Raw genomic sequence first — 72,089 nt, 5'->3', positions numbered from 1 at the left:
GGAGACTTGTGGGAAGCTCTCTGCATACTCAGTAAGGTAATCTTTCACCCACTGATTTGAAATCTCTCCCCGTCTCTGTTGGCTCGTCGCCTCTGTTCTGTGCTTGTCAATCAAACTGGAATCATATACATCAACTTAGTACTGTCATCATTAATATCACTGTTATTGAGATAATGATAATGATGATAAAAGAAACTTCGAAAAGATGAATAATAAACACTAATAATAGCCATAGTTATGTGCAAACTGATATACAGGTAAATATTTTAAGCATGTCATCAAAATGGTATTTAAAATGCATAGCCTACTATGGTATTAAATATAATATACTTACTACTTCATGTAGCCCACATCGTTTGCCACAAGCCAGTGGAATGGTGCGTTCTCATACTGGCCAAATAGTAACACCAGTTTACCCAGGCACAGCTGGCGCGACGGCACGGGGATACCCTCAGCTCGAAGGAGCTTCTCTGTGTGGGCCAGGGCAGTGGCCTGGTAGAGCAGCTCCTGTGGAGGTTTGGGGAAGACCATCCTTTTATCCCGATAGCCACGGGCCTCTTTGGTTGCCACCGGCATGGCCTGTTGGCGATGTGCAGGGGCATCTGGGTTGACGACATGGATTACTGGGGTTGCCATCTTCACCTCCAGCTACTGAAATACACTTAGATACAGTAACAGCAGTAACAACATTATTATTATTATTATTACATTCTAATTATATATTAATTACTAATATCACAATGAACATTGGTAAAACCTCAAAAGTACAGTCTCCCTGACCTCTAATACACTGTACAAGAGTTAATTACCCACACAGCACATGCATGTATTCTCTCTCTCTCTCTCTCTCACACACACACACACACGCACATAGAGACACACACACACACACACACACACACACACACACACACACACATACACATACACACACACACACACACACACACACACACATATATTTGGACAAATTGCACTTTGATACTTTAGCAATATTGTTCACGAAGCCTTTGTTCCAATAAAGCCATTCGTATTGAATTGAATTGAAATGAAAATTGTAATAACAAGGCAAAGTTTTAGACCGGGTCAAAAAAGACCCCGTCCATACTGTCGAGTGTCAGGATTTGAAAAATATGTAAAGAATGAATGCATATATCGACAGAAAATTTGCCGTAGTGGGTATAACACATAAAAATACTGAAATTTTATTTACTGAGAGAAGTTAACCGTCAACTAGCGGGAAACGATACCCGTCGACAGAACTCGTCGACGTTAGCTAACTAATGCTAACATTAACGCTATGTCCAGCCGTTCCAAACGATGTAAAGACAACCGGGCAGAATAAAAAGCGAGTGTTAATAAGAATTAATAATTTCAGACTTACCAAAAAAAAACACTTTTCGGGTCACTGCAGCAGATTTTCGCTGTACGCTAAATTCAAATTCGCATCTAAACTGAGCTAGACTCTCGGTCAATCAGAAGGCTTAATTGTCTACAGTCAGACACGTGCCGCTGGGAGTTCTGTGATTGGTAGTCTACGGTCGAATTCTACGATCCAATTGGGAGTCTACGGTCACTCTGGACCAATCAGAACGCGTAACTGTCTACGGTGACCGTAGACTTTGCACTACCGTAGAGTCAACGCCTGCGAGCTCTCTCATGTGAGCCGTGTTTTTTGACTTTGTGCATTTCTACAACGGTATTAAACTTCAACAAAGTTCGTTTATGTTATGCGTAAATACTCATTTAAGTGTAAGAGACAGATAAAAATATGAGACACGTTAAGACTTAAGTAGGATTTACTTTATATTTAGTGAGAAATACTGTTCAGGTGTTTAATAAATGTCCACCCTGATGGGCTGAGGCTGGTAAACGGGATGTCAGGCTACACTGAGGAGAGCTTAGAGGTGTTGCTGTATACTCACCATGCAGTCACAACAACCTAAACACACTCACACAGTAAACACATGAACCACTCATGTGTCTTAGTGTGTTTAACTACAACTATAACAGGGAAGAGACAATACACTGGCAAAGAAATAAAACTACAGTTTACCAAACAAAGTAAGGAGAGCAGTTGGTTCTAAAATGTGGAACAGTGTTAAATATGGCTGACACTTAGAATCTAATAGTAAAAGATTTTCATTAATACTTATTAATACCGTCACCATATTGTCTGTTTCTTTAACCACTAATTTTCTTTTCAGACACATTTACCAGTTGTTTTATTTGATTTAATACTGTAGTTGTTGGGGGTAGGTGGGCGGAGTTCCCAGCATGTGAGACATTGTGTTTACGGACATAAGTTTAGGTAAATTGTGTTCTAAATCACCACAGATGTTATCTGATACACAGTGATTAGTGTTACTGTTCTCCACACTAACTCTACGATGTTTCTAGTATTTAACAGTTTGCTGTTATGGAATAAAGCATCTTACACCATGAGTGAAGGTGGCTGTACGGTTAGTAACGTCCTCCAGAAGAGCGAAGTGAAGATAATGAGGTAATCTTTCCTTGTGATCGCGTCATCCCCGAAATAACAGGATGGGTGAGATTGATCGTGCATTTCCTGCCCCGCTTTGTGTATCTGGATACAGACACACATACTAGACATTAGTAATCAGCAGCAAACTTGACTTCTGAGAACTTTATACACAGCTATAAGGGTGAAGAAAGCTGAAGACACAGCAGAGAAGTTTCTGTGGTTCCTGCGGCTCAACCTTTTTCGTGAATTTCTGCAACAGTCAGCTTCTACATATCTCAAGATTTTTTGCACCGTACTCTGCTGTTGTCACACTGTAAATACTTTTTAATTTACTTTTTAAAACATGAAACATGCTTTTTTTTTAAATGATTGACATTATAATTATTGTAGGGCCTATCTGATAATTGTGAAATAAACAAAAGCTGACTGCACTTTTATATGATTTCTGTTATTATCATAATACCACAGCTGTCTTTCAGGAGGTTCATACCGGTACTTTACCGAATATACAAGAGTAGAGTACGGTGATGTTTCTAACCTGCAGCATCTTGTAGCACAGTTACATTACTGCACACAGACACCTGAGAAAGGCTTTTAAAAACATGTTACTTGAACTGAATTCATAGAAGAACAAACTGTAGACTGACTGAGATCTGACTAAAAGTCCTTTGGTCAGTCATGTAGAATAAGGAAGATGAACATGAGCACATGTTGTGATGCATGAATGAAACCTGACTTATTTTTTCACAAGTGTGATGACTGAACTTTGACCTCATGAGTTGATGACTCCTCTCCTCTGTCTCCTCTCACAGGGAGAAGATGATCTGCAGGATCCTTCTGCTCATCAGCCTGACCTCCTGTGTCTGTGGTTAGTTTAAACCTTCAGTTTTACACAAAGATGAACAACAGAATAAACGCTCAGCCTCACAAACATATTTTACTACTCATTTTTTGAGCTCAGATATACAACTGTCAAATCTCTTTTATCATTTTACAGAAGCAAAAGTACTTACAGTAATTTACAGGCTTGTCATTTGAGAACTAGCACAAGATGATGAATTCATCTGTGAGAGTAAAATGAGTGACTATTTCACTTTACCAAAACTTTGTAACATTGTAATTCCACTGTTTTCCCTGAATAACCCTTTGATAAGAGCATTGTAAGTTGCAGTCTCAAAGCTTTGTTTAAGTATATCCTAATTTAAATTTCTGGGTTAGGACATTTGTTTACAATACATCATCTTACATTTCCAAATCACAAATGTTTGAGTCATTTTATATATTTGAAAATGTATGTTGTTCACATCTACACAAACCACTCTCCACTGCCGCCGCTAGATGGCAGCATGTAGACACGAACAATGTTAATGCAGAAGCTCTGAACTTCTTTAAATCATTGCCCTCAAACAGGCAACTGTTAATCTAATGATGAGGTACAAGTGCAAGCTGGCACAAGTAAATGTTGTAGTTGAAGCAGTGGGAACAGTCCGCCTCCACTCAAAAATATATTTTTCTTCTTGGTCTTACAGTTAGATGTTTGAGCTTCACTGTGCAGATCGATGTACATATATCCAGAGTGTGACACTTGAAGGCTGTTTTCACATTTGTCTGCTGAAAGTGGAAATTTTCTCTTGGCTCATGAAAACCTGATTTTTAGGGGTGGGCCTATGATTGTGATTTGTGACATGACAATTAGTTTGGGAGACAGTCCTGGTCCAATATTCAACTTACAAGTGTGATGTGGAAAGACAGGAATGGACTTTTCAGTGAAGTAGGAGACATCTTATGTCCAACAGTTAAACTTCCAAAATGAAATATACATGCATATTCATATATTCTGGATTTTTAATGAGAGAGAGGGAAGTAGATGGGTTTTTTTTAACATTTAAAGTGGTAATTGTGGTCTTCTTGTCACCATGAGGTTGCCATGCAACCAGGAAAACCTCATTTATGTAAACCTTTGGCTAGCTGTTTCCCTGTGTTTCCAGTCTTTATGCTAAGCTAGGCTAATCTGCTACTGATTGTGGCCTCACATCTTTATGAGAGTGGTATGGCTCTTCTACTGCTAATGTCTGACTTATAATAATAAACATTTTTCCTTGTGACGCTTTGGATAGAAAGTGGCACATTGGCAAATAATTACCCACAAAATATCCACCGTGTCAAAATAAAATAATAATAATAACTTTACATACTGCTGGGAAGATTAATCTATCATATGTTATTGACTAATCATTTGTGTTTGTAAGTAAAATCCTAATCTGACTAAGTCAATATGCTGTCAAATGAATGTTGTGATGTAAAAAAAAAAAAGCGAGTTTCACTGTCAAATAAAATGGAAATACTCAATGAACTACCTCAAAGCTGTACATAATATAGTATTGAACATACAAATAGTACATAGCATGGACGCCTGGCCAATCCTAGTGCTTGAATGCTATGCAGAGCGTGTCTTGCAATGTAAATATAACAGCCCTATAATAACATGGGAGGAAGTTTGCATCTGTATGAAAACAGGTGGTGGGTGGCTGCAGGACCGATCCTCAGGGGACTGTGTAGTCTGACATCCAGTCCAGTAAAGGTGGTCTCTGGAGATTGGAGGGATGGTGGTAGACATGCTTCTGCAGGTGGGGGTGGGGTTGTTCAGGAGCATGAAGGAAGGGTGGTGCTGCTGTTGGTGAGAGGGCTGGTGCTGCTGGTGGGAGAGATGCTTCTGCTGTGCCGCTCTCAATCCCAAATGAAATCCCAATTACTGAGGGGGAGTCCTCTCCAACAGTGTCCAAAACCAGTGAAGAGTATGGCCCCATATCTGGCTTTGGTCCACCTCCTGTTAGGACATGTCGTAGAAATCCTCAACTGCCTGCATTTTAAGGTCGCTCCACTTCTTCCTCACTTCTTTCACATTCTTTGTTTTGTTCATATTTTGAGAGCAGGATGATTATTTCTTCATGTGTGAAGTTTTTTTTTTTCTTGGTGTACGATCAGACATGGCCAAATCCCTGAAACAGTACACAAAGTAATGTCAACATAGTAATTTATTACACTATGTTATAGGACTAGCACTGAACTTGAAAGATTGACGTTATAGTGTTGGCGAGCAAATATACAGGGTTAGATAACTTTCTAATTAACAGCTACTAATTTATAACAGTTTTTGCCAGTGTGGGCTATCATTATGTGTGTGTTACATCACAATTTCATCTCAAACAGTGTACCGTCATGTTACCCTATGCTGTAGTTGACGATTTCACCACTCGATGTCACCGTTGTTATTTTTCACTAGCTGTAGCTGTAGACCAAGGTTGTAAGTCAGTTAACACTTAATCATAATGTTAACTCACCTTTTTGTTGCTGTTTGGTGATTAACGTTAAGTGTTGCAGTATTGATAAAGAGAATTTACTTTAATTTCTTAAAGTTGGAAAAAAATTACAACAACAGTGGATTCCTCAATTTGTTGATCTGAATTTATTATTTTAATATGTTGCAATACATATAAATACACAAGTAACATTTTATATTCAAAAAAATAATCCGCAAGATCGTAAGTCAGATCACACTGAAGCATAAATTGTAAGCAAATAACACAGATAAAACACATAACAGTAGCAGATCTCTGTGATACATCTGTTATGTTTCAATGAGCCTAAAGGTGTAAATGAGCACACAGCTGTAACCTGCAGCCAGGTGAGGATCTCTAAACAAGATGAGCTGACTTCCAGTGAAGAGCTCTCTCTGATGGTCTTTATCCTTAATACCAGTGTTTCCAGTTCAAAGGTTTACAAGCAGGACTAAAAATAGCAACAGTAAATCTCAGTGTCAATTACACTATCACTCTCTCCAGGAAATACACGGGACCACGGTTCTTCAGTTACAGATGGCTTTATTTCTCCTCCTCATTATCACCATAAATCGCTATGAGCCACCATCGAACTGTTCAAATAAACATTTGTACAGAATAAAGACACACTCTCATCACACACAGACTGCAAATTCATCTGCTTGACGCAACACAACATGTGAACAAACAAACCTCGCTGGCTGCACACAACCGAGAGGGAATGAGTCCACTTGACCAAATAAAATCTTGAGAAACAAAAATATAGTCTTTCATAAAATATCTTTCTTGAAACAGAAACATAAATCTTCAACAATGCAACAATGTTGCTCTTCTTGAACTTAACAACTTCTACGTTTTTCTTACTTCTCCTGCTTCATGTGTTTACATGCCCCTCTTGCGGGCGTATTGTAACAACAAAAAATGTCCAAACAAAAAATAAAATATGTAACAAAAAAAAAGACATAAATAATATTTAAATATATGCATATTACAATAAAACAACAAAGATCAATGTTGAGAAGTTAGTTTTTACAGTTTGTAAGTGCGCAAAGCATCAAGGTTGTTGCTATGGTTACCTGACAGCCAATGGGAAACTAGTATGTTCTGTGTCTTTGGTATAAAATTGAATCAAACTGTTTCCTCTGATCCATCTGCTGAGCTGTAAGTTTTCTGAAATCCACCACTGGACCGAGTATAAATCTTGTTTAACAGGCAGAGAGTGAATGAGTAAACAGCCAGTACAGATATAGCTGCTGCTGTCAGTCCCAGTACACAGTAGAGGCCGATCCTTTCCCGACTCGCTGTGTTTGGTCTCTCAGGTTCAGGCCAATCCCTCGCTGCTGTAAAGACACCAAACACATCTGTGTCATTCATGTGAAGAAACAACATTTCACTAAAGAAAACTAAATAACCACAACACATTAAGTTGGAACATATTTCATAGTTGTGCTGAGTTTTACTGAATCATCTTACCAGTGACATTGAGCCGGCCTTTTCCTCTGTTCCAACCAGAATTTGTTCTCACTTCACACTGGTACAGACCCGAGTCATCAGTCCTGAGTCTGAACACATGAAGTCTGATTCGTCCTTCTCTGAGGGCGTCTTTGTCACACTGAACTCGTCCTGCAAACTGTCCATCCTGAAACTCTGAGACCTCAACACCGTTACATAGATGATACAGGACCAAGGGTTTAACATCAGTTAACAGTTCACAGTAGATGTTAAGTGAGGTGGAGGAACTGTCAGTTTTGGTTGTGAACATCCATTCCAGTGTGATGTTGTGGTTCTCCTCTGCCTGGTAGGAGGTCTCTGTCACGTTCAATACAAATGTTCCTGTTGAGGAGACAGAGAGGGAAAGTGAGGACCAGACAAACTAAGAACTTTAACATTTGAGCCCTTAAACTCCACCTATATATATTTAGAAATACAGCTAAGTGTTTAAAGATACAAGAGTATAAAAAGGTAATGCATGATGCCGATAATTAATACAATCTAATCAATAACTGAAGATAGAGGATCTTCCCAACTGTCATCTACCAGCTTTAATAGTTCTAATGTTTTCACTGACATATTTTAAAATGGAAGTCATAAAATATGTTTGTGAGGCTGAAGGTTTATTCTGTTGTTGATCTTTATGTAAAACTGAAGGTTTAAACTAACCACAGACACAGGAGGTCAGGCTGATGAGCAGAAGGATCCTGCAGATCATCTTCTCTCTGTGAGAGGAGACAGAGGAGAGGAGTCATCAACACATGAGGTCAAAGTTCAGTCATCACACTTGTGAAAAGATAAGTCAGGTTTCATTCATGCATCACAACATGTGCTCATGTTCATCTTCCTTATTATACATGACTGAGCAAAGGACTTTTAGTCAGATCTCAGTCAGTCTACAGTTTGTACTTCTATGAATTCAGTTCAAGTAACATGTTTTTAAAAGCCTTTCTCAGGTGTCTGTGTGCAGTAATGTAACTGTGCTACAAAACTACAAGATGATTCAAGTGTAAACTGTTTCTCTTTCTTTCAACATCACTACATCCTGCAATTCTTCCTCACTTCTGTCTCCTCTCTCCTGATTCCTTCACTCACTCTGGAAATGTAAAAAGTCTTCCATGTAAAAATCGGAGTGAGGATGAAGCAGAACTTTAACACGTATGGTGATAATTACAGTAATTGTGGACAAACAACACACAGTGGGAATGCATAAGCAGTCAAGCTATCCAAACTATCAAACTGCATTAACATTACTGTCATGTAAAGGAACAGCACTAGATAAATGGGATGCTTAAAACAACACTAATGTCAATTTAAAAAACTTTAGCTTTACTGAAGAGTTTTTCGCTGTTACTTCGTTGTGTTTTGTCAAACACATTATAATTTGATGCTGCATATTGTCTCTGCATGTGCCAGTGTATAAAGGTGGAGGACCATATTAATGTGTAAAATGTCTCTTGTTGGTCTCCTCCTGCTGCTGTTTTGTCTAATTTTAGGTTTGTTCTAAGTGTCAGCCATATTTAACACTGTTCCACATTTTAGAACCAACTGCTATCCTTACTTTGTTTGCTAAACTGTGGTTTTATTTCTTTACCAGTTTATTGTCTCTTCCCTGTTATAGTTGTAGTTAAACACACTAAGACACATGAGTGGTTCATGTGTTTACTGTGTGAGTGTGTTTAGGTTGTTGTGACTGCATGGTGAGTATACAGCAACACCTCTAAGCTCTCCTCAGTGTAGCCTGACATCCCATTTACCAGCCTCAGCACATCAGGGTTTAGACTGGTTTGTCTTTCTTTTGAATACTGAAGTCAATTTTAATTCAACAGAATCTAATAGTAAAAGATTTTCATTAATACTTATTAATACCGTCACCATATTGTCTGTTTCTTTAACCACTAATTTTCTTTTCAGACACATTTACCAGTTGTTTTATTTGATTTAATACTCTAGTTGTTGGGGGTAGGTGGACGGAGTTCCCAGCATGTGAGACATTGTGTTTACGGACATAAGTTTAGGTAAATTGTGTTCTAAATCACCACAGATGTTATCTGCTACACAGTGATTAGTGTTACTGTTCTCCACACTAACTCTACGATGTTTCTAGTATTTAACAGTTTGCTGTTATGGAATAAAGCATCTTACACCATGAGTGAAGGTGGCTGTATGGTTACTAAAGTCCTCCAGAATAGAGTAGAGAGAGGAATGCGGTAGTCCTTCCCTGCGGTCGCCTCATCCCCGAAATAACAGGAAGTGTGGGTTTTATCGTGCACTTCCTGCACTTCCTGCCCCGTTTTGTGAGTCTGGATACAGAAAGATGTACCAGGGGTTAGTGGTCAGCAGCAAACTTGACTTCTGAAAACTTTATACACATTTATAAGGGTAAAGAAAGCTGAAGACACAGCGGAGAAGTTTCTGTGACTCCTGCGGCTCAACCTTTTTCGTGAATTTCTGCAACAGTCAACTTCTATATGTCTCAAGATTTTCTGCACTCTACTCTGCTGTTGTCACACTGTAAATACTTTTTAATTTACTTTTTAAAACATGAAACATGCTTTTTTTTTTAAAATGATTGACATTATAATTATTGTAGGGCCTATCTGATAATTGTGAAATAAACAAAAGCTGACTGCACTTTTATATGATTTCTGTTATAATCATAATACCACAGCTGTCTTTCAGGAGGTTCATACCGGTACTTTACCGAATATACAAGAGTAGAGTAGAGAATATCCCAACACGGTGATGTTTCATGGAGTAATCCCGTCAATTCCTGGATTTTAACTACATTTTGGATTATTTGCACAGAAACGTGAGGAAAAACTCTCGGGTAGGTTAAGGCACATTTAACTTAACTTTTTCCAATGGATGATATTTTCATGTCTCAACCCAACGATGAGCGTTAATATTAAGAGATTTGGTGTATAAATTACACTCTGCAGTGTATCATCGCTGCTCTTTCTCTCATGTGAGCCGTGTTTGTTGACTTTGTGCATTTCTACAACGGTAATAAACTGCAACAAAGTTCGTTTATGTTATGCGTAAATACTCATTTAAGTGTAAGAGACAGATAAAAATATGAGACACGTTAAGACTTAAGTAGGATTTACTTTATATTTAGTGAGAAATACTGTTCAGGTGTTTAATAAATGTCCACCCTGATGGGCTGAGGCTGGTAAATGGGATGTCAGGCTACACTGAGGAGAGCTTAGAGGTGTTGCTGTATACTCACCATGCAGTCACAACAACCTAAACACACTCACACAGTAAACACATGGACCACTCATGTGTCTTAGTGTGTTTAACTACAACTATAACAGGGAAGAGACAATAAACTGGCAAAGAAATAAAACTACAGTTTACCAAACAAAGTAAGGATAGCAGTTGGTTCTAAAATGTAGAACAGTGTTAAATATGGCTGACACTTAGAACAAACCTAAAATTAGACAAAACAGCAGCAAGAGGAGACCAACAAGAGACATTTTACACATTAATATGGTCCTCCACCTTTATACACTGGCACATGCAGAGACAATATGCAGCATCAAATTATAATGTGTTTGACAAAACACAACGAAGTAGCAGCAAAAACTCTTCAGTAAAGCTAAAGTTTTTTAAATTGACATTAGTGTTGTTTTAAGCGTCCCATTTATCTAGTGCTGTTCCTTTACATGACAGTAATGTTAATGCAGTTTGATAGTTTGGATAGCTTGACTGCTTATGCATTCCCACTGTGTGTTGTTTGTCCACAATTACTGTAATTATCACCATACGTGTTAAAGTTCTGCTTCATCCTCACTCCGATTTTTACATGGAAGACTTTTTACATTTCCAGAGTGAGTGAAGGAATCAGGAGAGAGGAGACAGAAGTGAGGAAGAATTGCAGGATGTAGTGGAGTTGAAAGAAAGAGAAACAGTTTAGTTTCAGTTTAGTACGTAAATGTAAGACTCAGGGAGCACTAGCAAGGAAGCTAAAACAATAATCAACAATCAACAATAATCAGAACCTGATTGATAGGAAGGGATGGGCAAGTGAACAGACAAGGGCTGCGTTCAAGATCAGTTTGGGGGAAGTGTTTCCTAGTGCTCCCTACCACATGAAGAACTGTGAAATATTAACTGCACCTTCAGATATTGTAATCAACTTAACCTGCAGCATCTTGTAGCACAGTTACATTACTGCACACAGACACCTGAGAAAGGCTTTTAAAAACATGTTACTTGAACTGAATTCATAGAAGAACAAACTGTAGACTGACTGAGATCTGACTAAAAGTCCTTTGCTCAGTCATGTAGAATAAGGAAGATGAACATGAGCACATGTTGTGATGCATGAATGAAACCTGACTTATTTTTTCACAAGTGTGATGACTGAACTTTGACCTCATGTGTTGATGACTCCTCTCCTCTGTCTCCTCTCACAGGGAGAAGATGATCTGCAGGATCCTTCTGCTCATCAGCCTGACCTCCTGTGTCTGTGGTTAGTTTAAACCTTCAGTTTGACATAAAGATGAACAACAGAATAAACCTTCAGCCTCACAAACATATTTTACTACTCATTTTTTGAGCTCAGATATACAACTGTCAAATCTCTTTTATCATTTTACAGAAGCAAAAGTACTTACAGTAATTTACAGGCTTGTCATTTGAGAACTAGCACAAGATGATGAATTCATCTGTGAGAGTAAAATGAGTGACTATTTCACTTTACCAAAACTTTGTAACATTGTAATTCCACTGTTTTCCCTGAATAACCCTTTGATAAGAGCATTGTAAGTTGCAGTCTCAAAGCTTTGTTTAAGTATATCCTAATTTAAATTTCTGGGTTAGGACATTTGTTTACAATACATCATCTTACATTTCCAAATCAGAAATGTTTGAGTCATTTTATAGATGACTCTTGATGACCGCTAGATGGCAGCATGTAGACACAAACAATGTTAATGCAGAAGCTCTGAAGTTCTTCAAATCATTGCCCTCAAACAGGCAACTGTTAATCTAATGATAAGCTACAAGTGCAAGCTGGCACAAGTAAATGTTGTAGTTGAAGCGGTGGGAACAGTCTGCCTCTACTCAGAAATATATTTTTCTTCTTGGTCTTACAGTTAGATGTTTGAGCTTCACTGTGCAGATCGATGTACATATATCCAGAGTTTGACACTTGAAGGCTGTTTTCACATTTGTCTGCTGAAAGTGGAAATTTTCTCTTGGCTCATGAAAACCTGATTTTTAGGGGTGGGCCTATGATTGTGATTTGTGACATGACAATTAGTTTGGGAGACAGTCCTGGTCCAATATTCAACTTACAAGTGTGATGTGGAAAGACAGGAATGGACTTTTCAGTGAAGTAGGAGACATCTTATGTCCAACAGTTAAACTTCCAAAATGAAATATACATGCATATTCATATATTCTGGATTTTTAATGAGGGAGAGGGAAGTAGATGGGTTTTTTTTAACATTTAAAGTGGTAATTGTGGTCTTCTTGTCACCATGAGGTTGCCATGCAACCAGGAAAACCTCATTTATGTAAACCTTTGGCTAGCTGTTTCCCTGTGTTTCCAGTCTTTATGCTAAGCTAGGCTAATCTGCTACTGATTGTGGCCTCACATCTTTATGAGAGTGGTATGGCTCTTCTACTGCTAATGTCTGACTTATAATAATAAACATTTTTCCTTGTGACGCTTTGGATTGCACATTGGCAAATAATTACCCACAAAATATCCACCGTGTCAAAATAAAATAATAATAATAACTTTACATACTGCTGGGAAGATTAATCTATCATATGTTATTGACTAATCATTTGTGTTTGTAAGTAAAATCCTAATCTGATTAAATCAATATGCTGTCAAATGAATGTTGTGATGTAAAAAAAAAAAGCGAGTTTCACTGTCAAATAAAATGGAAATACTCAATGAACTACCTCAAAGCTGTACATAATACAGTATTGAACATACAAATAGTGCATAGCATGGACGCCTGGCCAATCCTAGTGCTTGAATGCTATGCAGAGCGTGTCTTGCAATGTAAATATAACAGCCCTATAATAACATGGGAGGACGTTTGCATCTGTATGAAAACAGGTGGTGGGTGGCTGCTGGACCGATCCTCAGGGGACTGTGTAGTCTGACTGTCTGCATCCAGTCCAGTAAAGGTGGTCTCTGGAGGTTGGAGGGATGGTGGTAGACATGCTTCTGCAGGTGGGGGTGGGGGTTGTTCAGGAGCATGAAGGAAGGGTGGTGCTGCTGTTGGTGAGAGGGCTGGTGCTGCTGGTGGGAGAGATGCTTCTGCTGTGCTGCTCTCAATCCCAAATGAAATCCCAATTACTGAGGGGGAGTCCTCTCCAACAGTGTCCAAAACCAGTGAAGAGTATGGCCCCATATCTGGCTTTGGTCCACCTCCTGTTGGAACATGTCGTAGAAATCCTCAACTGCCTGCATTTTAAGGTCGCTCCACTTCTTCCTCACTTCTTTCACATTCTTTGTTTTGTTCATATTTTGAGAGCAGGATGATTATTTCTTCATGTGTGAAGTTTTTTTTTTCTTGGTGTACGATCAGACATGGCCAAATCCCTGAAACAGTACACAAAGTAATGTCAACATAGTAATTTATTACACTATGTGATAGCACTAGCACTGAACTTGAAAGATTGACGTTATAGTGTTGGCGAGCAAATATACAGGGTTAGATAACTTTCTAACTAACAGCTACTAATTTATAACAGTTTTTGCCAGTGTGGGCTATCATTATGTGTGTGTTACATCACAATTTCATCTCAAACAGTGTACCGTTATGTTACCCTATGCTGTAGTTGACGGTTTCACCACTCGATGTCACCATTGTTATTTTTCACTAGCTGTAGCTGTAGACCAGTTGTAAGTCAGTTAACACTTAATCATAATGTTAACTCACCTTTTTGTTGCTGTTTGGTGATTAACGTTAAGTGTTGCAGTATTGATAAAGAGAATTTACTTTAATTTCTTAAAGTTGGAAAAAACTTAAAACAACAGTGGATTCCTCAATTTGTTGATCTGAATTTATTATTTTAATATGTTGCAATACATATTAATACACAAGTAACATTTTATATTCAAAAAAATAATCTGCAAGATCGTAAGTCAGATCACACTGAAGCATAAATTGTAAGCAAATAACACAGATAAAACACATAACAGCAGCAGATCTCTGTGATACATCTGTTATGTTTCAATGAGCCTAAAGGTGTAAATGAGCACACAGCTGTAACCTGCAGCCAGGTGAGGATCTCTAAACAAGATGAGCTGACTTCCAGTGAAGAGCTCCCTCTGCTGGTCTTTATCCTTAATACCAGTGTTTCCAGTTCAAAGGTTTATAAGCAGGACTAAAAACAGCAACAGTAAATCTCAGTGTCAATTACACTATCACTCTTTCCAGGAAATACACAGGACCATGGTTCTTCAGTTACAGATGGCTTCATTTCTCCTCCTCATTATCACCATAAATCGCTATGAGCCACCATCGAACTGTTCAAATAAACATTTGTACAGAATAAAGACACATTCTCATCACACACAGACTGCAAATTCATCTGCGTGATGCAACACAACATGTAAACAAACAAACCTCGCTGGCTGCACACAACCGAGAGGGAATGAGTCCACTTGACCAAATAAAATCTTGAGAAACAAAAATATAGTCTTTCATAAAATATCTTTCTTGAAACAGAAACATAAATCTTCAACAATGCAACAATGTTGCTCTTCTTGAACTTAACAACTTCTACGTTTTTCTTACTTCTCCTGCTTCATGTGTTTACATGCCCCTCTTGCGGCGTATTGTAACAACAAAAAATGTCCAAACAAAAAATAAAATATGTAACAAAAAAAATGACATAAATAATATTTAAATATATGCATATTACAATAAAACAACAAAGATCAATGTTGAGAAGTTAGTTTTTACAGTTTGTAAGTGCGCAAAGCATCAAGGTTGTTGCTATGGTTACCTGACAGCCAATGGGAAACTAGTATGTTCTGTGTCTTTGGTATAAAATTGAATCAAACTGTTTCCTCTGATCCATCTGCTGAGCTGTAAGTTTTCTGAAATCCACCACTGGACCGAGTATAAATCTTGTTTAACAGGCAGAGAGTGAATGACTAAACAGCCAGTACAGATATAGCTGCTGCTGTCAGTCCCAGTACACAGTAGAGGCCGATCCTTTCCCGACTCGCTGTGTTTGGTGTCTCAGGTTCAGGCCAATCCCTCGCTGCTGTAAAGACACCAAACACATCTGTGTCATTCATGTGAAGAAACAACATTTCACTAAAGAAAACTAAATAACCACAACACATTAAGTTGGAACATATTTCATAGTTCTGCTGAGTTTTACTGAATCATCTTACCAGTGACATTGAGCCGGCCTTTTCCTATGTTCCAACCATAATCTGTTTGCACTTCACACACGTACAGACCCGAGTCATCAGTCCTGATTCTGGACACATGAAGTCTGATTCGTCCTTCTCTGAGGGCGTCTTTGTCACACTGAACTCGTCCTGCAAACTGTCCATCCTGAGACTCTGAGACCTCACCACCATTACATAGATGATACAGGACCAAGGGTTTAACATCAGTTAACAGTTCACAGTAGATGTTAAGTGAGATGGAGGAACTGTCAGTTTTGGTTGTAAACATCCATTCCAGTGTGATGTTGTGGTTCTCCTCTGCCTGGTAGGAGGTCTCTGTCACGTTCAATACAAATGTTCCTGTTGAGGAGACAGAGAGGGAAAGTGAGGACCAGACAAATTAAGAACTTTAACATTTGAGCCCTTAAACTCCACCTATATATATTTAGAAATACAGCTAAGTGTTTAAAGATACAAGAGTATAAAAAGGTAATGCATGATGCCAATAATTAATACAATCGAATCAATAACTGAAGATAGAGGATCTTCCCAACTGTCATCTACCAGCTTTAATAGTTCTAATGTTTTCACTGACATATTTTAAAATGGAAGTCATAAAATATGTTTGTGAGGCTGAAGGTTTATTCTGTTGTTCATCTTTATGTCAAACTGAAGATTTAAACTAACCACAGACACAGGAGGTCAGGCTGATGAGCAGAAGGATCCTGCAGATCATCTTCTCCCTGTGAGAGGAGACAGAGGAGAGGAGTCATCAACACATGAGGTCAAAGTTCAGTCATCACACTTGTGAAAAGATAAGTCAGGTTTCATTCATGCATCACAACATGTGCTCATGTTCATCTTCCTTATTACACATGACTGACCAAAGGACTTTTAGTCAGATCTCAGTCAGTCTACAGTTTGTTCTTCTATGAATTCAGTTCAAGTAACATGTTTTTAAAAGCCTTTCTCAGGTGTCTGTGTGCAGTAATGTAACTGTGCTACAAGATGCTGCAGGTTAAGTTGATTACAATATCTGAAGGTGCAGTTAATATTTCAGGGTTCTTCGTGTGGTAGGGAGCACTAGGAAACACTTCCCCCAAACTGATCTTGAACGCAGCCCTTGTCTGTTCACTTGCCCATCCCTTCCTATCAATCAGGTTCTGATTATTGTTGATTATTGATTATTGTTTTAGCTTCCTTGCTAGTGCTCCCTGAGTCTTACCTTTGCCTACCACAGTGGTAAGTAGGGCCTGGACAACTATTGATTATATTGTGTATGAACAGGGCTGTACAGAGACCTTTAGAGGGGCAGGTGCTCAAACACCAAACCACCAACATAATTTACAGCATAATCTGCTGAATTATAGCAACACATATTCAAACACAATGTAACATGAAATCTTACAACAAACCAAATCAAACTACATCATTGTTCCCCACCCGATGAAATCAGAGGGAGACTATGATTTGCTCTGTGGTGTGTGTGTGTGTGTGTGTGTGTGTGTGTGTGTGTGTGTGTGTGTGTGTGTGTGTGTGTGTGTGTGTGTGTGTGTGTGTGCTGTTGTCACCTAATAAACATCAGACAGCCAAAGGCAACATTCTCTGCAGGCTGGATGATATATATATATATATGTTCAGACGCAGCGCTAGAGCAGATCAATAGACGGGATATTTGTTCATCTTGTTATTGAACAAGTGGAACACAGCTTTGGACCCCCGGGACCTCCTCTTACTCACACAAATTCCACTTGTGGGCGTTATGCTTAAAGCGCCTGATTGCTGAATGTTGTTAAAGCTGCGTAGCAGCCCTGCGAACGATACAGCGTTGACATGTATGAAACCCCAAACTATAAGCCTGACACGTATCCCAATATGCAATATAAATATATCAAATATAATATCTCATTCACGATGAGAATACATTCAAAATCTGAACGAACACTATAGAAGTTTAATACCGTGGTAGAGATGCATATAGTGAATAAACACGGCTCACATGAGAGAAAGAGCAGCGATGATACACTGCAGAATGTACTTTATACACCAAATCTCTCAATATTAACGCTCATCGTTGAGTTGAGACATGAAAACATCCCCCTTTGGAAAAAGTAAAATCAAACGTGCCTTACCCGAGAGTTTTTCCTCACGTTTCTGTGCAAATAATCCAACACTTTATTAAAATCCAGGAATTGACGGGATTACTCCATGAAACATCACCGTGTTGGGACATTCTCTACTCTACTCTTGTATATTCGGTAAAGTACCGATATGAACCTCCTGAAAGACAGTTGTGGTATTATAATGCAGTCTGCGAAGACCCGCCCCTACTCTGCTTCTGATTGGCTATGACTCTGATATTCTTACCACATGACTCACATGTGTGGAGGAGAACAGGATAACATGAGACGCTTTTTAAATTTGATGAGTTTACTGCGAAATAAAAGTGTATTTGTTTCAAATAATAGTTAATATATATACCTCAGGTTGTTGTTTATCCATGGAAATGAAAACAAGTTATCTAATTATTATGATTTTAGAACAATCACCCATCAAAAAAAGTTGGTCATATAACACAATTTACTCCAAGGTAGGGTAAAATGAGCGCTCTAGTGGTAATTAGTGTTACCATTAAATACTGATATAAAAATGACACAAAATCAAACAATTTTGAGATAATCTTGAACTTTATTAGTGCCATCAATTTAACAAAGGCAAAAGTCATAGTTTTAAGTAAATGTTTGTTTCCTGTTGTTCAAAATGTTACCTAAACATTTTCAGTAAAGATTAAACTGTGATCTTTGTGTGTTACTGTAGATACAGAAAGAATGTGTGTGTAAATGTGCTTTTGTGTCTACAGACAGGTGACAAATTAAAAGAAAAACTGGTCCAGGTCTGAATGCTTGACCCCTACAGTGAGGGGCTCTGTTATGCTCTGGGGGGCATTTTGTCGGCATGGTTTGGGTCCACTTGACCCCTTAGAGGGAAGAATCACTGCTAATCAATACAAAGTTGTTGTGAGTGATCACCTTTATCCTATGATGAAACATTTCTATCCTGATGGGAGTGGTCTCTTCCAGGATGTCCCCATCCATAGGACATGAGAGGTCACTGAATGGTCTGATGAGTATGAAGATGATGTGAATCATATGCTATGACCTTCACAGTCACCAGATCTCAAACCAATTGAAATCTATGAGAGATTTTGGACTGAGGTGTTAGACAGCGCTCTCCACCACCATCATCAAAACACCACATGAGGGAATATCTTTTTGAAGAATAGTGTTCATCGCTCCAGAAGAGTCTCAGAGACTTGTAGAATCAATGCCAAGGTGTATTGAAGCTGTTCTGGTGACACATGGTGGTCCAACACCTTACTAAAACACTTTATGTTGGCTTCTCCTTTAATCTGTCACCCGTCTGTATGTACAGCATGTTTGTGTGTGACTTAAACTTAACATTAGTCAACAATTAGGTATTTATTCATCAATATTGTAACACTTGTAACAGTGATTAAACATTAACAGGAACAGTGTGTCTAGTCTCTAGAATATCAGAAAATAATTTTTGGGGGTAAATTGAACCATTGACTCAACTTGCTCCAACATCACTGGCACGTTTTACCCCACAACCTCCATTTTGACAAAACTGTTTCACACAGTGGCTCAGATCCACAGTTTGTGACCTTGTTTTGTAGCTTACACTGACTTAAATCAACATGTAATAATGTCCAAAACTTAATTAAGATACAAGACTGATAACTTTAGTAACATGATGAATTCACTTGACATGACAAAAATCTGTTGTTGTTTTTTTGCTCTGTTTTTCTGACCACTCTCTCCATGTGCTGGAGTCCAAGATGGATTGAGTGATGTGAACTATACTTTCTTTATTTGTGGTCACATTATTACTTTTGTTTATGGTTATCTAGATAAAGGGGGTGTCTCATTTTACCCACTGGCTCGATTTACCCCGCTCTCCCCTAACTATTAAGTCACGCTGCGAGCTGTGTGCATCGTATTTATTATTTAATGAAATGTATATTTACACACAATATTATATTACAAGATAGTCAGTCATTATTCTCAAATTAAGCCTTACCTGGTATTATGCAATTAAATTGTTCTCTCTGAGTTTAGACTCTAAATAGACAGTGACTTTTGTTCATTTTGTGTGTTTGTATGTTTTTTTTGTGTCTTTCTAAGCTGGTGAATGGAGGAGAGTGTAAGTGAGAGAATGAGACAGAGACAGAAGCTGCGGATGTGGTCATGTTGAAATATAAAGGTAAAGTGTGTGTTTACCTTTTTATCATCTACAGGATGATAGGGGCAATCCGGGGGGACCATATAATAAAGAGAGTGTTCCCAAGTTACCAGAGGGTTACATAGACTCAGACTCCTTCAGGAAGTGGTTCTCTCTATTCATTCCCTTAACACTCATCTAATTTTCATTTTTTTCTTACGTCCAACATTGCCTGTAAAAAGTCCAAAACCATCTAATGTGTTTCCAACACTCACCAGCTTCTACTATTTATTCTCTTCCCTGTTTTCCTTACGTTCAGGGAGTCATTGGATCCTGTTTTCTAAATATATTCATAACTGCTCAGAGAAATATTGCTGCCTTGACTAGCATAATCCATAAATGTGATCAGGACATGTATCACATTTATTGATAAAGTCACTTTATAATGCAGCAAATTATTGTTTAATAGGAGCCGTTTTCACTTTATAATTACTGCACTTTTTGACAGCACTATTGACACTTTTGACCGCAGGTGGCAGTAAAGAGGCAAAACAAAATCCTATGATTTCCCCCCAAACACACATGATTTTTTCACACTAAAATGTAGACTGGTCAACATGGAACAATATCAAACAGGTCCACCACAAATACTTTTCCCAAACTGATATAACACATTAATTATGTCTCTAGTCTCTACTTGCATGTACACAGTCCTTTCTATTGCTCTGACTGTGTGTTGTAGAGCTCTGGTCAGGGTGGACAGAGAGCAGTTGCCGGCTGAAAACAGCAAGATCCTGCAGCAACAGCCAGGACCCAAACAGCAAGGTCCCCAGTCACCTCCTGAACCTCACATGGAGGCTCTCTCCCTCCCCAGCCACAGAGGACTGTCCCCCATGGCTGCTCCTACCACCAACTCCCCTCCATCATCTGTCTCTCAGCTCCCTCTTCACCCTCCCACAGTCGGCTGCCTGCCTGCACACACTCCCCTGTCAAAGTATTAACATAGACAGTAAAGTTATAGATGTTTTTTATATTCCACCCTTGCATTACAGGGAATTACAGCACTGATTTCTTGCATTTATTTCACTCTTTTGTTGAATCACACAATGTCATTTTATTCAAAAAAGCTTTTGAAATGACATGAAACAGGGATTTTACCTTAAATGTCTGAAATGAAACAGATAGTTGACAACATACAGTATTTCTAATTCATCTATTTTTTTTTAAAAAAAAACCTTTCAGAAAAAGTCCAGTAGGTGGCAGTATTGTGTTAAAAACAAAATTAACACCTCCTGTCTGCAATGACTTTATTATATACTGTCAATGATTGTATACATATAAAACTTGCATTTCTGATAAAAGGATGTGTGTCTACAATTTCTTTATATAGTAATCTAACATAAAGACATTCATTTCTTGTTAGTTTTTTATGTTTTGGATCCTCTTTTTTTCAATGTGTCTGTGCAGGTCAGTATCCAAGCAGATTCATGAACAAGAAACTTACTTTTCCACTGTAAACACTAAAATAATCTATAATGGTTACATTTTACAATTCAACACCAGTGATGTTTTATGGATGCCACTTAGTGTGCACAAAGTCTGATATAATTTGTTTACAAATAAAAAAACGGAAGATATTGTGAGAATCATGAATGGGTGAATTTGGACTATTAACTTCTACACTGTGATTCAAAGGTATTTAATCTGTGGTACAAGGAGTAAACTGCTTTGCCTGACACTATTCATTTACAGCTTGGAACACATTTGAAGTCATTTTCAGTCCATCCACAAAGCACTTTCACCAGTGTTGTAGTTTGAGATATTAAACAGAGAAATTGCTGGTTTCTGTTATTCTAAGCAAATATCACAGATAAAACACATAACAGTAGCAGATCTCTGTGATACATCTGTTATGTTTCAATGAGCCTAAAGGTGTAAATGAGCACACAGCTGTAACCTGCAGCCAGGTGAGGATCTCGAAACAAGATGAGCTGACTTCCAGTGAAGAGCTTCCTCTGCTGGTCTTTATCCTTAATACCAGTGTTTCCAGTTCAAAGGTTTTCTCTCAAACATACATGTGAAAGACTGATAATCAATAACAGACAGTAAATAAGAGCTCACTGTAACAGACAGGATTAAAAACAGCAACAGTGAATCTCAGTTTCAATTACACATTACAATAAAACAACAAAGATCAATGTTGAGAAGTTAAAGATATAAATTCTGGAAAGAAGGTCAGAACTCAGAGTTTTACAGTTTTCATGACGTTAGACGATCAACAAACATGATGAAAAGATTGTTGTGGTCATTATAAACAAACGTATCATCACTTCCTGTGTGGCACTAGTTTAACACCAGTGTTCATAACACATGAGAACAAGCAGCTCTGAAGGGTCTTAACCTGAATACTTCATTACAACCTTCAAGCACACGATAGACAGGATATAAATGTTAATGTTATATTTCATTTGAAAATAAATCACACACATGAGGTGGTTTATGAGGTAGACGTGCTTCTCAGCATAATTTCAATAAAGTGAACAAAGTGCACATTTCAGATCTAACAAAGTTTAACGAGGAGTCCTGATATCAAAATGATAAACAAAGTAAAGATCAAGAACGTTGTTTCCTCCATCAAGTCTGTTATTGTTGTATATCAGTGGTTCATTATGGCTCTGATACCATGGCCACTTACTGGAGAAAATAATCAATCAATCATTATTAGTTTTTACAGTTTGTAATTTATGTGCGTGAAGCATCAAGGTTGTTGCTATGGTTACCTGCCAGCCAATGGGAAACTTGTATGTTCTGTGTCTTTGGTATAAAAGTGAATCAAACTGTTTCCTCTGATCCATCTGCTAAACTGTAAGTTTTCTGAAATCCACCACTGGACCGAGTATAAATCTTGTTTAACAGGCAGAGAGTGAATGAATAAACAGCCAGTACAGATATAGCTGCTGCTGTCAGTCCCAGTACACAGTAGAGGCCGATCCTTTCCCGACTCGCTGTGTTTGGTGTCTCAGGTTCAGGCCAATCCCTCGCTGCTGTAAAGACACCAAACACATCTGTGTCATTCATGTGAAGAAACAACATTTAACTAAAGAAAACTAAATAACCACAACACATTAAGTTGAGACATATTTTATGGTTCTGCTGAGTTTTACTGAATCATCTTACCAGTGACATTGAGTCGGCCTTTTCCTCTGTTCCAACCATAATTTGTTCTCACTCCACACAGGTACAGACCCGAGTCATCAATCCTGATTCTGGACACATGAAGTCTGATTCGTCCTTCTCTGAGGGCGTCTTTGTCACAATGAACTCGTCCTGCAAACTGTCCATCCTGAGACTCTGAGACCTCAACACCCTCATATAGATGATACAGGACCAAGCATTTAACATCAGTTAACAGTTCACAAATAATTATAAATACGGTGGAGGAACTGTCAGTTTTGGTTGTAAACATCCATTCCAGTGTGATGTTGTGGTTCTCCTCTGCCTGGTAGGAGGTCTCTGTCATGTTCAATACAAATGCTCCTGTTGAGGAAACAGAGAGGGAAAGTGAGGACCAGACAAACTAAGAACTTTAACATTTGAGCCCTTAAACTCCACCTATATATATTTAGAAATACAGCTAAGTGTTTAAAGATACAAGAGTATAAAAAGGTAATGCATGATGCCAATAATTAATACAATCTAATCAATAACTGAAGATAAAGGATCTTCCCAACTGTCATCTACCAGCTTTAATAGTTCTAATGTTTTCACTGACATATTTTAAAATGGAAGTCATAAAATATGTTTGTGAGGCTGAAGGTTTATTCTGTTGTTCATCTTTATGTCAAACTGAAGGTTTAAACTAACCACAGACACAGGAGGTCAGGCTGATGAGCAGAAGGATCCTGCAGATCATCTTCTCCCTGTGAGAGGAGACAGAGGAGAGGAGTCATCAACACATGAGGTCAAAGTTCAGTCATCACACTTGTGAAAAGATAAGTCAGGTTTCATTCATGCATCACAACATGTGCTCATGTTCATCTTCCTTATTCTACATGACTGAGCAAAGGACTTTTAGTCAGATCTCAGTCAGTCTACAGTTTGTTCTTCTATGAATTCAGTTCAAGTAACATGTTTTTAAAAGCCTTTCTCAGGTGTCTGTGTGCAGTAATGTAACTGTGCTACAAGATGCTGCAGGTTAAGTTGATTACAATATCTGAAGGTGCAGTTAATATTTCAGGGTTCTTCGTGTGGTAGGGAGCACTAGGAAACACTTCCCCCAAACTGATGTTGAACGCAGCCCTTGTCTGTTCACTTGCCCATCCCTTCCTATCAATCAGGTTCTGATTATTGTTGATTGTTGATTATTGTTTTAGCTTCCTTGCTAGTGCTCCCTGAGTCTTACCTTTGCATACCACAGTGGTAAGTGAGTGTGTCAACGCTGCACATTTATCTTTAAAAAAAGAGCCTGTGTCAGAGCGGGAAAAGTGTCAATAAGTTAACACAATAAAGTTTTATTCAGTGTTGTCCATCAATTCATCATTTACCAGACTTACATTTCCTTGATGATGATAAAGTGGAATCTGACTGTGTATCAGGCTGCAGCTACATCACATTTTAAATATATTTGTTCAGCTTTAATCTGACGGACAAAACACAGGAGGCAGCAACTGAAGATGAAAAATATAGTTAAAGATTTAAAACATATATAGATCAAAGACATAGAGACATGACTGTAGCTCTCAGTCTGATCCAGTAATAACGTGTTTGGTGATTTGCACTTGAAAAGGTGTCGAGGTTAAAATACAGAATATTTTAAATTTTTAGACATCTATTTGTATCTCAGCTCAACAGCATTCAGTGACTTTATTTCAGCTACTTCAACAACTGTAATGAATTTAAATATTGTCACTAAAATGCTGTTAAAACACGTTAAGATTATGCTTCCTATTTAAAAATCTCACTTTCAAACTACATTCTTCATCTGCATCACAATCCTGCTCACTCAGCATATTAACATATAATCTCCAATATTATAGGAATTATATTCCATCAGTGCGACCAATCACATCATGAGTGATAGAGATAATTATTCATTGATCCCACATGTCTAAAGCTTCATACCGATTGTTTAAATTGAAACTGAGATTACACATCATGTGCAATAAAGATTTCAGTGCAGGAGCTGCTCTAACAAACTGACAGCTGTCTTGTGCACAGAGTCACAGAGTTAAAACAGAAGGACAAGCAGAGGTTTTATTCTGAGCTGAGGGTGAATTCACGCTGTGTGATATTTGAATGTGAAGGCAAAAACCGCTGTTCAAACTGACTGATCCGCATAAAAGCGGTAACTTTAGAAAGTCCTTGAGTAACTCAACTAATATCCAACCAGATAGTAAACCTCCGCTAATGAATGTGCTTCAATATGCGCTAAAATACGGACTGAATGAATGAGGAGATGAAACAGCGTGTCTGACTCTGTAAGAGAGAGGAGACAGAGAGAAACTCCGGGTTTACTTACTTACTTTACAGCCACCTCTTATCTCTATATTGTCTGTTTCTTTAGCCACTAATTTTCTTTTCAGTCACATTTACCAGTTGTTTTATTTGATTTAATACTGTAGTTGTTGGGGGTAGGTGGACGGAGTTCCCAGCATGTGAGACATTGTGTTTACGGACATAAGTTTAGGTAAATTGTGTTCTAAATCACCACAGATGTTATCTGGTACACAGTGATTAGTGTTACTGTTCTCCACACTAACTCTACGATGTTTCTAGTAGTTAACAGTTTGCTGTTATAGAATAAAGCATCTTACACCACGAATGAAGTTGTGTGCACGGTTAGTTACTTCCTCCAGAATGCAATCAATGGCGATAATCGTCTTTCATCATATCTTTTTTTGATCCCATGATCCAGGCAGGCAGGCAGGCAGGCGATCGGGCGACCGGGCGACCGGCAGGCAGTTAAGTAAATAACATGATGTTGTGAATGAGAGACCGAATCACAACGGTGCATGAAGGAGCGGACAAACCACAACTCTATCAGTTACCACTCATTAAAAACGGCCTATTCGTTTCCTCTCATTGAACGGAGAAAGTAGAATTCTTATTGATAATTGTACCTTCTTCTTACACTCACCAGGGGACCGTGTAAATACTACGCAGTGATGTCCTTATGGACAGGCGGAAAAATTGCATGTAAAGGCATGCAATAAATCTAAAACAATATCTCCTTACAACCATGTGAAAAAATTCGCTCTTACATGTCACTGCCCACGATCATAACCTGTTCCATTCCCAATAACGAGTACTTTTGCATGACATAAATGAACATTGTTGAAGCTTAATACGGTTATAAAGAAGCACAATGTCAACAAACACGGCTACCATGAGAGAAAGAGCAGTGATGATACACTGCAGAGTGTACTTTATACACCAAATCTCTCAAAGTTAATGTTCATCGTTGGATTGAGACATGAAAATATCACCTCTTGGCAAAAGTAAAATCAAACGTGCCTAACTCGAGAGTTTTTCCTCACGTTTCTGTACAAATAATCCAAAATTTAATTAAAATCCAGGAATTGACAGGATTACTCCAAACACAAACTCCAAACACAAATATCAGGTAGGCCCTACAATAACTATATCATTTCGATCATTTCAGTAAAATGCATGTTACACGTTTTAAAACGTAAATTAAAAAGTACTTACAGTGTGACAATAGCAGAGTGAAGTGCAGAGAATGTGAAAAGGTGATGGTGTAAACAGCTGCAGAGCTTAACGAAGAAGGTTGATGAGCTATGAGAGGCAGAGAAATACCCTCATAAATACAGTTTCTTTCACTCACTCCCTTTCACTATGAAATGTTGGTGACTCAAATTAACAGAATCATTTTGCGTCATCAAAGACAAAAAGTCTTTCTCAATTGGTCCAAACACTCACGTAGTTGTTTGAGACGAGAACATGAATGTGTTGCGCTGACAAGGCAGTGTGACATCGCTTTATCTTGCAAAGCATGCAGTCATGCACTTCTACTGATGGCTGATGGCACTGTCCGTAAGGGTAGTAATAAACCGTGCACACAACATCACTCATGGTGTAAGATGTTTTATTCCATAACAGCAAACTGTTAACTACTAGAAACGTCGTAGAGTTAATGTGGAGAACAGTAACACTAATCACTGTGTACCAGATAACATCTGTGGTGATTTAGAACACAATTTACCTAAACTTATGTCCGTAAACACAATGTCTCACATGCTGGGAACTCCGTCCACCTACCCCCAACAACTACAGTATTAAATCAAATAAAACAACTGGTAAATGTGATTGAAAAGAAAATTAGTGGTTAAAGGAACAGACAATATGGTAACGGTATTAATAAGTATTAATGAAAATCTTTTACTATTAGATTCTGTTGAATTAAAATTGACTTCAGTATTCAAAAGAAAGACAAACAAGACTAAACCCTGATGAGCTGAGGCTGGTAAACGGGATGTCAGGCTACACTGAGGAGAGCTTAGAGGTGTTGCTGTATACTCACCATGCAGTCACAACAACCTAAACACACTCACACAGTAAACACATGAACCACTCATGTGTCTTAGTGTGTTTAACTACAACTATAACAGGGAAGAGACAATAAACTGGCAAAGAAATAAAACTACAGTTTAGCAAACAAAGTAAGGATAGCAGTTGGTTCTAAAATGTGGAACAGTGTTAAATATGGCTGACACTTAGAACAAACCTAAAATTGGACAAAACAGCAGCAAGAGGAGACCAACAAGAGACATTTTACACATTAATATGGTCCTCCACCTTTATACACTGGCACATGCAGAGACAATATGCAGCATCAAATTATAATGTGTTTGACAAAACACAACGAAGTAGCAGCGAAAACTCTTCAGTAAAGCTAAAGTTTTTTAAATTGACATTAGTGTTGTTTTAAGCGTCCCATTTATCTAGTGCTGTTCCTTTACATGACAGTAATGTTAATGCAGTTTGATAGTTTGGATAGCTTGACTGCTTATGCATTCCCACTGTGTGTTGTTTGTCCACAATTACTGTAATTATCACCATACGTGTTAAAGTTCTGCTTCATCCTCACTCAGATTTTTACATGGAAGACTTTTTACATTTCCAGAGTGAGTGAAGGAATCAGGAGAGAGGAGACAGAAGTGAGGAAGAATTGCAGGATGTAGTGGTGTTGAAAGAAAGAGAAACAGTTTAGTTTCAGTTTAGTACGTAAATGTAAGACTCAGGGAGCACTAGCAAGGAAGCTAAAACAATAATCAACAATCAACAATAATCAGAACCTGATTGATAGGAAGGGATGGGCAAGTGAACAGACAAGGGCTGCGTTCAAGATCAGTTTGGGGGAAGTGTTTCCTAGTGCTCCCTACCACATGAAGAACTGTGAAATATTAACTGCACCTTCAGATATTGTAATCAACTTAACCTGCAGCATCTTGTAGCACAGTTACATTACTGCACACAGACACCTGAGAAAGGCTTTTAAAAACATGTTACTTGAACTGAATTCATAGAAGAACAAACTGTAGACTGACTGAGATCTGACTAAAAGTCCTTTGGTCAGTCATGTAGAATAAGGAAGATGAACATGAGCACATGTTGTGATGCATGAATGAAACCTGACTTATCTTTTCACAAGTGTGATGACTGAACTTTGACCTCATGTGTTGATGACTCCTCTCCTCTGTCTCCTCTCACAGGGAGAAGATGATCTGCAGGATCCTTCTGCTCATCAGCCTGACCTCCTGTGTCTGTGGTTAGTTTAAACCTTCAGTTTGACATAAAGATGAACAACAGAATAAACCTTCAGCCTCACAAACATATTTTATGACTTCCATTTTAAAATATGTCAGTGAAAACATTAGAACTATTAAAGTTGGTAGATGACAGTTGGGAAGATCCTCTATCTTCAGTTATTGATTAGATTGTATTCATTATTGGGATCATGCATTACCTTTTTATACTCTTGTATCTTTAAACACTTAGCTGTATTTCTAAATATATATAGGTGGAGTTTAAGGGCTCAAATGTTAAAGTTCTTAGTTTGTCTGTCCTCACTTTCCCTCTCTGTCTTCTCAACAGGAACATTTGTATTGAACGTGACAGAGACCTCCTACCAGGCAGAGGAGAACCACAACATCACACTGGAATGGATGTTTACAACCAAAACTGACAGTTCCTCCACCGTATCTATAATTAATTGTGAACTGTTAACTGATGTTAAACCCTTGGTCCTGTATCATCTATATGAGGGTGTTGAGGTCTCAGAGTTTCAGGATGGACAGTTTGCAGGACGAGTTCAGTGTGACAAAGACGCCCTCAGAGAAGGACGAATCAGACTTCATGTGTCCAGAATCAGGACTGATGACTCGGGTCTGTACCAGTGTGGAGTGAGAACAAATTATGGTCGGAACAGAGGAAAAGGCCGGCTCAATGTCACTGGTAAGATGATTCAGTAAAACTCAGCAGAACTATGAAATATGTTCCAACTTAATGTGTTGTGGTTATTTAGTTTTCTTTAGTGAAATGTTGTTTCTTCACATGAATGACACAGATGTGTTTGGTGTCTTTACAGCAGCGAGGGATCGGCCTGAACCTGAGACACCAAACACAGCGAGTCGGGAAAGGATCGGCCTCTACTGTGTACTGGGACTGACAGCTGCAGCTATATCTGTACTGGCTGTTTAGTCATTCACTCTCTGCTCGTTAAACAAGATTTATACTCGGTCCAGTGGTGGATTTCAGAAAACTAACAGCTCAGCAGATGGATCAGAGGAAACAGTCTGATCTGCAACGCAAATGAAACAAGAGTTATAATTCACTTTTATACCAAAGAAACATAACATACTAGTTTCCCATTGGCTGGCAGGTAACCATAGCAACAACCTTGATGCTTCGTGCACTTACAAACTGTAAAAACTAACTTCTCAACATTGATCTTTGTTGATTTATTGTAATGTGTAATTGAAACTGAGATTTACTGTTGCTGTTTTTAATCCTGTCTGTTACAGTGAGCTCTTATTTACTGTCTGTTATTGATTATCAGTCTTTCACATGTATGTTTGAGAGAAAACCTTTGAACTGGAAACACTGGTATTAAGGATAAAGACCAGCAGAGGGAGCTCTTCACTGGAAGTCAGCTCATCTTGTTTAGAGATCCTCACCTGGCTGCAGGTTACAGCTGTGTGCTCATTTACACCTTTAGGCTCATTGAAACATAACAGATGTATCACAGAGATCTGCTACTGTTATGTGTTTTATCTGTGATATTTGCTTAGAACTTTTTTTGAGGATTTTTTTATTTGCTGACTGAGATTTTTTTGAAATAATTTAATTCTCTCTCTCTCTCTCTCTCTCTCTCTCTCTCTCTCTCTCTCTCTATATATATATATATATATATATATATATATATTTACACTGTATCTTCTTTTCTTGTAACATCTATTTGTGTGTTTATGTTTTGTGTGAAGATCATAAAACAAAATGTTGTGGCCCTTTCTTGCCAGTAAAGATTCAGACAGTCTGGTTCAGAGCAGTGCCTCACATGAACTCTTACTACAGATTCTGTGTTGTAATTAAGTATATGAAATATATACAATAGAACATGTACAAATACATAACAGTAAAGCATACTTAGAGTAACAACATGCAAAAAATTATATGTGATTAGTTGTAACTTGGTTAAAACATACAGAGGTGCTAGTAGAGAACACAAGTTTGTAGAGTGTTTGGTTCATTTCAGACTTGTTTGAGGTTTGAACATCACAACTCATTATTCACTGGGTTGGATTACCTATCAGGATGGACACACACAAGAGTCAAACTTTCTCTCATAAAAATAGGGATTTATTTACAATATGTACACATTATAAACTGTACATGAGGAAAGGCAATGCATTGTTAAATTAGATTTTGGAAACCTTACACCCTAAATAGATGAGAAATATTATTTGACAAGAGCTTGGAACTCCTAATTAGCACAATAAGTCCTCATTAAGGATGACTGTCAGATGGTTGTGTGATGTGACCTTTGCATTTGACCCATCCTCTACACTAGGAGCAGTGGGCAGCCACAGTGCCGCGCTCAGGAACCAACTCCAGTTGTTTTGCCAGCACCAGTGGTCAGGGGAACTGACAGGAGCACACCTGGTAGCACCTGAGCCACGCAGCTCAGGCGTAACTGCAGCTGTGCATCATCTAGAGATTTGGTGTGTTGCCTATTTCTTCCCGTGTGAGGCTTTTCTCAGCAAAAATAGACAGTGAAAATGATCTGTTGACAGTCATATTGACATCATACCATCAACATTACATATTTTAATATAGTTTCAATGTCTATATCTGTAGTATAGCGCAATGTCACAGACATGAAAAAATATATATGAGTAAGCCCTTTTTTGTTGTTTGTTTTTCCATTGAGCACAAACTTCTGAACCTTTTTCTGTCTAAACTACATATAAATGAAATTTACATTAAAATGAAATGAAACATTTTATTATTGATGGCCATTATTAAAGGCAAACTCAATACTCAATGTAGAAACAGGCGGTGTGGCCTGGGCGTAACATAGCCTACATGTCTTTGATAGTGGGAGGAAACCAGAGCACCCAGCAGAAACCCAGAGAAGATTCTAGCTGCAGTCAGAAAGAAGTAAAATCCTTATCTGGTCCTTCTATAATTAATCAATGAACTTAATGTTTATCATGAATAGTCCAACTAGACACCCTGGTGTCCATCATACACAACTTAAATAATTACCATGTGTTCATACTCTTTAACATACATATAATTATCTCAATGTTCATCCCCTTTATACATACATACTCTATGTGAGGAAGTTCTAGTTTCCCTGCTATGACTATGTGCTGGATTTGTTCACACAGAACCTGCTGCAGGTGATCGATCAGAATCACGCAGATGTCTTGAATTTGTATGGACTTACTGTCACCATCACAACCACAATCCTTGTACAACAGTCTGATGCCTCAGTGGTTCTGTGTAAATGAACATAATAAATCAGAACAAACATGTCAGATATCCGTATGAAAACATAACAGGCTGACGTAGAAATGCTAAACCATATTACTTTCTGAATGTATAAATTTCCACTCTACAAGATAATACAGCTGACAAACAGCTGATAAATAATGTGACCATGTATTAAACAGGCATATCTGAGGCTGAAGCAGCATATTCCCTCTAACAGTGGGTTAATGTCACTCAGCAGTGCAACAGCGCCATCTATTGGCCAGTAGTAGACATGCATGACATCAATGCGGGGCTTGAACGAGCTGTTTAACTGACGGGTTGTGGACGCCCGTTAATTAACGAGCGGACCTACAAGTGTCCGTTCAGTCCGCTATTCTATCATAAATATAGTAAATATTACACAACACAAGCCAAACATAAAGTTCTAACTGTATGCTTGAGACATGATGCCTATTAACATCTAGCAACTGTGGGTAACAGTAGCTGTTACTATGAGGCTACCCAGTCGGCAGAATACATGAATATGAGCCCTTTAGATCAGCTAACAGAAACGATTCACTAACGAACAGCAACTATAACAACATTCTCAAACACTTCACTCACTTGCACTACACGCACTTGACACCAGATGACAGTTAATACAAAGCAAAGTCCTTAATCCAACAGAGCGTCTGATGCGTGGCAGATTTCAGACTATCGTCTTGAGGAAATACTGTGGGTCATCCTAGCTCAGTTCTGATGAGCCCCAAAGTCCATGTCATGTGAGGCAGAGTTCAGTTGGGGGAAGAGAGAGGAAGAGAGGGGAGTGCATGAAGCATCAAGGTTGTTGCTATGGTTACTTGCCAGCCAATGGGAAACTTGTGTGTTCTGTGTCTTTGGTATAAAAGTGAATCAAACTGTTTCCTCTGATCCATCTGCTAAACTGTAAGTTTTCTGAAATCCACCACTGGACCGAGTATAAATCTTGTTTAACAGGCAGAGAGTCAATGACTAAACAGCCAGTACAGATATAGCTGCTGCTGTCAGTCCCAGTACACAGTAGAGGCCGATCCTTTCCCGACTCGCTGTGTTTGGTCTCTCAGGTTCAGGCCAATCCCTCGCTGCTGTAAAGACACCAAACACATCTGTGTCATTCATGTGAAGAAACAACATTTCACTAAAGAAAACTAAATAACCACAACACATTAAGTGGGAACATATTTCATAGTTCTGCTGAGTTTTACTGAATCATCTTACCAGTGACATTGAGTCGGCCTTTTCCTCTGTTCCAACCAGAATCTGTTCTCACTTTACACACGTACAGACCCGAGTCATCAGTCCTGAGTCTGGACACATGAAGTCTGATTCGTCCTTCTCTGAGGGCGTCTTTGTCACACTGAACTCGTCCTGCAAACTGTCCATCCTGAAACTCTGAGACCTCAACACCCCTATATAGATGATACAGGACCAAGGGTTTAACATCAGTTAACAGTTGACAATTAATTATAAGTACGGTGGAGGAACTGTCAGTTTTGGTTGTAAACATCCATTCCAGTGTGATGTTGTGGTTCTCCTCTGCCTGGTAGGAGGTCTCTGTCACGTTCAATACAAATGTTCCTGTTGAGGAGACAGAGAGGGAAAGTGAGGACCAGACAAACTAAGAACTTTAACATTTGAGCCCTTAAACTCCACCTATATATATTTAGAAATACAGCTAAGTGTTTAAAGATACAAGAGTATAAAAAGGTAATGCATGATGCCAATAATTAATACAATCTAATCAATAACTGAAGATAGAGGATCTTCCCAACTGTCATCTACCAGCTTTAATAGTTCTAATGTTTTCACTGACATATTTTAAAATGGAAGTCATAAAATATGTTTGTGAGGCTGAAGGTTTATTCTGTTGTTCATCTTTATGTCAAACTGAAGGTTTAAACTAACCACAGACACAGGAGGTCAGGCTGATGAGCAGAAGGATCCTGCAGATCATCTTCTCCCTGTGAGAGGAGACAGAGGAGAGGAGTCATCAACACATGAGGTCAAAGTTCAGTCATCACACTTGTGAAAAGATAAGTCAGGTTTCATTCATGCATCACAACATGTGCTCATGTTCATCTTCCTTATTACACATGACTGACCAAAGGACTTTTACTCAGATCTCAGTCAGTCTACAGTTTGTTCTTCTATGAATTCAGTTCAAGTAACATGTTTTTAAAAGCCTTTCTCAGGTGTCTGTGTGCAGTAATGTAACTGTGCTACAAGACTGCAAGATGATTCAGGTGTAAACTGTTTCTCTTTCTTTCAACATCACTACATCCTGCAATTCTTCCTCACTTCTGTCTCCTCTCTCCTGATTCCTTCACTCACTCTGGAAATGTAAAAAGTCTTCCATGTAAAAATCTGAGTGAGGATGAAGCAGAACTTTAACACGTATGGTGATAATTACAGTAATTGTGGACAAACAACACACAGTGGGAATGCATAAGCAGTCAAGCTATCCAAACTATTAAACTGCATTAACATTACTGTCATGTAAAGGAACAGCACTAGATAAATGGGACGCTTAAAACAACACTAATGTCAATTTACAAAACTTCAGCTTTACTGAAGAGTTTTCGCTGCTACTTCGTTGTGTTTTGTCAAACACATTATAATTTGATGCTGCATATTGTCTCTGCATGTGCCAGTGTATAAAGGTGGAGGACCATATTAATGTGTAAAATGTCTCTTGTTGGTCTCCTCTTGCTGCTGTTTTGTTTGGTAAACTGTAGTTTTATTTCTTTGCCAGTTTATTGTCTCTTCCCTGTTATAGTTGTAGTTAAACACACTAAGACACATGAGTGGTTCATGTGTTTACTGTGTGAGTGTGTTTAGGTTGTTGTGACTGCATGGTGAGTATACAGCAACACCTCTAAGCTCTCCTCAGTGTAGCCTGACATCCCATTTACCAGCCTCAGCCCATCAGGGTGGACATTTATTGAACACCTGAACAGTATTTCTCACTAAATATAATGTAAATCCTACTTAAGTCTGAACGTGTCTCATATTCGTATCTGTCTCTTACACTTAAATGAGTATTTACGCATAACATAAACGAACTTTGTTGTAGTTTAATACCGTTGTAGAAATGCACATAGTTAACAAACACGGCTCACATGAGAGAAAGAGCAGCGATGATTCACTGCAGAGTGTACTTTATACACCAAATCTCTCAATATTAACGCTCATCGTTGGGTTGAGACATGAAAATATCATCCATTGGAAAAAGTTAAGTTAAATGTACATTAGCCTACCCGAGAGTTTTTCCTCACGTTTCTGTGCAAATAATCCAAAATGTAGTTAAAAGCCAGGAATTGACGGGATTACTCCATGAAACATCACCGTGTTGGGATATTCTCTACTCTACTCTTGTATATTCGGTAAATTACCGGTATGAACCTCCTGAAAGACAGTTGTGGTATTATGATTATAACAGAAATCATATAAAACTGCAGTCAGCTTTTGTTTATTTCACAATTGTCAGATAGGCCCTACAATAATTATAATGTCAATCATTTTTTAAAAAAAAAGCATGTTTCATGTATTAAAAAGTAAATTAAAAAGTACTTACAGTGTGACAACAGCAGAGCAAAGTGCAGAAAATCTTGAGACATATAGAAGCAAACTGTTGCAGAACTTTACGAAAAAGGTTGAGCTGCAGGAAGCACAGAAATCTGTGAAAATTGTCAGAAAACAAGTCCGCTATTAGTTACCAATGCCTTGCATAATTTCTGAATAAGTACTCACAGAAGGCTGGGTAGAAAGCATTTGCTATAGTTTTCTCAGTAGAGTGTTTCACAAGTTAGACAGAAATAGAGAAGAACCGTCTCATATCATTTGGGGTATTCTCCTGGGGGGAATTTACTAACCGCAAGTGCTGACATGTGCATGTAATTTACTTTACTTGGAGGCAATAGATAAATACTGATTTCCATCCCGTTCCACTTTTAGCCACAGTAGGCAAGCACGATTAGTGCAGTCGATTAAGAATTGTCTGGGGGAAGTAACTAACCACCCACACAACTTCACTCATGGTGTAAGATGCTTTATTCCATAACAGCAAACTGTTAACTACTAGAAACATCGTAGAGTTAGTGTGGAGAACAGTAACACTAATCACTGTGTACCAGATAACATCTGTGGTGATTTAGAACACAATTTACCTAAACTTATGTCCGTAAACACAATGTCTCACATGCTGGGAACTCCGTCCACCTACCCCCAACAACTACAGTATTAAATCAAATAAAACAACTGGTAAATGTGACTGAAAAGAAAATGAGTGGTTAAAGAAACAGACAATATAGAGATAAGAGGTGTCTGTAAAGTAAGTACGTAAACCCGGTGTTTCTCTCTGTCTCCTCTCTCTTACAGAGCCAGAAAAACTACAGTTTACCAAACAAAGTAAGGATAGCAGTTGGTTCTAAAATGTGGAACAGTGTTAAATATGGCTGACACTTAGAACAAACCTAAAATTAGACAAAACAGCAGCAAGAGGAGACCAACAAGAGACATTTTACACATTTCCAGAGTGAGTGAAGGAATCAGGAGAGAGGAGACAGAAGTGAGGAAGAATTGCAGGATGTAGTGGTGTTGAAAGAAAGAGAAACAGTTTACACCTGACATTGACATGCGTCTTGAGCGACTGCTTGTGATCAGATCTCACTTCTCCGCTCTATATGTAAATAAACACGTACATAATTTCTGTTTGCAAAGACCAAATGTGTTGTTGTTTTTAACCAGCGGGAGGACCGGGGGTCCAAAGCTGTGTTCCACTTGTTCAATAACAGGATGAACAAATATCCCGTCTATTGATCAGGAGCCTGTTTCAGAAAGCGGGTTTAATGAAAACTCTTGAGTTTGTTCACCCTGAGATGATGGAAAGTCTTGATTTTTGAGTCTTGATTTTCTTCAACAAACCCGGAGTTTCTCTCTGTCTCCTCTCTCTTACAGAGTCAGACACGCTGTTTCATCTCCTCATTCATTCAGTCCGTATTTTAGCGCATATCGAAGCACATTCATTAGCGGAGGTTTACTATCTGGTTGGATATTAGTTGAGTTACTCAAGAACTTTCTAAAGTTGCCGCTTTTATGCGCATCAGTCAGTTTGAACAGCGATTTTTGCCTTCACATTCAAATATTACACAGCGTGAATTCACCCTCAGCTCAGAATAAAACCTCTGCTTGTCCTTCCGTTTAAACTCTGTGACTCTGCACAAGACAGCTGTCAGTTTGTTAGAGCAGCTCCTGCACTTAAATCTTTATTGCACATAATGTGTAATCTCAGTTTCAATTTAAACAATCGGTATGAAGCTTTAGACATGTGGGATCAATAAATAATTATCTCTATCACTCATGATGTGATTGGTCGCACTGATGGAATATAATTCCTATAATATTGGAGATTATATGTTAATATGCTGAGTGAGCAGGATTGTGATGCAGATGAAGAATGTAGTTTGAAAGTGAGATTTTTAAATAGGGAGCATAATCTTAACGTGTTTTAACAGCATTTTAGTGAAAATGTTTAAATTTACTACAGTTGTTGAAGAAGCTGAAATAAAGTCACTGAATGCTGTTGAGCTGAGATACAAATAGATGTCTAAATATTTAAAATATTCTGTATTTTAACCTCGACGCCTTTTCAAGTGCAAATCACCAAACACGTTATTACTGGATCAGACTGAGAGCTACAGTCATGTCTCTATGTTTTTGATCTATATATGTTTTAAATCTTTAACTATATTTTTCATCTTCAGTTGCTGCCTCCTGTGTTTTGTCCGTCAGATTAAAGCTGAACAAATATATTTAAAATGTGATGTAGCTGCAGCCTGATACACAGTCAGATTCCACTTTATCATCATCAAGGAAATGTAAGTCTGGTAAATGATGAATTGATGGACAACACTGAATAAAACTTTATTGTGTTAACTTATTGACACTTTTCCCGCTCTGACACAGGCTCTTTTTTAAAGATAAATGTGCAGCGTCAACACACACACTTACCACTGTGGTATGCAAAGGTAAGACTCAGGGAGCACTAGCAAGGAAGCTAAAACAATAATCAACAATCAACAATAATCAGAACCTGATTGATAGGAAGGGATGGGCAAGTGAACAGACAAGGGCTGCGTTCAACATCAGTTTGGGGGAAGTGTTTCCTAGTGCTCCCTACCACACGAAGAACCCTGAAATATTAACTGCACCTTCAGATATTGTAATCAACTTAACCTGCAGCATCTTGTAGCACAGTTACATTACTGCACACAGACACCTGAGAAAGGCTTTTAAAAACATGTTACTTGAACTGAATTGAACTGAGCTCTTATTTACTGTCTGTTATTGATTATCAGTCTTTCACATGTATGTTTGAGAGAAAAACTTTGAACTGGAAACACTGGTATTAAGGATAAAGACCAGCAGAGGGAGCTCTTCACTGGAAGTCAGCTCATCTTGTTTAGAGATCCTCACCTGGCTGCAGGTTACAGCTGTGTGCTCATTTACACCTTTAGGCTCATTGAAACATAACAGATGTATCACAGAGATCTGCTACTGTTATGTGTTTTATCTGTGATATTTGCTTAGAACTTTTTTGAGGATTTTTTTATTTGCTGACTGAGATTTTTTTGAAATAATTTATTTTTGCTCACCTTATATTCTTTCTCTCTCTCTATATATATATTTTACAATGTATCATCTTTTCTTATAACATCTATTTGTGTGTTTCTGTTTTGTGTGAAGATCATAAAACAAAATGTTGTGGCCCTTTCTTGCCAATAAAGATTCAGTCTGGTTCAGAGCAGTGCCTCACATGAACTCTTACTACAGATTCTGTGTTGTAATTAAGTATGTGAAATATATACAATATAACATGTACAAATACATAACAGTAAAGCATACTTAGAGTAACAACATGCAAAAAATTATATGTGATTAGTTGTAACTTGGTTAAAACATACAGAGGTGCTAGTAGAGAACACAAGTTTGTAGAGTGTTTGGTTCATTTCAGACTTGTTTGAGGTTTGTACATCACAACTCATTGTTCACTGGGTTGGATTACCTATCAGGATGGACACACAAAAGAGTCAAACTTTCTCTCATAAAAATAGGGATTTATTTACAATATGTACACATTATAGACTGTACATGAGGAAAGGCAATGCATTGTTAAATTAGATTTTGGAAACCTTACACCCTAAATAGATGAGAAATATTATTTGACAAGAGCTTGGAACTCCTAATTAGCACAATAAGTCCTCATTAAGGATGACTGTCAGATGGTTGTGTGATGTGACCTTTGCATTTGACCCATCCTCTACACTAGGAGCAGTGGGCAGCCACAGTGCCTCGCTCAGGAACCAACTCCAGTTGTTTTGCCAGCACCAGTGGTCAGGTGAACTGACAGGAGCACACCTGGTAGCACCTGAGCCGCGCAGCTCAGGCGTAACTGCAGCTGTGCATCATCTAGAGATTTGGTGTGTTGCCTATTTCTTCCCGTGTGAGGCTTTTCTCAGCAAAAATAGACAGTGAAAATGATCTGTTGACAGTCATATTGACATCATACCAACAACATTACATCTTTTAATATAGTTTCAATGTCTATATCTGTAGAATAGGGCAATGTCACAGACATTAAAAAATATATATGAGTAAGCCCTTTTTTGTTGTTTGTTTTTCCATTGAGCACAAACTTGTGAACCTTTTTCTGTCTAAACTACATATAAATGAAATTTACAATAACATGAAATGAAACATTCTATTATTGATGGCCATTATCAAAGGCAAACTCAATACTCAATGTAGAAACATAGGGCTGCCAGTAGCAGAGCTGTCTGTGTGGACAACACATGCTTGCAGGCCGCAGCAGTTCAGCGAGGGAGCCGTCACGCAAAGGTGGAGGTAGGCTGTGTGGCCTGGGCGTAACATAGCCTACATGTCTTTGATAGTGGGAGGAAACCAGAGCACCCAGCAGAAACCCAGAGAAGATTCTACCTGCAGTCAGAAAGAAGTAAAATACTTATCTGATCCTTCTATACTTAATCAATGAACTTAATGTTTATCATGAATAGTCCAACTAGACAGCCTGGTGTCCATCATACACAACTTAAATAATTACCATGTGTTCATACTCTTTAACATACATATAGTTATCTCAATGTTCATCCCCTTTATACATACATACTCTATGTGAGGAAGTTCTAGTTACCCTGCTATGACTATGTGCTGGATTTGTTCACACAGAACCTGCTGCAGGTGATCGATCAGAATCACGCAGATGTCTTGAATTTGTACTTGACTTACTGTCACCATCACAACCACAATCCTTGTACAGTCTGATGCCTCAGTGGTTCTGTGTAAATGAACATAATAAATCAGAACAAACATGTCAGATATACGTATGAAAACATAACAGGCTGACGTAGAAATGGTAAACTATATTACTTTCTGAATGTATAAATTTCCACTATACAAGATAATACAACTGACAAACAGCTGATAAATAATGTGACCATGTATTAAACAAGCATATCTGAGGCTGAAGCAGCATATTCCCTCTAACAGTGGGTTAATGTCACTCAGCAGTGCAACAGCGCCATCTATTGGCCAGTAGTAGACATGCATGACATCAATACGGGGCTTGAACGAGCTGTTTAACTGACGGGTTGTGGACGCCCGTTAATTAACGAGCGGACCCACAAGTGTCCGTTCAGTCCGCTATTCTATCGATAATATAGTAAATATTACACAACACAAGCCAAACATAAAGTCCTAACTGTATGCTTGAGACATGATGCCTTAGCAACTGTGGGTAACAGTAGCTGTTAATATGAGGCTACCCAGTCGGCAGAATACATGAATATGAGCCCTTTAGATCAGCAAACAGAAACGATTCACTAACGAACAGCAACTATAACAACATTCTCAAACACTTCACTCACTTGCGCTACACGCACTTGACACCAGATGACAGTTAATACAAAGCAAAGTCCTTAATCCAACAGAGCGTCTGATGCGTGGCAGATTTCAGACTATCGTCTTGAGGAAAAACTGTGGGTCATCCTAGCTCAGTTCTGATGAGCCCCAAAGTCCATGTCATGTGAGGCAGAGTTCAGTTGGGGGAAGAGAGAGGAAGAGAGGGGAGTGCATGAAGCATCAAGGTTGTTGCTATGGTTACCTGCTAGCCAATGGGAAACTTGTATGTTCTGTGTCTTTGGTATAAAAGTGAATCAAACTGTTTCCTCTGATCCATCTGCTGAGCTGCAAGTTTTCTGAAATCCACCACTGGACCGAGTATAAATCTTGTTTAACAGGCAGAGAGTGAATGAATAAACAGCCAGTACAGATATAGCTGCTGCTGTCAGTCCCAGTACACAGTAGAGGCCGATCCTTTCCCGACTCGCTGTGTTTGGTGTCTCAGGTTCAGGCCAATCCCTCGCTGCTGTAAAGACACCAAACACATCTGTGTCATTCATGTGAAGAAACAACATTTCACTAAAGAAAACTAAATAACCACAACATATTAAGTTGGAACATATTTCATAGTTCTGCAGAGTTTTACTGAATCATCTTACCAGTGACATTGAGCCGGCCTTTTCCTCTGTTCCAACCATAATCTGTTCTCACTTCACACTGGTACAGACCCGAGTCATCAGTCCTGATTCTGGACACATGAAGTCTGATTCGTCCTTCTCTGAGGGCGTCTTTGTCACACTGAACTCGTCCTGCAAACTGTCCATCCTGAAACTCTGAGTCCTCAACACCCTCATATAGATGATACAGGACCAAGGGTTGAACATCAGTTAACACTTGACAATTAATTATAAGTACGGTGGAGGAACTGTCAGTTTTGGTTGTAAACATCCATTCCAGTGTGATGTTGTCGTTCTCCTCTGCCTGGTAGGAGGTCTCTGTCACGTTCAATACAAATGTTCCTGTTGAGGAGACAGAGAGGGAAAGTGAGGACCAGACAAACTAAGAACTTTAACATTTGAGCCCTTAAACTCCACCTATATATATTTAGAAATACAGCTAAGTGTTTAAAGATACAAGAGTATAAAAAGGTAATGCATGATGCCAATAATTAATACAATCTAATCAATAACTGAAGATAGAGGATCTTCCCAACTGTCATCTACCAGCTTTAATAGTTCTAATGTTTTCACTGACATATTTTAAAATGGAAGTCATAAAATATGTTTGTGAGGCTGAAGGTTTATTCTGTTGTTCATCTTTATGTCAAACTGAAGGTTTAAACTAACCACAGACACAGGAGGTCAGGCTGATGAGCAGAAGGATCCTGCAGATCATCTTCTCCCTGTGAGAGGAGACAGAGGAGAGGAGTCATCAACACATGAGGTCAAAGTTCAGTCATCACACTTGTGAAAAGATAAGTCAGGTTTCATTCATGCATCACAACATGTGCTCATGTTCATCTTCCTTATTCTACATGACTGAGCAAAGGACTTTTAGTCAGATCTCAGTCAGTCTACAGTTTGTTCTTCTATGAATTCAATTCAAGTAACATGTTTTTAAAAGCCTTTCTCAGGTGTCTGTGTGCAGTAATGTAACTGTGCTACAAGATGCTGCAGGTTAAGTTGATTACAATATCTGAAGGTGCAGTTAATATTTCAGGGTTCTTCGTGTGGTAGGGAGCACTAGGAAACACTTCCCCCAAACTGATGTTGAACGCAGCCCTTGTCTGTTCACTTGCCCATCCCTTCCTATCAGTCAGGTTCTGATTATTGTTGATTATTGTTTTAGCTTCCTTGCTAGTGCTCCCTGAGTCTTACCTTTGCATACCACAGTGGTAAGTGTGTGTGTCGACGCTGCACATTTATCTTTAAAAAAGAGCCTGTGTCAGAGCGGGAAAAGTGTCAATAAGTTAACACAATAAAGTTTTATTCAGTGTTGTCCATCAATTCATCATTTACCATTTATCAGAACCTGACTGATAGGAAGGGATGGGCAAGTGAACAGACAAGGGCTGCGTTCAACATCAGTTTGGGGGAAGTGTTTCCTAGTGCTCCCTACCACACGAAGAACCGTGAAATATTAACTGCACCTTCAGATATTGTAATCAACTTAACCTGCAGCATCTTGTAGCACAGTTACATTACTGCACACAGACACCTGAGAAAGGCTTTTAAAAACATGTTACTTGAACTGAATTGAACTGAGCTCTTATTTACTGTCTGTTATTGATTATCAGTCTTTCACATGTATGTTTGAGAGAAAACCTTTGAACTGGAAACACTGGTATTAAGGATAAAGACCAGCAGAGGGAGCTCTTCACTGGAAGTCAGCTCATCTTGTTTAGAGATCCTCACCTGGCTGCAGGTTACAGCTGTGTGCTCATTTACACCTTTGTGATATTTGCTTTTTTTTGAGGATTTTTTTATTTGCTGACTGAGATTTTTTTGAAATAATTTATTTTTGCTCACCTTATATTCTTTCTTTCTCTCTATATATATATTTTACAATGTATCATCTTTTCTTATAACATCTATTTGTGTGTTTCTGTTTTGTGTGAAGATCATAAAACAAAATGTTGTGGCCCTTTCTTGCCAATAAAGATTCAGACAGTCTGGTTCAGAGCAGTGCCTCACATGAACTCTTACTACAGATTCTGTGTTGTAATTAAGTATATGAAATATATACAATAGAACATGTACAAATACATAACAGTAAAGCATACTTAGAGTAACAACATGCAAAAAATTATATGTGATTAGTTGTAACTTGGTTACAACATACAGAGGTGCTAGTAGAGAACACAAGTTTGTAGAGTGTTTGGTTCATTTCAGACTTGTTTGAGGTTTGAACATCACAACTCATTGTTCACTGGGTTGGATTACCTATCAGGATGGACACACACAAGAGTCAAACTTTCTCTCATAAAAATAGGGATTTATTTACAATATGTACACATTATAAACTGTACATGAGGAAAGGCAATGCATTGTTAAATTAGATTTTGGAAACCTTACACCCTAAATAGATGAGAAATATTATTTGACAAGAGCTTGGAACTCCTAATTAGCACAATAAGTCCTCATTAAGGATGACTGTCAGATGGTTGTGTGATGTGACCTTTGCATTTGCTGCAGGTTAAGTTGATTACAATATCTGAAGGTGCAGTTAATATTTCACGGTTCTTCGTGTGGTAGGGAGCACTAGGAAACACTTCTCCCAAACTGATCTTGAACGCAGCCCTTGTCTGTTCACTTGCCCATCCCTTCCTATCAATCAGGTTCTGATTATTGTTGATTATTGTTTTAGCTTCCTTGCTAGTGCTCCCTGAGTCTTACATTTACGTACTAAACTGAAACTAAACTGTTTCTCTTTCTTTCAACTCCACTACATCCTGCAATTCTTCCTCACTTCTGTCTCCTCTCTCCTGATTCCTTCACTCACTCTGGAAATGTAAAAAGTCTTCCATGTAAAAATCGGAGTGAGGATGAAGCAGAACTTTAACACGTATGGTGATAATTACAGTAATTGTGGACAAACAACACACAGTGGGAATGCATAAGCAGTCAAGCTATCCAAACTATCAAACTGCATTAACATTACTGTCATGTAAAGGAACAGCACTAGATAAATGGGACGCTTAAAACAACACTAATGTCAATTTAAAAAACTTTAGCTTTACTGAAGAGTTTTCGCTGCTACTTCGTTGTGTTTTGTCAAACACATTATAATTTGATGCTGCATATTGTCTCTGCATGTGCCAGTGTATAAAGGCATTTATCATATAAAATGCAGTCAGCTTTTGTGTGTATTCACAAATATCAGGTCAATCAATTCACTAAAATGCATGTTTCACGTTTAACAAAGTAAATTAAAAACTACTTACAGTGTGACAACAGCAGAGATAAGTGCAGAAAATCTGGAGACATGATGATGTAAACAGCTGCAGAGCTTCACGGAGAAGGTTAGTGAGCTGGGAGAGAAACACAGACAGACCTCCGACAGATTTGCAGTGTCTCTTGTATACTTTTCCCTTAAATTGTTTAGAATTAGGCCCGCCCCTCATGTCAGCATGAAGTGCTTGAAGTCCTTTACTATATTCTGCAATTGCAACTTGTTGTACTGCTAATTTGTTTACCTCGTTTGCATCAAAAAGTACCCACTACTATTTCTCTTGAAACATGGCCAGTTCCACAAGTGGCGTAGTCTGGAGGAAGTAACTAACCGCGACCACAACTTCACTCATGGTGTTAGATGCTTCATTCCATAACAGCAAACTGTTAACTATTAGAAACATCGTAGAGTTTGTGTGGAGAACAGTAACACTAATCACTGTGTACCAGATAACATCTGTGGTGATTTAGAACACAATTTACCTAAACTTATGTCTGTAAACACAATGTCTAACATGCTGGGAACTCCGTCCACCTACCCCCAACAACTACAGTATTAAATCAAATAAAACAACTGGTAAATGTGTCTGAAAAGAAAATTAGTGGTTAAACATTCAATATAGAGATAAGAGGTGACTATAAGTTATTGATAGAATCTTTTATTGAAATTGACTTCAGTGTTCAAAATAAAGATAAACCAACCCAGTCGCCAGAAGAAAACGTTGGCATTGAACGTTTCTGCAAAGTACAGAAACGTTGAATATGATGTCTCACTAAAAAAAGCCGGTTTTCTCGCCAGAAAAACGGCTGCAAATGTCCTGGCGTCTCGCTAAATACACCTGCTTTTGTCGGTTTGGTTTCGGTTTGTTCTCTGCTGCAGAAAGTTACTAACCATCCACCTGCCCCTCCTCTTCCTAATAGGAAAGATCGACTCATATAGATCACATGTGAACTACGTCACTTTAGAAATGTTGAGATGATACGTATTTTGGAGATTTCGATATAACACGTTTTGTAGAAATGATGTGATAAATTTTATTGAAATGTTAATATGCTACATATTTCACGTGTTGAAACGTAGATATTCAGCGTTTCTGTGATTTGCAGAAACGTACAGTGCCAACGTTTTATTCTGGCGACCAGGCTGGACAAACAAGACTAAACCCTGATGTGCTGAGGCTGGTAAATGGGATGTCAGGCTACACTGAGGAGAGCTTAGAGGTGTTGCTGTATACTCACCATGTAGTCACAACAACCTAAACACACTCACACAGTAAACACATGAACCACTCATGTGTCTTAGTGTGTTTAACTACAACTATAACAGGGAAGAAACAATAAACTGGCAAAGAAATAAAACTACAGTTTAGCAAACAAAGTAAGGATAGCAGTTGGTTCTAAAATGTAGAACAGTGTTAAATATGGCTGACACTTAGAACAAACCTAAAATTAGACAAAACAGCAGCAAGAGGAGACCAACAAGAGACATTTTACACATTAATATGGTCCTCCACCTTTATACACTGGCACATGCAGAGACAATATGCAGCATCAAATTATAATGTGTTTGACAAAACACAACGAAGTAACAGCGAAAACTCTTCAGTAAAGCTAAAGTTTTTTAAATTGACATTAGTGTTACGGTTAGTTACTTCCTCCAGACTACGCCACTTATGTAACTGGCCATGTTTCAAGAGAAATAGTAATAGGTACTTTTTGATGCAAACGAGGTAAACAAATTAGCAATACAACAAGTTGCGTTTGCAGAATATAGCAAAGGACTTTCAGCACTTCAAGCACTTCATGCTGACATGAGGGGTGGGCCTAAATCTAAACAATTTAAGGGAAAAGTATACAAGAGACACTGCAAATCTGTCGGAGGTCTGTCTGTGTTTCTCTCCCAGCTCACTAACCTTCTCCGTGAAGCTCTGCAGCTGTTTACATCATCATGTCTCCAGATTTTCTGCACTTCTCTCTGCTGTTGTCACACTGTAAGTAGTTTTTAATTTACTTTTTTAAACGTGAAACATGCATTTTAGTGAATTGATTGACCTGATATTTGTGAATACACACAAAAGCTGACTGCATTTTATATGATAAATGCCTTTATACACTGGCACATGCAGAGACAATATGCAGCATCAAATTATAATGTGTTTGACAAAACACAACGAAGTAGCAGCGAAAACTCTTCAGTAAAGCTAAAGTTTTTTAAATTGACATTAGTGTTGTTTTAAGCGTCCCATTTATCTAGTGCTGTTCCTTTACATGACAGTAATGTTAATGCAGTTTGATAGTTTGGATAGCTTGACTGCTTATGCATTCCCACTGTGTGTTGTTTGTCCACAATTACTGTAATTATCACCATACGTGTTAAAGTTCTGCTTCATCCTCACTCCGATTTTTACATGGAAGACTTTTTACATTTCCTGAGTGAGTGAAGGAATCAGGAGAGAGGAGATAGAAGTGAGGAAGAATTGCAGGATGTAGTGGAGTTGAAAGAAAGAAAAACAGTTTACACCTGACATTGACATGCGTCTTGAGTGACTGCTTGTGATCAGATCTCACTTCTCCGCTCTATATGCAAATAAACACGTACATGATTTCTGTTTGCAAAGACCAAATGTGTTGTTGTTTTTAATCGGCGGGAGGAATGGGGGTCCAAAGCTGTGTTCCACTTGTTCAATAACAGGATGAACAAATATCTCGTCCTATTGATCTGCTCTAGCGCTGCGTCTGAACATGTAAGGGTGTTTCTGCAACTGCGGTCACTTTTGACTCTCCCAACATAAAAGAAATCAACCTCTATGAATTTTCATTTTAACCATCAGAGACTGTAATACATAGAAGCAGGTCCACAGAATTGCATATGGTCGTAAAGATTTTAATCTGGAACATGTTTATTTTTTATGTTTTTCATCACTTGTTCTTACAAAATGTCCTCACCACAACATCACTAAAACTGTCATTTTATACATTTTCCTTTTTTAATTTATATAAAATGTTAAGATATTTAAATTCATTTTTGTCAAGCTTTGTGCATCAATGTAAATACTGATATAAAAAAATAATTAAAAAATGTCATGGTTTTCTCTAAACCCTGGAAAATTAACTGTAACACTAAATGTCAATTGTCTTCATACACACAAAAAATAAAATATGTTACTTTTTATGACAGATATTGGAATTCTAATGTGTAAAAAGTCTCGCAGGTGTGGTCATTTTAGTCAGCTTTGGGGGAGCCGCCCCCCTGTTCCCGTCTCATCGGGTTGCTGTCTGTAGCACTGCTAAATCCAACTAAACGTACATTTGTGCTTTGTGTTATTGTTTAGGTCGTGCATATTCGTACTGAGCGGACCATCACTTGGAAAGAGGAAACGTTATCTCAGAGCAAGAAATGGGGTAAGTCATTGGTTATAGTTCATTTTAAGTGGTGCTATCCAATGTTTGAATGGCAACATGAAAATTTTGTTTTTTGATTGAAATACTGTAAATAGATATGTTCAGTCCTGTTTGATAACATTAACAGTAAATACCACTTCCTCACCAACTGACTCTAACTCGCTTTTTTCCATGTGAAAGATTCACCATTTGGGTTTCAAATGACTTAAAAACAGTTTTTATACATTTTTGTAAATTTTTTTTGTGTAACAAGCCTCACAAACAGGAACATCAATACATACAGTATTTGTTCATTATGAGTTGTGTGTTGTGGTTTTAAACAGGGAAGACACATTTCAGTTGAGGCTAACACCAAATTCCAGTAAAGGAAGTGGTGTGCTGTAAAGGTTGTGCTCAACATGAAGGGTGTCATGGTGGGGGATAATTAGGAATTCTGTGATGCGAAGTTTCTGACGGGAAACTGAATGTGTCTCCAACAGGACAGCCCAGAAAAGCTTCACAGTACCGATCTCTCACATGAAAGGTAGGTTTCTGACAATTTACCAACTTTAAACTGGGTCCGATCTCAACCACCAGCCTTAGATTGAGTTTGTAATTTTGTCTTGACAGAGCAAATCTTCCTCTTTCTGCTGCTGTGTGCTCTTACACTCACTCAGTGCTTTCCAGTGACTGCAGGTCAGGGTACGTCCTCTCTTGTTTATGTCATTCTCTTCATCAAAAAAAAGATGTTTCCTTTCAGTTTATGTGAGTTACTTCATAGATGTATGATGTTACAGGTGGACACAGTCCTGTGCAACTGTTTTTCTGTGAGACCCCAGGATGTGCCACTGATGTGACTCGTGTGTTTTGCAATGATGAGCTGGTCTTCAGTAACACTGACATCAGAAGTTGCACAGGCCTTCCACCACCCAATACTGTCTGCCAGCATGACGGTCGGGCATTCATTTCCAGGAATACAGATAGTGTCTGTCAGTTTGAAGGGGCCAATGAATATATGAAGACCGAAAAATGTCCAGGTATTTACTTTCTAAGCCCTTAAAATACTGTTCAGTGTGATTTTCTTGAAATCATTCACACCTGGCTCAGAAAACAACAGATTGCACAGATCAAGTGTGTTTACATGCACACCAGTATCCCAGCTTTAATGGTGTTTTAGGAGTTTTTATTGTATTTGCACATTAAAAACTTAATATCGAAGTTTTTGTTTAGTCTGTCATGTGAAGTTTGTCCATAAAACAAACAAAAGGAAGATAAACATTGTAATGATGACCCATGTTCAATGAGAACATTACATCCTGAATATGATCAAAGGATAAAAGCAGGATGCTAGTGTGCATGTAAACGTAATTGTTTCAAACTAGATTCGGTGCTGCATATCATGCTCGGGCTTATAATCTCTCACAGTAAAGATAGCAGTCGACTGATGAGAGGGTGCTTTATACAGTTTTAAAGTTTCTTTGTTGTCAGGGACTGATGGTTCCAGCTGAGGGCACTGTTTGTTGTAATCATTTCTTGTTGAAGGGAAATTAAATCTCTGCCCACTGCTAAAAGTTACCAGACCATCCACATTTGAACTCTTGAAAACACTCTGCTGCCACTTTTTGCTGACTTGAAATCAGTGCACATGTCACAAAAAGCAAAACAAAACACTCTTCATGCAAATGAAATCCTAGAGTTATATGTGTTCTCAATGAAATGTTTCTATCCAACTCGTACAGTATGTTGATTGACACTATGTAACACTTCTCTTGTTTTTTTCAACTAGACAGTAGCAACATTTGTGATTTTATCAATGGTAAGCTTTTCACGCAGATACACACCTTTCATCCTGCTGCCCGCTGATGTGATTGACTATTGACTGGAGCTTTTCCTCTTTCCTCCAGCTCCTACATCACCTCCCATCTCCACCAAGGATCAACAAAATGTCAGGGAGGACCATGCAAAATGGGGACTTTGGGGAGTTTTTGGTAAGTACTGAACACCAATAAATGTGATACTTTGTCTGTCTATGTCATGTTTTTTCCACTTCTGGATAAGTTACTGTTACTGTTACCCATGTCTGCCATGAAGTGTTATTATTCAATTCTGTAAAATCTGTCTTTTTGCAACTAATCCTACTTGCTTTTACTCTGCCATCCTCTGTCTACTTGCTTTCTCTCATGGCTGAATTACTTGTCTTTCAAATGCTGCCTAAACTAAAGACAGCCAGGTGAGATCTAAATTTTATCATGGGCTGCATTTATTGTATATTTATACAATTATATTAAATGTCAACTTCTTGATTCCACAGGTTTAGCACTAATATTAGTCTTTGGTCTCACTGCATATTTCTGCTGTAAAAAGAGAAACAGAGACCGCAATCAACAGCCAGCAAAGTAAGTGAAATTATGTCTTATTCATAAAATTCCTTTATTCATATTTTAAACTGTGATGTTACAGAAAAGAAACACTTTCTGCTTTTTAATATGAACTTGTTTCAGTGAGTCTGGTGTGACTGAACCCCTAAGAAGCATGCAAAGCTCTGGATAAACCAGTGAGAGGTTAGTGAACATTTAGCAGGCAGCATATTCCTCACAGTACGTGCAATTGTAGATATACAGTAAGGGAACTGATTTTGGGCTGACTTTTTACACCTTCAGGGACGCTGACTGTGATCCTGGACTAACTGATGACAGCCCTCCTTCTCAACGTGTCCATGCAGCTTAAACTAAAAATTCTTCTAATCAATTCTATTATATCAATTCTAAAATTGGTTTGTTTGAGCTCTAAAGATTTTGTATTTTCATATCTTTAAATAAACATACCATCATTCTATTGGTTGTCCTGGAGCCTATTTTAACAGTTCACACACATACTGTACTTACTGTTGTGTTATCAGCTTGACATTTAATGACTTTGCATAATTGAGAAATGAGAAATGCATATAAACATGATTTTAAACTGATGACATGTTTCAGAAGTCCGCGGCAGAAAATTATGCATTACTTCTGTTAGGGGTCCCCAGCTGTAAAACATTGATAATTACAGTTGATTTTCTGTGATTGGTGTTGGTAGTAGTTTTTACACAGCACTACCTTTCAGTTATTGAAGCTTTATAACAGTTTGTTAATAAGAAGTCAATGACTTAGTCCTCTCACTCCTTTTAGACCTCTATGGGGTGTAATTAAACCCAAATATAAGTAATGTGAACATTTAGACATCATGTACATTTCTGTCTGTGAATGACTTTTTGCCAAACAAAATGACTTTGTTCATGCATGTATAAAACAAGAAATATCACCTTATTTGGTGTAATAACAATGCTTTATGGCCATTTCTGTATTCTGTATTTTCTCACTGTCAGAAAATGTGCAAGTTTGTGGCAAACATTCAATACGTTTGTACATATTGGTTTTAATAAAGTATGAATAAAAGGGGGAAATTTGTTACAGTTTTTATTATTTTTACTCATTCAGCAGTAGGGTCTGTACTGTGACCCCAAACATTTAGAAAGTGAAGTCAGTGTCAACAAAACAAAAGGATTAAGTGTGAAACAGGCTACCTTCTTTTTCTGTACATACCTCCACCACCAGTTACTATATATTGTCCCAAACTCACATCATGCAACCAGCTTACTTTTTTATTGTAAAAGTGGGATTTTAATTGATTTCATGTTCCAAAAAGATGGAATATTCAAAGTATCATCTTGTAAACTATATTTGTGAGATATAATAGTGATGAGAAGTTATAATATCTGGTCCACTGGTTCAGGTCTGCAGAGGGCACGTTTGAGTCACTTTTCAATGTTGTTTCCAGTGTTGTACTGAATGGCATGGTTGTATGTAAAGAGGCAGGGCAGGGACACACATTTTCAGTAAAGATTAAACTGATCTTTGTGTGTTACTGTAGATACAGAAAGAATGTGTGTGCTTTTGTGTCTACAGACAGGTGACAAATTAAAGGAAAGACTGCTCCAGGTCTGAATGCTTGACCCCTACAGTGAGGGGGTCTGGTGGCTCTGTCCACTTGACCCCTTAGAGGGAAGAATCACTGCTAATCAATACAAAGATGTTGTGAGTGATCACCTTTATCTTATGATGAAACATTTCTATCCTGATGGGAGTGGTCTCTTCCAGGATGTCCCCATCCATAGGACATGAGAGGTCACTGAATGGTCTGATGAGTATGAAGATGATGTGAATCATATGCTATGACCTTCACAGTCACCAGATCTCAAACCAATTGAAACCTATGAGAGATTTTGGACTGAGGTGTTAGACAGTGCTCTCCACCACCATCATCAAAACACCACATGAGGGAATATCTTTGAAGAATAGTGTTCATCGCTCCAGAAGAGTTTCAGAGACTTGTAGAATCAATGCCAAGGTGTATTGAAGCTGTTCTGGTGACACATGGTGGTCCAACACCTTACTAAAACACTTTATGTTGGTTTTTCCTTTAATCTGTCACCCGTCTGTATGTACAGCATGTTTGTGTGTGACTTAAACTTAACATTAGTCAACAATTAGGTATTTATTCATCAACATTGTAACACTTGTAACGGTGATCAAACATTAACAGGAACAGTGTGTCTAGTCTCTGGAATATCAGAAAATCATTTTTGGGGGTAAATTGAACCATTGACTCAACTTGCTCCAACATCACTGGCACGTTTTACCCCACAACCTCCATTTTGACAAAACTGTTTCAGACAGTGGTTCAGATCCACAATTATGCTAAGTTTTTGACCTTGTTTTATAGCTTACACTGACTTAAATCAACATGTAATAATGTCCAAAACTTATCTATTTTACAAGACTGATAACTTTAGTAACATGATGAATTCACTTGACATGACAAAAATCTGTTTGTTTTTTTTTGCTCTGTTTTTCTGACCACTCTCTCCATGTGCTGGAGTCCAAGATGGATTGAGTGATGTGAACTATACTTTCTTTATTTGTGGTCACATTATTACTTTTGTTTATGGTTATCTAGATAAAGGGGGTGTCTCATTTTACCCACTGGCTCGATTTACCCAGTTCTCCCCTAACTATTAAGTCATGCTGTGAGCTGTGTGCATCATATTTATTATTTAATGAAATGTATATTTACACACAATATTATATTACAAGATAGTCAGTCATTACTCTTAAATTAAGCCTTACCTGGTATTATGCAATTAAATTGTTCTCTCTGAGTTTAGACTCTAAATAGACAGTGACTTTTGTTCATTTTGTGTGTTTGTATGTTTTTTTTGTGTCTTTCTAAGCTGGTGAATGGAGGAGAGTGTAAGTGAGAGAATGAGACAGAGACAGAAGCTGCGGATGTGGTCATGTTGAAATATAAAGGTAAAGTGTGTGTTTACCTTTTTATCATCTACAGGATGATAGGGGCAATCCGGGGGGACCATATAATAAAGAGAGTGTTCCCAAGTTACCAGAGGGTTACATAGACTCAGACTCCTTCAGGAAGTGCTTCTCTTTATTCATTCCCTTAACACTCATCTAACTTTCATTTTTTTCTTACGTCCAACATTGCCTGTAAAAAGTCCAAAACCATCTAATGTGTTTCCAACACTCACCAGCTTCTACTATTTATTCTCTTCCCTGTTTTCCTTACGTTCAGGGAGTCATTGGATCCTGTTTTCTAAATATATTCATAACTGCTCAGAGAAATATTGCTGCCTTGACTAGCATAATCCATAAATGTGATCAGGACATGTATCACATTTATTGATAAAGTCACTTTATAATGCAGCAAATTATTGTTTAATAGGAGCCGTTTTCACTTTATAATTACTGCACTTTTTGACAGCACTATTGACACTTTTGACCGCAGGTGGCAGTAAAGAGGCAAAACAAAATCCTATGATTTCCCCCCAAACACACATGATTTCTTCACACTAAAATGTAGACTGGTCAACATGGAACAATATCAAACAGGTCCACCACAAATACTTTTCCCAAACTGATATAACACATTAATTATGTCTCTAGTCTCTACTTGCATGTACACAGTCCTTTCTATTGCTCTGACTGTGTGTTGTAGAGCTCTGGTCAGGGTGGACAGAGAGCAGTTGCCGGCTGAAAACAGCAAGATCCTGCAGCAACAGCCAGGACCCAAACAGCAAGGTCCCCAGTCACCTCCTGAACCTCACATGGAGGCTCTCTCCCTCCCCAGCCACAGAGGACTGTCCCCCATGGCTGCTCCTACCACCAACTCCCCTCCATCATCTGTCTCTCAGCTCCCTCTTCACCCTCCCACAGTCGGCTGCCTGCCTGCACACACTCCCCTGTCAAAGTATTAACATAGACAGTAAAGTTAGAGATATTTTTTATATTCCACCCTTGCATTACAGGGAATTACAGCACTGATTTCTTGCATTTATTTCACTCTTTTGTTGAATCACACAATGTCATTTTATTCAAAAAAGCTTTTGAAATGACATGAAACAGGGATTTTACCTTAAATGTCTGAAATGAAACAGATAGTTGACAACATACAGTATTTCTAATTCATCTATTTTTTTTAAAAAAAAAAAAACCTTTCAGAAAAAGTCCAGAAGGTGGCAGTATTGTGTTAAAAACAAAATTAACACCTCCTGTCTGCAATGACTTTATTATATACTGTCAATGATTGTATACATATAAAACTTGCATTTCTGATAAAAGGATGTGTGTCTACAATTTCTTTATATAGTAATCTAACATAAAGACATTCATTTCTTGTTTGTTTTTTATGTTTTGGATCCTCTTTTTTTCAATGTGTCTGTGCAGGTCAGTATCCAAGCAGATTCATGAACAAGAAACTTACTTTTCCACTGTAAACACTAAAATAATCTATAATGGTTACATTTTACAATTCAACACCAGTGATGTTTTATGGATGCCACTTAGTGTGCACAAAGTCTGATATAATTTGTTTACAAATAAAAAAACGGAAGATATTGTGAGAATCATGAATGGGTGAATTTGGACTATTAACTTCTACACTGTGATTCAAAGGTATTTAATCTGTGGTACAAGGAGTAAACTGCTTTGCCTGACACTATTCATTTACAGCTTGGAACACATTTGAAGTCATTTTCAGTCCATCCACAAAGCACTTTCATCAGTGTTGTAGTTTGAGATATTAAACAGAGAAATTGCTGGTTTCTGTTATTCTAAGCAAATATCACTGATAAAACACATAACAGTAGCAGATCTCTGTGATACATCTGTTATGTTTCAATGAGTCTAAAGGTGTAAATGAGCACACAGCTGTAACCTGCAGCCAGGTGAGGATCTCGAAACAAGATGAGCTGACTTCCAGTGAAGAGCTCCCTCTGCTGGTCTTTATCCTTAATACCAGTGTTTCCAGTTCAAAGGTTTTCTCTCAAACATACATGTGAAAGACTGATAATCAATAACAGACAGTAAATAAGAGCTCACTGTAACAGACAGGATTAAAAACAGCTACAGTAAATCTCAGTTTCAATTACACATTACAATAAAACAACAAAGATCAATGTTGAGAAGTTAAAGATATAAATTCTGGAAAGAAGGTCAGAACTCACAGTTTTACAGTTTTCATGACGTTAGACGATCAACAAACATGATGAAAAGATTGTTGTGGTCATTATAAACAAACGCATCACTTCCTGTGTGGCACTAGTTTAACACCAGTGTTCATAACACATGAGAACAAGCAGCTCTGAAGGGTCTTAACCTGAATACTTCATTACAAGCTTCAAGCACATGATAGACAGGATATAAATGTTAATGTTATATTTCATTTGAAAATAAATCACACAGATGAGGTGATTTATGAGGTAGACATGCTTCTCAGCATTATTTCAATAAAGTGAACAAAGTGCACATTTCAGATCTAACAAAGTTTAACGAGGAGTCCTGATATCAAAATGATACACAAGGTAAAGATCAAGAATGTTGTTTCCTCCATCAAGTCTGTTATTGTTGTATATCAGTGGTTCATTATGGCTCTGATACCATGGCCACTTACTGGAGAAAATAAAGGCAGGATGTGTTTTTTCCAGTATTAGTTTTTACAGTTTGTGATTTAAGTGCATGAAGCATCGATGTTGTTGCTATGGTTACCTGCCAGCCAATGGGAGACTTGTGTGTTCTGTGTCTTTGGTATAAAATTGAATCAAACTGTTTCCTCTGATCCATCTGCTAAACTGTAAGTTTTCTGAAATCCACCACTGGACCGAGTATAAATCTAACAGGCAGAGAGTGAATGAATAAACAGCCAGTACAGATATAGCTGCTGCCGTCAGTCCCAGTACACAGTAGAGGCCGATCCTTTCCCGACTCGCTGTGTTTGGTGTCTCAGGTTCAGGCCAATCCCTCGCTGCTGTAAAGACACCAAACACATCTGTGTCATTCATGTGAAGAAACAACATTTCACTAAAGAAAACTAAATAACCACAACACATTAAGTTGGAACATATTTCATAGTTCTGCTAAATTTTACTGAATCATCTTACCAGTGACATTGAGCCGGCCTTTTCCTCTGTTCCAACCATAATTTGTTCTCACTTCACACTGGTACAGACCCGAGTCATCAGTCCTGATTCTGAACACGTGAAGTCTGATTCGTCCTTCTCTGAGGGCGTCTTTGTCACACTGAACTCGTCCTGCAAACTGTCCATCCTGAAACTCTGAGTCCTCAACACCCTCATATAGATGATACAGGACCAAGGGTTTAACATCAGTTAACAGTTCACAAATAATTATAGATACGGTGGAGGAACTGTCAGTTTTGGTTGTAAACATCCATTCCAGTGTGATGTTGTGGTTCTCCTCTGCCTGGTAGGAGGTCTCTGTCACGTTCAATACAAATGTTCCTGTTGAGGAGACAGAGAGGGAAAGTGAGGACCAGACAAACTAAGAACTTTAACATTTGAGCCCTTAAACTCCACCTATATATATTTAGAAATACAGCTAAGTGTTTAAAGATACAAGAGTATAAAAAGGTAATGCATGATGCCAATAATTAATACAATCTAATCAATAACTGAAGATAGAGGATCTTCCCAACTGTCATCTACCAGCTTTAATAGTTCTAATGTTTTCACTGACATATTTTAAAATGGAAGTCATAAAATATGTTTGTGAGGCTGAAGGTTTATTCTGTTGTTCATCTTTATGTCAAACTGAAGGTTTAAACTAACCACAGACACAGGAGGTCAGGCTGATGAGCAGAAGGATCCTGCAGATCATCTTCTCCCTGTGAGAGGAGACAGAGGAGAGGAGTCATCAACACATGAGGTCAAAGTTCAGTCATCACACTTGTGAAAAGATAAGTCAGGTTTCATTCATGCATCACAACATGTGCTCATGTTCATCTTCCTTATTCTACATGACTGAGCAAAGGACTTTTAGTCAGATCTCAGTCAGTCTACAGTTTGTTCTTCTATGAATTCAGTTCAAGTAACATGTTTTTAAAAGCCTTTCTCAGGTGTCTGTGTGCAGTAATGTAACTGTGCTACAAGATGCTGCAGGTTAAGTTGATTACAATATCTGAAGGTGCAGTTAATATTTCAGGGTTCTTCGTGTGGTAGGGAGCACTAGGAAACACTTCCCCCAAACTGATCTTGAACGCAGCCCTTGTCTGTTCACTTGCCCATCCCTTCCTATCAATCAGGTTCTGATTATTGTTGATTGTTGATTATTGTTTTAGCTTCCTTGCTAGTGCTCCCTGAGTCTTACCTTTGCATACCACAGTGGTAAGTAGGGCCTGGACAACTATTGATTATATTGTGTATGAACAGGGCTGTACAGAGACCTTTAGAGGGGCAGGTGCTCAAACACCAAACCACCAACATAATTTACAGCATGATCTGCTGAATTATAGCAACACATATTCAAACACAATGTAACATGAAATCTTGTTCTTCTCTCATGTAGGAGACTATGATTTGCTCTGTGGTGTGTGTGTGTGTGTGTGTGTGTGTGTGTGTGTGTGTGTGTGTGTGTGTGTGTGTGTGTGTGTGTGTGCAGGTTGGATGATATATATATGTTCAGACGCAGCACTAGAGCAGGGGCCTGTTTCAGAAAGCAGGTTCAGTCAAGCTCCGATACTACGAGTCACTATGGCAACAGGTAAATAAAAGGCAGGACCTCTATTTTAATCCAGTGGACTTAAAGATATGAATGCATGTGTGTGCGGACGCTGCACATTTATCTATAAAAAAGAGCCTGTGTCAGAGCGGGAAAAGTGTCAATAAGTTTACACAATAAAGTTTTATTCAGTGTTGTCCATCAATTCATCATTTACCAGACTTACATTTCCTTGATGATGATAAAGTGGAATCTGACTGTGTATCAGGCTGCAGCTACATCACATTTTAAATATATTTGTTCAGCTTTAATCTGACGGACAAAACACAGGAAGCAGCAACTGAAGATGAAAAATATAGTTAAAGATTTAAAACATATATAGATCAAAGACATAGAGACATGACTGTAGCTCTCAGTCTGATCCAGTAATAACGTGTTTGGTGATTTGCACTTGAAAAGGTGTCGAGGTTAAAATACAGAATATTTTAAATTTTTAGACATCTATTTGTATCTCAGCTCAACAGCATTCAGTGACTTTATTTCAGCTTCTTCAACAACTGTAGTAAATTTAAACATTGTCACTGAAATGCTGTTAAAACACGTTAAGATTATGCTCCCTATTTAAAAATCTCACTTTCAAACTACATTCTTCATCTGCATCACAATCCTGCTCACTCAGCATATTAACATATAATCTCCAATATTATAGGAATTATATTCCATCAGTGTGACCAATCACATCATGAGTGATAGAGATAATTATTCATTGATCCCACATGTCTAAAGCTTCATACCGATTGTTTAAATTGAAACTGAGATTACACATTATGTGCAATAAAGATTTCAGTGCAGGAGCTGCTCTAACAAACTGACAGCTGTCTTGTGCAGAGTCACAGAGTTAAAACGGAAGGACAAGCAGAGGTTTTATTCTGAGCTGAGGGTGAATTCACTCTGTGTAATATTTGAATGTGAAGGCAAGGTCCCTACAGTCTTTAAAAGTAGAATGGGAGGCAGAGCCTTCAGCTATCAGGCTCCTCTTCTATGGAACCATCTACCAGATTCGGTCCGGGATGCAGACACCCTCTCTATGTTTAAGAGTAGGCTTAAAACTTCCCTTTTTGATAAAGCTTATATTTAGGGCCGACCAGGCTCGCCTTGGATCAGCCCTTAGTTATGCTGCTATAGGCCTAGACTGCTGGGGGACTTCCCATGATGCACTGAGCTCCTCTCTCCTCCTCCTCCTCTCCATCTGTATGCATTCATGTAACATCAATGCATGTCACTAACTTTGCTTCTTCCCCGGAGTTTTTTGTGCTTTCTCATCTCACAGGAAAAACCTGGGTCCCGAGCCGAGCCTTCGCGGTCCTTCACAGTCCTGATGGCATCCTTCCCTGTCTATTGATGCTTATGCTTGTTGTTGTTGTTGTGATTGTTGCTCTCCTGTCCCCCCTCTCCCTTTCTCTCTCTCTTTCTCTCTCTCAACCCAACAGGTCAAAGCAGATGGCTGCCCACCAAGAGCCAGGGTCTGCTTGAGGTTTCTACTCATTAAAGGGGAGTTTTTCCTTACTGCTGTTGCCAAGTGCTTGCTCATGGGGGAATTGTTGGGTCTCTGTAAATTAAAGAGTACGGTCTTGACCTGCTCTATGTGAAAAGTGCCTTGAGATGACTTCTGTTGTGATATGGCGCTATATAAATAAAAATTGATTGATTGATTGATTGAAAAACCGCTGTTCAAACTGACTGATGCGCATAAAAGCACTAACTTTAGAAAGTCCTTGAGTAACTCAACTAATATCCAACCAGATAGTAAACCTCCGCTAATGAATGTGCTTCAATATGCGCTAAAATACGGACTGAATGAATGAGGAGATGAAACAGCGTGTCTGGCTCTGTAAGAGGGAGGAGACAGAGAGAAACTCCGGGTTTGTTGAAGAAAATCAAGACTCAAAAATCAAGACTTTCCCTCATCTCAGGGTAAACAAACTCAAGAGTTTTCACTAAACCCACTTTCTGAAACAGGCTCCTGATCAATAGACGGGATATTTGTTCATCCTGTTATTGAACAAGTGGAACACAGCTTTGGACCCCCGGTCCTCCCGCTGGTTAAAAACAACAACACATTTGATCTTTGCAAACAGAAACTATGTACGTGTTTATTTGCATATAGAGCGGAGAAGTGAGATCTGATCACAAGCAGTCACTCAAGACGCATGTCAATGTCAGGTGTAAACTGTTTCTCTTTCTTTCAACACCACTACATCCTGCAATTCTTCCTCACGTCTGTCTCCTCTCTCCTGATTCCTTCACTCACTCTGGAAATGTGTAAAATGTCTCTTGTTGGTCTCCTCTTGCTGCTGTTTTGTCTAATTTTAGGTTTGTTCTAAGTGTCAGCCATATTTAACACTGTTCCACATTTTAGAACCAACTGCTATCCTTACTTTGTTTGGTAAACTGTAGTTTTATTTCTTTGCCAGTTTATTGTCTCTTCCCTGTTATAGTTGTAGTTAAACACACTAAGACACATGATTGGTTCATGTGTTTACTGTGTGAGTGTGTTTAGGTTGTTGTGACTGCATGGTGAGTATACAGCAACACCTCTAAGCTCTCCTCAGTGTAGCCTGACATCCCATTTACCAGCCTCAGCCCATCAGGGTGGACATTTATTAAACACCTGAACAGTATTTCTCACTAAATATAAAGTAAATCCTACTTAAGTCTTAACGTGTCTCATATTTGTATCTGTCTCTTACACTTAAATGAGTATTTATGCATAACATAAACGAACTTTGTTGCAGTTTAATACCGTTGTAGAAATGCACATAGTCAACAAACACGGCTCACATGAGAAAAGAGCAGCGATGATACACTGCAGAGTGTACTTTATACACCAAATCTCTCAACATTAACGCTCATCGTTGGGTTGAGACATGAAAATATCACCTCTTGGCAAAAGTAAAATGAAACGTGTCTTACCCGAGAGTTTTTCCTCACGTTTCTGTGCAAATAATCCAAAATTTAATTAAAATCCAGGAATTGACGGGATTACTTGAGAAACATCACCGTGTTGGGATATTCTTTACTCTACTCTTGTATATTCGGTAAAGTACCGGTATGAACCTCCTGAAAGACAGCTGTGATATTATGATTATAACAGAAATCATATAATAATGCAGTCAGCTTTTGTTTGTTTTCACAAATATCATGTAGACCCTACGATAACTATATAATTTCAATCGTTTCAGTAAAAAGCATGTTTCATGTTTAAAAAAGTGAATTAAAAAGTACTTACAGTGTGACAACAGCAGAGTAAAGTGCAGCAAATCTGGAGGCATGAGGAAGCAAATTGTTGAACAAATCCACGAAGGAGGTTGAAGAGCTGTGAGAGACACCGATAGAGAGACAGATCCCTCAGCATTTGAATAGTCCAGTGCGCGACGGAGAATGAAGGCTGCATAACTACATTAAAGCCTTCCTTCTTTCAGTATCATTCAACTGTACCTTGGAGACAGACAGTTGCGGATATGCTACTCGCACTGCTTAGTCATCAAGTCTTTTGGTTTGCAGTACAGTGGTACACAAGTTTTGCAGTGACGTATTTTTCAGGAAGTATTTGTGTGATCATGTCAAAAATGTGTATCAGTGTCAATGGTAGTCTGGGGGAAGTGACTAACCCCCCACACAACTTCACGCATGGTGTAAGATGCTTTATTCTATAACAGCAAACTGTTAACTACTAGAAACATCGTAGAGTTAGTGTGGAGAACAGTAACACTAATCACTGTGTACCAGATAACATCTGTGGTGATTTAGAACACAATTTACCTAAACTTATGTCAGTCTCACATGCTGGGAACTCCGCCCACCTACCCCCAACAACTACAGTATTAAATCAAATAAAACAACTGGTAAATGTGTCTGAAAAGAAAATTAGTGGTCACAGGAAAAGACAATATGGTGACGGTATTAATAAGTATTAATGAAAATCTTTTACTATTAGATTCTGTTGAATTAAAATTGACTTCAGTATTCAAAAGAAAGACAAACAAGACTAAACCCTGATGGGCTGAGGCTGGTAAATGGGATGTCAGGCTACACTGAGGAGAGCTTAGAGGTGTTGCTGTATACTCACCATGCAGTCACAACAACCTAAACACACTCACACAGTAAACACATGAACCACTCATGTGTCTTAGTGTGTTTAACTACAACTATAACAGGGAAGAGACAATAAACTGGCAAAGAAATAAAACTACAGTTTACCAAACAAAGTAAGGATAGCAGTTGGTTCTAAAATGTGGAACAGTGTTAAATATGGCTGACACTTAGAACAAACCTAAAATTAGACAAAACAGCAGCAAGAGGAGACCAACAAGAGACATTTTACACATTAATATGGTCCTCCACCTTTATACACTGGCACATGCAGAGACAATATGCAGCATCAAATTATAATGTGTTTGACAAAACACAACGAAGTAGCAGCGAAAACTCTTCAGTAAAGCTTAAGTTTTTTAAATTGACATTAGTGTTGTTTTAAGCGTCTCATTTATCTAGTGCTGTTCCTTTACATGACAGTAATGTTAATGCAGTTTGATAGTTATATATTATAGTAAAAAGCATGTTTCATGTTTAAAAAAGTAAATTAAAAAGTACTTACAGTGTGACAACAGCAAAACAAAGTGCAGAAAATCTGGAGACATGAGGAACAAACTGTTGCAGAAATTCACAACGGAGATGGAAGAGCTGTGACAGACACTGATAGAAAGGTAGGTCATTTGCATTTTAAGGTCTTTTTCTCACTACTGGCATGATATACAACTTTTCACTTCCTCAAGGGGCATAATTTGGTTGTGTGGTTAGTGGATAGTGGTTTCGAGTATGTCAATCAAGTTTTGCAGATTTGAACTAGGCAGCAAATCAATCCCACTTTCATGTGTGTGATCTCAAAAGTTGGTATTCTGGGGATAAGTCAGTGTCTCTGTATAAGAAGAAACTTTCCACAGTGAAGAGAAGTAGTCTGGGGGAAGTAAATAACCGCACACAACTTCACTCATGGTGTAAGATGCTTTATTCCATAACAGCAAACTGTTAACTACTAGAAACATCGTAGAGTTAGTGTGGAGAACAGTGACACTAATCACTATGTACCAGATAACATCTATGGTGATTTAGAACACAATTTACCTAAACTTATGTCAGTCTCACATGCTGGGAACTCCGCCCACCTACCCCCATCAGCTACAGTATTAAATCAAATAAAACAACTGGTAAATGTGTCTGAAAAGAAAATTAGTGGTCAAAGGAAAAGACAATATGGTGACGGTATTAATAAGTATTAATGAAAATCTTTTACTATTAGATTCTGTTGAATTAAAATTGACTTCAGTATTCAAAAGAAAGACAAACAAGACTAAACCCTGATGGGCTGAGGCTGGTAAATGGGATGTCAGGCTACACTGAGGAGAGCTTAGAGGTGTTGCTGTATACTCACCATGCAGTCACAACAACCTAAACACACTCACACAGTAAACACATGAACCACTCATGTGTCTTAGTGTGTTTAACTACAACTATAACAGGGAAGAGACAATAAACTGACAAAGAAATAAAACTACAGTTTACCAAACAAAGTAAGGACAGCAGTTGGTTCTAAAATGTAGAACAGTGTTAAATATGGCTGACACTTAGAACAAACCTAAAATTAGACAAAACAGCAGCAAGAGGAGACCAACAAGAGACATTTTACACATTAATATGGTCCTCCACCTTTATACACTGGCGCATGCAGAGACAATATGCAGCATCAAATTATAATGTGTTTGAGAAAACACAACGAAGTAGCAGCGAAAACTCTTCAGTAAAGCTAAAGTTTTTGAAATTGACATTAGTGTTGTTTTAAGCGTCCCATTTATCTAGTGCTGTTCCTTTACATGACAGTAATGTTAATGCAGTTTGATAGTTTGGATAGCTTGACTGCTTATGCATTCCCACTGTGTGTTGTTTGTCCACAATTACTGTAATTATCACCATACGTGTTAAAGTTCTGCTTCATCCTCACTCCGATTTTTACATGGAAGACTTTTTACATTTCCAGAGTGAGTGAAGGAATCAGGAGAGAGGAGACAGAAGTGAGGAAGAATTGCAGGATGTAGTGGTGTTGAAAGAAAGAGAAACAGTTTACACCTGGCATTGACATGCGTCTTGAGTGACTGCTTGTGATCAGATCTCACTTCTCCGCTCTATATGCAAATAAACACGTACATGATTTCTGTTTGCAAAGACCAAATGTGTTGTTGTTTTTAATCGGCGGGAGGACCGGGGGTCCAAAGCTGTGTTCCACTTGTTCAATAACAGGATGAACAAATATCCCGTCTATTGATCTGCTCTAGCGCTGCGTCTGAACATATATATATATCATCCAGCCTGCAGAGAATGTTGCCTTTGGCTGTGTGATGTTTATTAGGTGACAACAGCGCACACACATGCACACACACACACCACAGAGCAAATCATAGTCCCTCTGATTTCATCAGGTGGGGAACAATGATGTAGTGTGATTTGGTTCGTTGTAAGATTTCATGTTACATTGTGTTTGAATATGTGTTGCTATAATTCAGCAGATCATGCTGAAAATTATGTTGGTGGTTTGGTGTTTGAGCACCTGCCCCTCTAAAGGTCTCTGTACAGCCCTGTTCATACACAATATAATCAATAGTTGTCCAGGCCCTACTTACCACTGTGGTATGCAAAGGTAAGACTCAGGGAGCACTAGCAAGGAAGCTAAAACAATAATCAACAATCAACAATAATCAGAACCTGATAGGAAGGGATGGGCAAGTGAACAGACAAGGGCTGCGTTCAAGATCAGTTTGGGGGAAGTGTTTCCTAGTGCTCCCTACCACACGAAGAACCCTGAAATATTAACTGTATCTCTATCTCTATCTTCAGTTATTGCTTAGATTGTATTAATTATTGGCATCATGCATTACCTTTTTATACTCTTGTATCTTTAAACACTTAGCTGTATTTCTAAATATATATAGGTGGAGTTTAAGGGCTCAAATGTTAAAGTTCTTAGTTTGTCTGGTCCTCACTTTCCCTCTCTGTCTCCTCAACAGGAACATTTGTATTGAACGTGACAGAGACCTCCTACCAGGCAGAGGAGAACCACAACATCACACTGGAATGGATGTTTACAACCAAAACTGACAGTTCCTCCACCGTACTTATAATTAATTGTGAACTTTTAACTGATGTTAAACCCTTGGTCCTGTATCATCTATATGAGGGTGTTGAGGACTCAGAGTTTCAGGATGGACAGTTTGCAGGACGAGTTCAGTGTGACAAAGACGCCCTCAGAGAAGGACGAATCAGACTTCATGTGTCCAGAATCAGGACTGATGACTCGGGTCTGTACATGTGTGAAGTGAGAACAGATTATGGTTGGAACAGAGGAAAAGGCCGGCTCAATGTCACTGGTAAGATGATTCAGTAAAACTCAGCAGAACTATGAAATATGTTCCAACTTAATGTGTTGTGGTTATTTAGTTTTCTTTAGTGAAATGTTGTTTCTTCACATGAATGACACAGATGTGTTTGGTGTCTTTACAGCAGCAAGGGATTGGCCTGAACCTGAGACACCAAACACAGCGAGTCGGGAAAGGATCGGCCTCTACTGTGTACTGGGACTGACAGCAGCAGCTATATCTGTACTGGCTGTTTAGTCATTCACTCTCTGCTTGTTAAACAAGATTTATACTCAGTCCAGTGATGGATTTCAGGAAACTTACAGTTTAGCAGATGGATCAGAGGAAACAGTTTGATTCACTTTTATACCAAAGAAACAGAAGACACAAGTTTCCCATTGGCTGTCAGGTAACCATAGCAACAACATTGATGCTTTGCGCACTTACAAACTGTAAAAACTAATTCCTCAACATTGATCTTTGTTATTTTATTGTAATGTGCATTTATTTAAATATTATTTATCTCATTGTTGTTGTTTTGTTACATATTTTATTTATTTTTTTGGACATTTTTTGTTGTTACAATACGCCCGCAAGAGGGGCATGTAAACACATGAAGCAGGAGAAGTAAGAAAAACTTAGAAGTTGTTAAGTTCAAGAAGAGAGACATTGTTGTATTGTTGAAGATTTATCTTTCTGTTTCAAGAAAGATATTTTATGAAAGACTATATTTTTGTTTCTCAAGATTTTATTTGGTCAAGTGGACTCGTTCCCTCTCGGTTGTGTGCAGCCAGCGAGGTTTGTTTGTTCACATGTTGTGTTGCGTCAAGCAGATGAATTTGCAGTCTGTGTGTGATGAGAATGTGTCTTTATTCTGTACAAATGTTTATTTGAACAGTTCGACGGTGGCTCATAGCGATTTATGGTGGTGATGATGAGGAGAAATAAAGCCATCTGTAACTGAAGAACCGTGGTCCCGTGTATTTCCTGGAGAGAGTGATAGTGCAATTGACACTGAGATTTACTGTTGCTGTTTTTAATCCTGCTTGTAAACCTTTGAACTGGAAACACTGGTATTAAGGATAAAGACCAGCAGAGGGAGCTCTTCACCGGAAGTCAGCTCATCTTGTTAAGAGATCCTCACCTGGCTGCAGGTTACAGCTGTGTGCTCATTTACACCTTTAGGCTCATTGAAACATAACAGATGTATCACAGAGATCTGCTACTGTTATGTGTTTTATCTGTGATATTTGCTTACAATTTATGCTTCAGTGTGATCTGACTTATGATCTTGCGGATTATTTTTTTGAATATAAAATGTTACTTGTGTATTAATATGTATTGCAACATATTAAAATAAGAAATTCAGATGTACAAATTGAGGAATCCACTGTTGTTTTAAGTTTTTTCCAACTTTAAGAAATTAAAGTAAATTCTCTTTATCAATACTGCAACACTTAACGTTAATCACCAAACAGCAACAAAAAGGTGAGTTAACATTATGATTAAGTGTTAACTGACTTACAACCTTGTTCTACAGCTACAGCTAGTGAAAAATAACAACGGTGACATCGAGTGGTGAAACCGTCAACTACAGCATAGGGTAACATAACAGTACACTGTTTGAGATGAAATTGTGATGTAACACACACATAATGATAGCCCACACTGGCAAAAACTGTTATAAATTAGTAGCTGTTAATTAGAAAGTTATCTAACCCTGTATATTTGCTCGCCAACACTATAACGTCAATCTTTCAAGTTCAGTGCTAGTGCTATCACATAGTGTAATAAATTACTATGTTGACATTACTTTGTGTACTGTTTCAGGGATTTGGCCATGTCTGATCGTACACCAAGAAAAAAAACTTCACACATGAAGAAATAATCATCCTGCTCTCAAAATATGAACAAAACAAAGAATGTGAAAGAAGTGAGGAAGAAGTGGAGCGACCTTAAAATGCAGGCAGTTGAGGATTTCTATGACATGTCCTAACAGGAGGTGGACCAAAGCCAGATATGGGGCCATACTCTTCACTGGTTTTGGACACTGTTGAAGAGGACTCCCCCTCAGTAATTGGGATTTCATTTGGGATTGAAAGCGGCACAGCAGAAGAAGCTCCAGCGCCTGTTTCAGAAGCATCTCTCCCACCAGCAGCAACAGCAGCACCACCCTTCCTTCATGCTCCTGAACAACCCCTGCCCCCACCTGCAGAAGCATGTCTACCACCATCCCACCAACCTCCAGAGCCCACCTTTACTGGACTGGATGCAGACAGTCAGCCTACACAGTCCCCTGAGGATCGGTCCTGCAGCCACCCACCACCTGTTTTCATACAGATGCGAACTTCCTCCCATGTTATTATAGGGCTGTTATATTTACATTGCAAGACACGCTCTGCATAGCATTCAAGCACTAGGATTGGCCAGGCATCCATGCTATGTACTATTTGTATGTTCAATACTGTATTATGTACAGCTTTGAGGTAGTTCATTGAATATTTCCATTTTATTTGACAGTGAAACTCGCTTTTTTCTTTACATCACAACATTTATTTGACAGCATATTGACTTAGTCAGATTAGGATTTTACTTACAAACACAAATGATTAGTCAATAACATATGATAGATTAATCTATATTTTTAGAAATAAATACAGAAAATTGACAAATAAAATCATAACATAACATAACACGTATAAAAAATCGTGAGTTCATAAACTGATCGTAAGACCGCTTCCATATTTCAAAAGCAGTTAAGTTGGACTTCCAGCCTTGTTCAGGATAATGAATTTGTGATATACCTGAGAGACTTTGTAGATTAGTGTCCAGAAATGATTCACAGCCAAGGAATGTCATCATACAGATCACAATGTTGGGACGAGGTGTGGTAACTCTCAGCCAGAGCACCATGAGAAACTGAAGCAAAAGAGTTGTCAGTTCAAAGAGTATCCAGCTATACCTAAAGGAGTAGTTCGACTTTTTTTTTTTTGGAACTATTCTTATTTGCTTTCTTGGCCAGAGTCAGAAAAGAAGAGCCATACCACTCTCATAAAGATGTGAGGCTACAATCAGCAGCAGATTAGCCTAGCTCAGCATGGAAAGACTGGAAACAGAGGGAAAGAGCTAGCCAAAGGTTTACATAAATGAGGTTTTGCTGGTCACATGGCAACCTCATGGTGACAACAAGACTCCAGGATGTCAACGCTCCCAAAATGTTTCTTGAAGTACATTTTGCTGATAAAACTTTGCACTTTTACTTAAGTATAAGTTTGCATACAGAACTTCCTCTTGTAACTGAGTAATTATATATTGTAGTTTTACTACTTTTGCTTAAAGATCCCCTCCAGACAATATGTACAAATACTCTGCTTGGGACAATAATGGGTGTCTGATATGGTTATTCCACAAAAAAGTATAATTACCACTTTAAATGTTCAAAAAAAAAAAACCCATCTACTTCCCTCTCCCTCATTAAAAATCCAGAATACATGAATATGCATGTATATTTCATTTTGGAAGTTTAACTGTTGGACACAAGATGTCTCCTACTTCACTGAAAAGTCCATTCCTGTCTTTCCACATCACACTTGTAAGTTGAATATTGGACCAGGATTGGCTCCCAAACTAATTGTGATGTCACAAATCACAATCGAAGGCCCACCCCTAACAATCAGGTTTTCATGAGCCAAGAGAAAATTTCCACTTTCAGCAGACAAATGTGAAAACAGCCTTCAAGTGTCAAACTCTGGATATATGTACACCGATCTGCACAGTGAAGCTCAAACATCTAACTGTAAGACCAAGAAGAAAAACATATTTTTGAGTGGAGGCGGACTGTTCCCACCGCCTCAACTACAACATTTACTTGTGCCAGCTTGCACTTGTACCTCATCATTAGATTAACAGTTGCCTGTTTGAGGGCAATGATTTGAAGAACTTCAGAGCTTCTGCATTAACATTGTTCGTGTCTACATGCTGCCATCTAGTGGCAGAAGTGGATATTCGTGTTACTGGGCTGTGAGCGCTTCCAACTATGGGGTGTTTTTTTGTGCCAGGGATGATAAAATGGAAATGCAGTGCAATGGGAATCAGATTACAGATACTGAAAAGGAAAAAGGCAGTGTAATCTGAAATTAAAATGGAGAGATTAAGAGTTACAATGTCAAAATAATGGTGTTGCAAGAAAGAACTCTGTCCAGACGTTTTCACAGTGGGAGGTGGGCCTCCTCAGGAGACCCCTGGTCTAGACTATACCTGTTAAGTCAAGCTCTGTACATCGTATTTTTTATTTAACGAATTGGATATTTACACACAAAAATGGATCACTCCATATTATATTATATTGCAAGATAGTCAGTTATTACTCTCAAATTAAGCCTTACCTGGTATTATGCAATTAAATTGTTCTCTCTGAGTTTAGACTCTAAATAGACTTTTGTTAATTGTGTATATTTGTATGTTTTTTTTGTGTCTTTCTAAGCTGGTGAATGGAGGAGAGTGTAAGTGAGAGAATGAGACAGAGACAGAAGCTGCGGATGTGGTCATGTTGAAATATAAAGGTAAAGTGTGTGTTTACCTTTTTATCATCTACAGGATGATAGGGGCAATCCGGGGGGACCATATAATAAAGAGAGTGTTCCCAAGTTACCAGAGGGTTACATAGACTCAGACTCCTTCAGGAAGTGGTTCTCTCTATTCGTTCCCTTCACACTCATCTAATTTTCATTTTTTCTTACGTCCAACATTGCCTGTAAAAAGTCCAAACCATCTAATGTGTTTCCAACACTCACCAGCTTCTACTATTTATTCTCTTCCCTGTTTTCCTTACGTTCAAGGAGTCATTGGATCCTGTTTTCTAAATATATTCATAACTGCTCAGAGAAATATTGCTGCCTTGACTAGCATAATCCATAAATGTGATCAGGACATGTATCATATTTATTGATAAAGTTACTTTATAATGAAGCAAATTATTGTTTAATAGGAGCTGTTTCCTCTTTATAATTACTGCACTTTTTGACAGCACTGTTGACACTTTTGATAGCAGGTGGCAGTAAAGAGGCAAAACAAAATTATGAGTGACAATCCTATGATTTCATCCAATAGGAAGCCCCCAAATACACATGATTTCTTCACACTAAAGTGTAGACTGGCCAAGTCTAGCAGAATTCAACTTTTGATCAAATCACAACTACTCAGGAAGAGATACACCTGTGATAATAACAAGTGTTGACACAGCCGAGTCTTTTCAGGCCACAGCTGCAGCATTCTCAGTTGCATTCAGTGAAAAACACTACAGCTGACATGGATCAATAACCAGCCAGGTGCTCCGCCCTGACGCTTTCTGTGGTGCTGAAGTCGAAACATCAACAGTCCTCTAGAGTCAAATATAGTGATACAGTGCAGAGCTGACCTGTTTCATCTCAAGCATGATTTTTGGGGAGGATTATGCATATTTCAAGACTTATGATTATTATTTGTTATTAATTATTAGACCTGTCATTATTATGCTGAGCGTAAGAGCTGCTCTTGTTTATCATAGGCTTTGTATGTAACATCCACACTTCACCAGTCCTGACATTGTGTTGTCGTGCTATTTGTTGAATGTGCTGTCATCCTGTTTGTTGATTGTTGTCATGCTATTGTTGATTTTGTGTGTCTCAAGAACTGTCTTTCTTGTCTCCATGCAGTGCAGGCTTCTTTGTATCGGCATATTTTCACCGCTTTTATTGTTGATTGTATTTTCAATGCTTTTATTCATAATATTTGTGTTTCCAACTTTTTGCCTGCCCAGGGACAACAGATGAAAATTAGCCTTTCTGGCTAACTCTGGCATATATGTTATTACTATGCACTGTCCCTGTCAAATAAAGTAATAAAATAAAATAAAATATGGCAATATGGCATGCTTCATATTAATATTATTATGACAAAGGACCAGAGGTTGAGCTCCTGGGATGAGTTGAGAGGTCACAAGCATCTACATGTACTTTTGGGACTTGATAATTGGGATCTCACAAATCACAAGAGATTTCAATTTTTGTGTTTCTGTCATTTCTTTTCCGATTGTTTTGAAGTTAGCTGGGCCCAGCTGAAAAAAGGTGATGTTAAATACAAGTATTGAGTGTTAAACTCGTTAAAATAACTTTGATCTAAACTTTAACTGTGAGTGTTGATTGTTAAATTGGGAATATTTAACATTACAGAGTGTAAGAGGTAAGAGGGTTTTTATTTTACCCAAAAAATGCAAAAAAGGTTCAAATGACAAAATATGTAAATAAAGTTCAGGGCCCATAAAAGAGGTCAAATAAACAGAACTCAACTAAAGTGAACT

At 38.3% G+C, this 72,089-nt stretch overlaps 3 protein-coding genes across 4 annotated transcripts; 1 reads left to right on the top strand and 2 right to left on the bottom strand.

Annotated features, from left to right (window-relative positions):
• Window positions 1-32,761: 32,761 nt before the first annotated feature.
• LOC122987431 (butyrophilin-like protein 8) lies at window positions 32,762-33,915 on the bottom strand. The gene is made up of 3 exons (XM_044359322.1): window positions 33,881-33,915; window positions 33,194-33,553; window positions 32,762-33,060 (listed from the first exon to the last, which is right to left on the bottom strand). Exons 2-3 carry the CDS (start codon window positions 33,480-33,482, stop codon window positions 32,948-32,950), a joined length of 402 nt encoding a protein of 133 aa, XP_044215257.1. The 5' UTR covers window positions 33,483-33,553; window positions 33,881-33,915; the 3' UTR covers window positions 32,762-32,947.
• Window positions 33,916-46,671: 12,756 nt separating this feature from the next.
• Window positions 46,672-50,909, top strand: LOC122987426. 2 transcript variants are annotated; one of them, XM_044359315.1, is made up of 11 exons: window positions 46,672-46,832; window positions 48,174-48,243; window positions 48,723-48,766; window positions 48,853-48,924; window positions 49,020-49,259; window positions 50,009-50,038; window positions 50,127-50,210; window positions 50,445-50,452; window positions 50,534-50,618; window positions 50,724-50,783; window positions 50,883-50,909. In XM_044359315.1, the coding sequence occupies exons 2-9, from the start codon at window positions 48,239-48,241 to the stop codon at window positions 50,537-50,539; spliced, it is 489 nt and encodes a 162-aa protein (XP_044215250.1). In that variant the 5' UTR covers window positions 46,672-46,832; window positions 48,174-48,238; the 3' UTR covers window positions 50,540-50,618; window positions 50,724-50,783; window positions 50,883-50,909. The 2 variants fall into 2 exon arrangements, with proteins under 2 accessions (XP_044215250.1, XP_044215249.1); XM_044359314.1 differs by lacking the exon at window positions 50,445-50,452.
• Window positions 50,910-56,098: 5,189 nt separating this feature from the next.
• LOC122987331 (butyrophilin-like protein 8) lies at window positions 56,099-57,432 on the bottom strand. Its single transcript, XM_044359152.1, has 4 exons — window positions 57,398-57,432; window positions 56,711-57,070; window positions 56,448-56,577; window positions 56,099-56,111 (listed from the first exon to the last, which is right to left on the bottom strand). Exons 2-4 carry the CDS (start codon window positions 56,997-56,999, stop codon window positions 56,099-56,101), a joined length of 432 nt encoding a protein of 143 aa, XP_044215087.1. The 5' UTR covers window positions 57,000-57,070; window positions 57,398-57,432.
• Between the last annotated feature and the right edge of the window lie 14,657 nt (window positions 57,433-72,089).

This window comes from Thunnus albacares, chromosome 8 (genome assembly GCF_914725855.1).
Source record: "Thunnus albacares chromosome 8, fThuAlb1.1, whole genome shotgun sequence".
NCBI lineage: Eukaryota > Metazoa > Chordata > Actinopteri > Scombriformes > Scombridae > Thunnus > Thunnus albacares.
This window is presented reverse-complemented; position numbering and strand designations above follow the sequence as displayed.

What these genes read in the sequence shown, in the direction of transcription:
- LOC122987426 (XM_044359314.1), top strand. An exon ending in GAAGACCGAAAAATGTCCAG is followed by an intron (nt 49,260 to 50,008) that starts GTATTTACTTTC and finishes TTTTTCAACTAG; the next exon opens with ACAGTAGCAACATTTGTGAT. An exon ending in CATTTGTGATTTTATCAATG is followed by an intron (nt 50,039 to 50,126) that starts GTAAGCTTTTCA and finishes TCTTTCCTCCAG; the next exon opens with CTCCTACATCACCTCCCATC.
- LOC122987431 (XM_044359322.1), bottom strand. Translation starts at nt 33,482, where the DNA reads ATGTTTACAACCAAAACTGACAGTTCCTCCACCGTACTTATAATTAAT. An exon ending in AGGCCGACTCAATGTCACTG is followed by an intron (nt 33,061 to 33,193) that starts GTAAGATGATTC and finishes GTGTCTTTACAG; the next exon opens with CAGCGAGGGATTGGCCTGAA.
- LOC122987331 (XM_044359152.1), bottom strand. Translation starts at nt 56,999, where the DNA reads ATGTTTACAACCAAAACTGACAGTTCCTCCACCGTATCTATAATTATT. An exon ending in AGGCCGGCTCAATGTCACTG is followed by an intron (nt 56,578 to 56,710) that starts GTAAGATGATTC and finishes GTGTCTTTACAG; the next exon opens with CAGCGAGGGATTGGCCTGAA.